This window comes from Prionailurus viverrinus, chromosome A1 (assembly GCF_022837055.1).
Source record: "Prionailurus viverrinus isolate Anna chromosome A1, UM_Priviv_1.0, whole genome shotgun sequence".
In the NCBI taxonomy this organism is placed as follows: Eukaryota; Metazoa; Chordata; class Mammalia; order Carnivora; family Felidae; genus Prionailurus; species Prionailurus viverrinus.
The window spans coordinates 94500084-94572172 of record NC_062561.1 but is presented as its reverse complement, the minus strand read 5'-3'; the positions used below and the strand labels follow the sequence as shown (position 1 = coordinate 94572172).

At 44.6% G+C, this 72089-nt stretch overlaps 1 long non-coding RNA gene across 1 annotated transcript; it reads right to left on the bottom strand.

Moving 5' to 3' along the window:
- Positions 1-44639: 44639 nt before the first annotated feature.
- LOC125176187 (uncharacterized) lies at positions 44640-49391 on the bottom strand. Its single transcript, XR_007156162.1, has 3 exons — positions 49306-49391; positions 46731-46890; positions 44640-45171 (listed from the first exon to the last, which is right to left on the bottom strand). It is a non-coding gene; the product is annotated as an uncharacterized LOC125176187 (long non-coding RNA).
- Positions 49392-72089: the final 22698 nt, after the last annotated feature.

Sequence of the window (72089 nt, the reverse complement as noted above, 5' to 3'; positions counted from 1 at the left end):
TGACCTCCATAAAATAATTTCAGATAGGAATACATGTCCTGAAGGAGAAACATACAAGCAATGTGGAGGGGTGGAGAAGGAGTAGGAATGGGACCGTGGTGGCAGTTTAGGGTGGGCGATCGATCCCTACAGCTGCTCCAAGGATCTGCCATCTGCACTGAGACAGGAGAGGGAGAGAGAGAGGAGAGAGAAGGGGGAGCTGTCCAGTCTTAGGAAGACAGACAGATTGACAAGGCCCTGAGGCAGGGCTCCTGCTTGCTTATTTAAGGAATGGCAAGGACACGTAGCTGAGGAGTGGGACAGGTTGTCAGGTGCATCGCATCAGGCCTTGGTGGCTGTCGGCTGGGGTAAGTTTGGATTTTATTCTGGGTGTGATGGGATGCCATTAGAGGGGGCTGACCTCCAGTTGATATGCAGTATGTTACTGAAAGATAACTCTGGCTGCTGCCTGGAGAAGCGGTGGTTGGTTTTTTATTTTATTTTATTTTTTATTTGAAAGAGAGAGAGAGAGAGAGAGAGAGAGAGAGAGAGAGACAGAGAGAGCAAGCTGGGGAGAGGGGCAGAGGGAGAGAGAGAGAGAATCCCAAGCAGGTGCAGAGCCAATGTGGGGCTCGGTCATGGGATCATGACCTGGGCTGAAATAAAGAGTCCGGTGCTCAACAGACTGAGCCACCCAGGCGCCTGGAGAAGGGGTGGTTGTGAGTGGGGACTGGGAGGTTTTTTTTTTAGGTTTATTTATTTTGAGAGAGAGAGGGGGGCGGGCAGGGGCAGAGAGAGAATCCCAAGCAGGTTCCACACTGTCAGTGCAGAGGCTGATGCAGGGCTCGAACTCACAAAACCATGAGATCATGACCTGAACCGAAACCAAGAGTGGGACCCTCAACTGATTGAGCCACCCAGGCGTCCGGAGAGGAGAAGGGGTGGCTGTGAGTGGGGACTGAAGAACTTGAGGAGGCTCTTACTGTAGTCCAGCTGAGAGACAGTGGTGGCTGCCCCCAGGGCTCGGGTAACAGAGACAGAAGTAGAGGGGTGTAGACTCGGTTCAGAGGCGGTTCCTGAAGGATGGCTGATGGGTCGGATGATGCGTGGGAGGGCGGAACGACTCGGGGACTCTAAACATAGTGCTTGGCAACTTGTCACTTCCTCAGCAGTTACGAAACAAAACCCACCCTGGCTGATGGCCCCTTGTCATTTCTGCCACACAGTGAAACACAGCAGCCTCAGTGACTGACAGTCCTCGGTGCACTTGTGAGGGAACGATGGGATTTGAAAAACTGAAGCTTTACAATGTTTTCTTTTAGATTACCATGGTAATTTTGTCTCACAAAGGGAAGAGCAAATATTCCCTTAGCTGTCAGAATCTTTAAAAGGAAAGAAAGAAAAAAATGCAAAGGCAGAAATAGATGAACTCTGCAAATGGCAGTGGTTCAGACAGAAAATAAAAACCAAACCCACAATGCAAAAGCCAACTTAAAAATGTTAGCCTATTGAGAGACTCAGGGGAGGAAACAGTTAAGACAGTCTATCCATCCGTGTTTGGAGTACCTGTTTCTCCCTAAAATAACGATAGTGCAGCAGGGGGTGGCAAGTAACAATATGCAGCCTATGTGTCCCTAAGGAGTGTGAACGTCCAGTGGCACACAGAATATTCCCTCCTGTGAGAATTCAAGACAACCCCTGTGCAGAGTCAGCGTTCTGATGGCTAAGTCAATGCAGAGTGCAAGAAGCTTTTTTTTTTTTTAATGTTTATTTAATTTTGAGAGACACAGAGAGAGACAGCACGGGCGGGGGGAGGGACAGAGAGAGAGGGAGGCATAGAATCCGAAGCAGCCTCCAGGCTCTGAGCTGTCAGCACAGAGCCCGACGCTGGGCTCGAACTCATGAACTGTGAGATTGTGACCTGAGCTGAAGTCAGACGCTGAACCCACTGAGCCACCCAGGCGCCCCAAGAGGCTTTTCTTAATGTATTAAATTAGTCACTGTCATCAAATTAACACTTCAAAGTAAGTTGAAAACACCTTCCATCAGTATCCACCCGGTGCCACCCCCACCCCCCAACACCATCCGCTCTTGTCTTCTGGTAGCAGCTTCGTGATTCTCTTGGGTAGACTCACCCCTCTTCCACGGGGTTTCGCCCTTAGTGGGACTGCTCTGCGAACATTCAGTAAAGTAGGGCAATCAGATGCTGTCTCTGTGGATTGAGTACAGAGAAAAAAAATGACTGGAACCTGTTAAACTCAGTGGCGTCGTGAAGAGACTCCCTCTTGATTTCAACTACTCAGATCCCCAGAGTAGCCTAATTCCTGTCCCTGGTGAGACCTGGTACTTCAGCTGTTTCTTTGTGAGTATCAGCTACCATATCCTCTCAAGAAATCCCTTTTCTTGCTGAGTTGGCTGGTGTTAGTTTCTATGGCTTATGATGGAGGAATCCTAGCTGAGACACAGTTAAATTGTATCGTTTTAGTAACAAACCCTGGCTTTAGTAAAACTCCCGCTTGCCTATTCAGCAAAAGAAAGCCTGAGAAATGGGGTGCCTGGGTGGCTCAGTCTGTTACGCATCTGACTTCAGCGCAGGTCATGATCTCGCGGTCTGTGGGTTTGAGCCCCGCATCGGGCTCTGTGCTGACAGCTTGGAGACTGGAGACTGCCTTGGATTCTGTGTATTTCTCTCTTAGCCCCTTCCCCACTTGCACTTTGTCTCTCTGTCTCAAAAATAAACATTAAAAATAAAATCAATGTGCCAAGGGACTCTGAAAATTAACCATCCACTTAAAAAAAAAAAAGAGGACATTAGATGGGAAATGGTTCCCATGACTTTCTCAGGCAGATGCTTGATGTGACACAGATACTCATTCAAGGTCACACTGCTCCTTTCCGTACACATTTTACACATGTTCTTTGCATATGCTTTGAAGTAACACCTACACATCTTGTGCACTTTTTTGAAGGCCCATATTCAGTTCATGCTGCTCTTTCTGTCTTCCAAAGTGTTCACGGTTCACTGAAATTGTGCCGCCCTTCGACCTGTGATTTGACGTCAGGAGAAATGATGGAAGTCCAGATCAAACACAAGGCCCATCCAGCCAAGGGGGCCAGGCTGACAGAGTCCCTGAGCAGGGTCTGGCCTCACATTTTACACACGGAGATTGATCGGGGTGCGTTTGGGAGGGTAGGAAAAGAAGGAGAGGGTGTCCTGTTTTCTTCTTTTTCCTATCTTTTTTTTTTTTTTTTTTTAGCACCTCCAACATGGTACTTGCACAGTAAGTCTCTTGCCTCCTTGGTTGAAATCAGAACCTACAATTTAAGCAAGATATTCACAGAGATGCAGAAGGCTAAGAAAGCCATGGAAGAGAGAGGCAAGTGAATTTGTAAGTGACGTGAAAGACAAGACAAGTAGGAAGATCGTCAAGTTGTGTAACCAAATTCACGTAAAAGAAATCTTGGGGGTGAAGGGAGGGCAGTGTGCGCTTCAATCCGTGACGGGTAAGGTCCCAGTGAGTGTGAGCAAGGCTCCCTGTGAAATAATTAAGGTGTGGAACACCAGTGTGGAGTCGTGATCGACATAGGGTCTTCTTTTTTTGCTGGCTTTTTTTTTTTTGAGAGTTTATTTATTTATTTTGAGAGAGAGAGAGATAAGGGGAGGGGCAGAGAGGGGGTGGTAGGGGAATCCCGAGAATCCCAAGCAGGCTCCACAGTGTCAGCACAGAGCCCCACGTGGGGCTCGAACCCACGAACCTCGAGATCGTGACCTGAGCCGAAGTCCGACGCTCAACCCACGGAGCCACCCAGGCGCCTTGAGCCCACTTTTTAGCTAGAAGCATAGAACCCTGGAAGGGAACCTTAGAGGTTGGTCAGACTGCTCTCCATCCAGCATGGATTTTTCAGTCTCTACTTGACTCCTTCCAGTGCTGGGAGGGGGGGGGGGGGGCTTAATGTAAGAAATAAGCCCACTGTCCCCAGTCGAAGGAGGGACACGGACACCCGGAGCACAGTGAAGCGAGGCTTTAATCAACCTTTTTACAAGATCAGGTGTCTGGACAGGCAGACTCAGGGACAGTCACAGCAGACCATGTATTTCCTAGCATGAAGTCCCTCCCCTGCTTCTTCATTGGCTGAATTCTACCACGTTGCAGCCTTACCTGGAGGTCCTATGCCCACGGAAGGCAAAAACTATTCTGGTGGGAACAAACAAACATTCCCAGAGGTGATGCAGAAGCTTTCAGTCCCTCCTCCCTTTATTCTCTGGCGCATGCTCATTGCAAAGCCCGTGAAAATAAGCCCTGGAAACGGAGAGGGGAAAGAAGAAGAACCAGGAAGTGAAGTGTCTAAAGGTTTAGGACTCCACTTGGGGGCGGGGGGGCTGGTTTGTTCACATTTCCAGTAGGTTATAAACCAAAAAGCCATCCTTATATTGAACAGAAGTCTTCCCCAGGATGCTTGACTATCTCTCAGCTCCCACCTTTGTGTAGTAAGAATGCTAACGCGGGCCACACCACCCTCTGCACAGAGGACTGTGTCGGTTCTGGAGCAGGGTTTGCGGGGAGCTCTGTCAGTCCCAGAATACAAGGCTTTTTCTCCCCAGGACACACAAATGCCACCCAAGTAGCTGGATCAGGAGGGATTCTCTGCAACCACTTATCTCTGACCCTACAAGCTGGCTTCCGTCAAAGCCTGAGGGCTATCAGCCTGTCTGTGTATGTCTGAAGCCAACAGTAAACATGCTTCCTCTTTTTTTTTGTTTTGTTTTTGTTTTGTTTTTTTCGGTCAGCTTACATTTAGGTCAGTAGATATAAACTCCACTTAATATTAAGTCAGTAATTTCATACGATTAAGCTGCAACCCAGCCAAGAGATAAACCGAACTATTTCCTTGTAAATGAATCTCCTGAATGTAAACCACATTCCAGAGGCTGCCAACAAGTGTTCCCAGTGTTGGTGGAGAGGCAGGTCTCAGAACCAGTGTAGACGCCACTCTGCTAAGAATCTTTGATTGGAAATTGACCACAAGTCTAGGAGAGAATGTTCCCATTCATCGAAAGAAAGGGGATTTTTGTGTGGCTAGTCCTAACCTCTAAAGGGTGCAATGCTTAATAGAAATAGTTCTTGGGGTGCCTGGGTGGCTCAGTCGGTTAAGCCTCCGACTTTGGCTCAGGTCATGACCTCAAGGTTTGTGGGTTCGAGCCCTGCGTCCATCTCTGTGCTAATAGCTCAGAGCCTCGAGCCTGCTTCGGATTCTGTGTCTCCCTCTCTCTCTGCCCCTACCTGGCTCACGCACTGTCTCTCTCTGTCTCTAAAAAATAGATACAAACATTAAAAAATTAGAAAGAAAAAGCAGGGTTTTTTTTGGGGGGGGGACTGGCTCTGATATTCAGAACATGGCTAGGCACCACCCTAACTTTTTAGCCTGCTGTTTACAAATACTAGAACATAACGCTATAGACTGAATGTTTGTATCCCTCTAAAATTCCCATGTTGAAACCTAATCCCCACTGTGATGATATTGGGAGGTGGGGACTTTGGAAAGTGGATAGGTCTTGAGGGCGGAGCCTCAGGAATGGGATTATTGTCTTTGTAAAGAAACCTCAGAGAGTTTGCTCATCCCTTCTGCCAAGTGAGGACACTGGGAGAAGACGGCCATCAGTTTGTCAACCAGGAAGTGGGCTCTCACCAGATGCTGAATGTGCTGATGCCTTGACCTTGGACTTGCAGCCTCCAGAAATGTGAGGAATGAATTTCTACTGTTTATAAGCCACCCAGCCTGGTGGTGGTTCGTGATCGCAGCCCAAATGGACTGGTAACACATAACGTCGTTCATCCTGATGTGTTTCATTAGAAAATTCAGTGGTTGTGACTTTTTTGATGTGTTTTAATCCTAAGGAGGACTTTGTTACACAAATATGCACAAGTGATATTTTTGGTCCCTGGGTTATATATTAAGAAATTGAGGACACCACTAAACTGAGATTATCAGCAAACTTTAACCACTCAGTGGGTACATCTTTGTTTTTCTTCCCTCTGATGCAATATGCTTCCTTCACCTCTTCCTCAACCGCTCACCCCCTCTCACAATAACAAATTTCATGCATCCAAGAATCACATGTGCTGGGCACTTGGGTGGCTCAGTCAGTTAAGACTTAGCTTCAGCTCAGGTCATTATCTCAGGGTTGTGAGATTGAGCCCCGAGTTGGGCTCCTTGTGGGGTGGAGAGTCTGCTTAAGATTCTCTCTCTCTCCCCCCATCTCTCTCTCTCTGCTCCTCCCCCCCCAACTCTCTCCCTCTCTCTCTCTTAAAAAAAAAATCATGTGTGTACATTAGCATTCACATTTCTTTCCTCACAAAGTGAGTAGTTTCTCTAAACATACATACCTCTAACAACACTTTATGCCTTTTGTAGTATTTGTAATGACATCATTTGTTACTAAATGTTGTTCATTCAGTTGTGCACTTCTTGAGGAAAGGATCATATCTCAGGCATCTTTTTGGACTCCTGTGTCTTAGATATCATCTTGTGCCTAATGAACTGTAAATATTTACTGAAGGGGTGAACATTTTAAATGCATTAAAAAGAAATATCTATATACTGATATATCATTTGAGAGTAAATTGTTGTGTCTTTAAAAAGGGTTAAATACATAGTGTATGCATAATTTTGAAGATTTGGAAAGAATGAGCATCATTACTATTGCACTATCCAGAAGTAACAACTACTGACATTTTGGTGTGTTTACTTGGGTCTCTGATTCCTGGAACTATCCCATCAAACAACTTTTATTTAAATATAACTTTCTTTATGCTGTTTCCAGCTCTTATCTCACACTAATGATCTTTTAATAGACAAAAAGAAGCGAATGCAATTTTTTTTTAGTTTTTTTTTCATGTTTATTTATTTATTTTGAGAGACAGAGCAAGCAAGGGAGGGGCAGAGAAAGAAGGAGACAAAGAATCCCAAGCAGGCTCTGTGCTGTCAACGCAGAGCCTGACATGGGGCTCGATCCCACAAACCATGAGATCATGACCTGAGCCAAAAATCAAGAGTCGGACGCTTAACCAATGGAGCCACCCAGGCACCCCTGATGTGATTCTTTATTTTGTTTAAATAGAATCCTCTCTCTATTCAGGGTCAGTTGCTTCATTGACATTAGTGCTTGGGTCTGATAGCTGCATGCAGTAGCCACTGTGCTTTGCTTAGAAGAAGTAACCCCCAGCCCCATCCTCCTCGACTCCAGGGTTTAAATATGTCTGCACATTCAGGGTACCTGGGTGGCTCAGTTGGTTAAGCAACTGACTTTGGCTCAGGTCATGATCTTATGGTTTGTGGGTTCGAGCCCCATGTTGGGCTCTGTGCTGATGGCTCAGAGCTTGGAGCCTGCTTTGGATTCTGTGCCTCCCTCTCTCTTTGCCCCTCCCCCACTTGTGTTCTGTCTTTCTCTCTCTTTCTCTCTCAAAAATAAATAAACATTAAAAAAAATTTAAATAGGTCTGCACATGCAAAAAATGACTAAAACAATTATTTGAGTTGTGTAAAGGTCTTTGTTTCTTACCTTTTGCCTTAGTGGTCAGGCAAAGTTGTTTTGAGATCTGAGTTATCTGGATAATTACAGCCCAGTCCTTCACTTTTCTATTTTCACCAACAAGCTGAAGATGTTTCAGGGTGGTGTCAGCCCCCTAGGTAACCTTTCGGGATCCTGCTTTTCTTCCAAAAACTGTAGTTATGCCAAGACAGTTACACAGGGTGGGGTAGATTTCTCCTGGTGCTTAGTTCTCTGTCCCTCCCTGGATTCTGTCCACTTCTAAAGTCTCCTGCACACCTGAGATAGAAAGGGCTTTCTTGACTGTAAATGAGGACCAGGCTGTAGAATGAGATGGATGTATGGGACAATGCTGCAGTGGTCCTCAGTGGCTCGAGTTGCTTGGATAGGAAGAATGTCCAAAATATACCTTGGCACTTCATGAATGGTGCTCACTTCTGTTGTTCCAAGGATATTGACAATATTAACAACCCCAAATGAATTTGTTATCACCATAGTTGATCTGAAGAAATATTTTTTTAAGTTTATTTATTTTGAGAGAGAGAGGGCAGGAGGGGCAGAGAGGGAGAGAGAGAATCCCAAGCAGGCTCTGCACTATCAGTACAGGGCCCAATGTGGAGCTCGAACCCAGGAACTGTGAGATCATGACCTGAGCCGGAATCAAGAGTCAGATGCTTAACCGACTGAGCGACCCAGGCACCCCTGATCTGAGGAACTATTTTGATGATCAAAACACTAAGAAGGACAGATACTCAGAAAAAACAAAAAAAAAAAATGTTTTTTAAGTTGAAAACATTAAGCTTGATGAAAAACTTCAGAGTAACATCCTTATATTTTCCTTTAATTGCCCTTGGTAAAATGTGTTCTTAGAAAGCCACTGGCCATTATTTATTTTTTTTCCTGGTTCTCAACTTCCTTTTATTTATTTATTTATTTATTTATATTGTTGAAGTATAGTTGACTAATAGTTATATTAGTTTCAGGTGTACAAGATACGGATTTTACAATTCTATACATTACTCCGTGTTCACCATGATAAGTAGTCACCACGCTACTTATAATATGTTATTACAATATTATTGTCTATATTCCCTATGCTTGTACTCTTCGTCTCTGTGACTTACTTAGTTTATAACTGGAAGTGCGTTCCCCCCACCCTTCATCTATTTCGAGCATCCCCTCACCTGCCTCCCCTCCAGCAACCACCAGTTTGTTCTCAGTATGTATGAGTCTGTTTTTTGGATTCCACTTATAAGTGAGATCACATGACGTTTGTCTTTCTCTGTCTGACTTATTTCACTTAGCCTGATACCCTCTAGATCCAACCATGCTGTCGTAAATGACAGCATCTCATTCTTTTTTATGGCTGAATAATATTCCATTGTGTGTGTGTGTGTGTGTGTGTGTGTGTACATCCATATATATATATATATATTCCACATCTTATATACTATATATTTATTTGTATATATATATATATATATATATATCATATTTTCTTTATCTGTTCATTTATCAGTGGGCACTTAGGCTGCTTCCAAGCTTGCTTACTGTAAATAATGCTACAATAAACATAGGAGCACAGATATCTTTTCAGATTGCTGTGCTGACCATTTTCATTCACAAAGCTTTGTTGGAACAGGGCATGCCTGTTCATGTACATGTCTGTCTCTGGCTGCTTTCATGCTGCAAAAAGGCAAACTTGAGTCACCATGGCAGAGACCACGCGGCCCATGAAACCTAAAGTATTTACTGTCCGGTCCTCTAACATAAATTTGCCAACTCTGAATGACTTATGAGATAGAGTCCTTCTATCCGGAAGATTCTAAAGTCCTTGAGTACTCTTGCTAGGGATTCACTTATAGCTCCATTGCATGTACTTTCCAAAGTCATTAGGGCATTTATTCCTTCAGCAAACATTTACTGAATCTCCGTTATGTGCCAGTGTGTCTGTGTGTCTTCTAGGTGGTTGGGACACAGGAATGAATTAAAAAGACAAGTTTCCTAACATCATAGAAAGCCTGTTGTAGTAAGAAGAGACAGGCAAGAAACAAGGCAGCAAATAAGTGAACGACATCGTTTCCTGTAGTAATGAATGTTTCCATGAAAACAAAACGAAACAAAACAAAACATGATCTGTGATGAAGCCTGACCTAAGCTGGGAGGGTGTCTCTGTACTCATTTAGGATGGGTGCTCGGGTGTAATTATCAGCTCAGCATTTCTCTTTATACTGAATGGCTTTGACCACACAGGGACTAGTTGGAAATCACGCGTAACTACTAACACCTGGGCTACTGTGTCATGGTGAGTTGGGCAGGAAAAGAAGATGCAGAGACACTAACCCCAAGAACGTAGTCACAGGTTGCCAATCTGTCCTCAGTCTGGGAGAAATAGATGATATAACGGAACACCACACAAGTACATCCTAGCTTTCGGTTTTAGACTTTTTTCTACATCAGAACATAAACGCAGGTTAAACACATGGGGCACCTGGGTGGCTCAGTCGGTTAAGCGTCTGACCTGTGATTCCAGCTCAGGTCATGGTCCCAGGGTTGTGGGATTGAGCCCCGAGTCGTGCTCTGCACTGAGTGTGGAGCCTGCTTAAGGTTCTTTCTCTCTCCCCCTGTGCCCCTCCCCTGCTTGCACTCTCTGTCTCTCTTAAAAAAAAAAAAAAAAAAAGTCTTACCCTGCATAGAACATTGTGATACAGTTTTTGAGTTGCAGTTGGAAAGGACTTGTACTGTTGTGTATTTTTATGCTTTATACCTTTTTGTAAAACGGTGCTGGTGAAGGTGACGATGTACTCTAGGTTGGAAGATTCTTAAACAGGGAACTGAAGGCAATACTGAATCGACAGAGAGGAATATTACAGAAACCTTGTTTTCTCAAGAGGACAATGGGAGTGTAGGCTGCTGGAAGCACTTTTATTTCTTTTCCTTTGAGTTCTCATTATTAAATAATAAAGCATGATCTTCTCTGCTTTAGCAAATCAGTGTCATCAAATAAGCCAGCATAATTAGACTCATGGATTCCAGCCTGAATTTCTGGTCAGCAAAAATGTTAAAGCAAATCAAAACCAAAATACTCTCAGTTCGCTTTTCTGAACTGTGACACTAATATAATTTTTTTTTTTCTTTTCAGGAAGGAGAATGTTCTTGTTTATGGTTTCCTTTGATCAATTACCTCAGATCATTCCCAATGCTAAAAAAAAATAGTCTTGACTGGAATCCTGCTTCAGCATTTGGGACTGATGCTGAAAGTAGTCTAGAAACATCGGATCTTTCGCGTGTTTTGCGACGGTAAGCTCCATGTTGTAAAAATGGCAGAGTTCTTACAGTCCCTGGTTGAGCATAGCAAATTCCTGGTCCGTGGGAGCGTGTTTGTATTGCAATGATCCTAATTTACCCATAAATAAATTATTCTCCTCTGAAGCCCATAATAAATACAGTTTTAATTGCATGCCAACTGTCAGACCCTAAAATTAGACAGCTTTAGTCCTACTTTGCCAATGGGAGGGGCTGTTCTGGAATATTTGAGCCGAGATCTGCTGAGGCTCCAGAAGCACTTTGGGAGAGAGAGGAAAGAGGCAGAGATATTTCTGATGAGTGTCTGAACAGATTTCAGTTGTAGAAGCCTTATTTCTGGGTCAGACAGAAGTCATGTTCACATGTCTGCAACCAACTGGAGGCGAGTGCCCGGACCCATGCCTTTTATCATCTCTCTTCTTTGGAATCTCCGGGGTCCATTTTCATAGACGGAGCCAAAGGGGGTGAGTCACAGACTGCCCTCCTGCTTGTTCCAGTCTTCTAGAATTAGCAGAGACAGCACTCACTTAGAAAAGATGTTTGTGCCCTTGTGACGAAGAGCCTTCAAATAGAGTCACTGTCTAAAAAAAAAAAAAAAAAGTAGGGCAATCTTATAAATTAGCTTGAGCACCAGGGAATAGAGGCCAAGTGTGAAATTGGGTCGGCCCCAATAGAAGTGAGGTTAGGAGCCATCAGCACTGCCTGGCACCCCCTCCCTCCGTGCCCAGCTTCCCAAAGGAGCCACTTGCTGGAGCTCAGTGGCGTTGGGCAAGTACCTAACCTCCTGACACCTGTTTCCTCATATGAAAAATAGGAAGAGGAAAGTACCTGTCGGCAATAAGCACTTGTGAGATTAAATCAGATGACGTTTGTGAAGTGCCCACATACAGGAGTGTCGGTAAAGAAAGTTGCTACCTCCCTCCCCTTTTCTTTTGGGAGCTGTACTCTTGAGTGAGTTATTTCCTGGCTGGTTTTACCTTTGTTCCCCCCTTTTCTCTATACTCGCATTTTCCTTCTGTGAAATGAAGAGGGGTAGACGCACCAGGTAAGATGCCTTTGAGACAAGGGGGCTATGTGCTAACACTGGACCTCAGAATCCCACAGTTCTTGTCCACTGTGCCAACGGATAGACATCATGGTTTGCAGGGGCCCCTGGGTGGCTTGTTTGGTTGGGCATCTGACTTCGGCTCACGATCCCGCGGTTCGTGAGTTTGAGTCCTGCATAGGGCTCACTGCTGTCAGCACAGAGCCACTTTAGATCCTCTGTCCTCCTCTCTCTCTCTGCCACTCCCCTGCCTGCTCTCTCTCTCTCTCTCTCTCTCTCTCTCTCTCAAAAATAAATAGACATTAAAAAAAAATCATTGTTTCTGATATGGGATCCTGGGGAAGCTTCAGGACCAAGTTGTGACTAAGAAAATCAGAGTGGTCATGTCTGTGACTGTGGTGGCATTCTAAAAACATTCTTTACCCCCCTTGACTTATGACTTATTCTGGAGCAAAGCACCAAATGCCCTTTTATTCCTCAATTTCCATTTTTAACAGATGAGGGCACATCTTTTAAAACAATGTTTTAAGTGGTGTTAGAGGACCCTTGTCAGATAACTGAGGTCATCTCTCTTGCCTTTCTCCTATTAGAAATATATTTGCTTAAATACATTTGGAATGTCAACCACATGCCTGAACTCTTCATTTTGCAATTATAAGGGAGTATTTAGTTAATAGAAAAATTATTGGAGTTCCTAGTCTCTTTTCCCTTTGGGAGGAACACAGGCTTTGATTTCTCTTTCATGAGGGTCTTTTGTTCACCTCTGAGTTTTTCCCTCATTTCCTTACTCTTTAGCAGATCTGCAATTCCACGCTTCGGGGCATGTTCAAGAAATTTTTAAGAAGTCACCTAAAGCATTTGTGTGATTCTTTCTTCTTATGCTTCTTGGCTTCTTAGAATCTCCTTGGCTGGTGCTTCATTATTTCTCCAAAGGTTAGAAAAGAATGCCAACCCTTGTGTTTGTACTATGAAGGAATACATAGAAAGCAAGAGAAAGAGGGGAAACAAATTCTCGAAGCAAATTCCAGGTCTCAGTCAACCGCATACATCAATCAGGCCATGCAGGATTTCCCAATGATTTCTTTTAAAAATATCCCATTTGGAGGCACCTGGGTGGCTCAGTAAGTTAAGCATCTGACTTCAGCTCAGGTCGTGATCTCACAGTTTCTGGGTCCCGCCCCTCATTGGGCTCCGTGCTGACAGCTCAGAGCCTGGAGCCTGCTTCGGATTCTGTGTCTCCCTCTCTCTCTCTTGCTCATGCTCTGTCTCTCAAAAATAAATCAGTGTTAAAAAATGTTTTTAAAAATATCCCATTTGCACACAGCTTTGCCCCTAAGAGGGTGGAGTGAAAGGCTTGTGTTCTCAAAAAAGGGGTCCAGGCATCTTTGTTTATCTCCCCAACACCGCAAGTTCCTTTCCTTTTGGTTTCACTATGAAATGCATTTCTCCATTTTGCCTTTTACAGTTATCCATAGAACTGTAGGAATATTCACATTCTTTGTATCACTGAATCACTCTTCAATTATTGAATTATTTGAATAATACGTGGACGTGTTTCATTCTTTTGTGGATCCACAAGGTAATATCATAAGCTAAGTACGTCCCCACTTTTGTTTGCTTTCATAACACTTTTCTTTCAGGAAGAAATGCACCAGAGAAATTGTTGGAAAGTGTCCCTCCTTCTCCAGCCCCATTTCCCCCCCTCCACATCCCCCCTCACCGCCCCCCCCACCAGTCCCTGCCACCACTTTTATTAGATTATTTGTACACCCGTCTGAGACACTTTAAGCATAAACAAGTAGGAATGTACAGCTGACCCTTGAACGATATGGGTTTGAAGTTTGTGGGTCCACTTATACCCATTTGTTCCTTATCTTTCTTTTTTTTTTTAATATAATTTATTATCAGGTTGGCTAACCTACAGTGTATACAGTGTGCTCTTGGTTTTGGGGTAGATTCCCATGATTCATTGCTTACATACAGTACCTAGTACTCATCCCAACAAGTGCCCTTCTCCGTGCCCATCACCCATTTACACATATTTGTTTCAATAAATACGGTGGAGTACAGTACTGTAAATACATCTTCTCTGACTTATGGTTTTCTTTTTTTTTCTTTTTCTTTTAAGTTTATTTATTTTGAGAGAGAGAGGGAAGGGCAAAGAGAGGAGAGGCAGAGAGATAGAGGGAGGGAGAGAGAGAGAATCCCAAGCAGGCTTCACGCTGTCAAGTGCAGAGCCTGACACAGGGCTCAAAGTCACGAACAGTGAGATCATGACCTGAACCGAAGTCAAGAGTCGGATGGGTAACCGAAAGGGCCAATCTGCCTAATCACCTTTGCCCGAGGCACCCTGAGTGTCTTTTGTAGATTCCCTTTCTGCTTCTGTCTGGGGCCTTGGGAGGAAGCCCAGGGGCCCAGGTGGGGCCTCTTCTTGCCTGAAATAGGCTTGGGGCAGACAGGTGACTTGGGCGTGGCCTCTGGATGGTGTCACTTGGGCCTGGCCTTTCGAGAGAGGTGTGGCTGGGTTGGCAGTGGAAGTGCATGCCTGCAGTGTGGTGCCGGGCAGCCCTGATGAGTCTTGCTGAGTGGCAGACCTTTGCTGTAAGTGCAGTGTCCCCTAGACTTGGGCACAAAGGCCCCCTAGGTTTTGGAAGGCCCTATTTTGGGTCCTCTGGCTTCACCTCTGCCCACCCAGAGCCCATATCCTCCTTTCTAGACATACCCTGGGTCCCCTGCTCAAAGGGTCCCAAAGTGGTCAAGCCGCTGGTGTGTGCACCCCCAGGCCCTAGGGGTGGCTGAGAGTATCTCTTGTGGAGGGAGAGTGGTGCATAGTAGGAACTTGGACTGGAGGGCTGGGCCTTCTCACCAGTGTGTATGAGGCCCCTTGTGGTGTGAACTGAGGCAGTATCACCCATCTGTTCTGGAAAAATGATAGAATCTCGGACATTTAAACTATTGAGGCTGATGGGGCACGTGGGTGACTCAGTCAGTTAGCATCTGACTTTGGCTCAGGTCATGATCTTTCACTTCATGAGTTCGAGTCTCATGTCAGGCTCGGGGCTGACAGCGTGGAGCCTGCTTGGGATTCTCTCTCTCCCTCTCTCTCTCTCTCTACCCCTCCCCCGTTCCCCCTTTGTCTCTTTCTCTCTCTCTCTCAAAATAAATAAATAAAACTTCAAAAAAATAGGGGTGCCTGGGTGGCTCAGTCAATTAAGTGTCTGACTCTTCATCTCAGCTCAGGTCATGATCTCACGGTTTGTGAGTTTGAGTCCTGCACTGGGCTCTTGTGCTGATGGCATGGAGCCTGCTTGGTATTCTGTCTCTCCTCTCTGCTTCTCCCCCTCTTGTGCTCTCCCTCTCTCTCTCTCAAAGTAAATAAATAAACATTAAAAAAATACTAAGTAGTTTGCAGCTTCGTATTAAAAAAACTTAAAAAAAATTTTTTTTACATTTATTTACTTTTGAGACACAGAGAGAGACAGAACACAAGTAGGGGAGGGACAGGGAGAAAGGGAGACACAAAATCTGAAGCAGGTTCCAGGCTCTGAGCTGTCAGCACAGAGCCCGACATGGGGCTCGAACTCATGAACCGTGAGATCATAACTGAGCCGATGTCGGATGCTTGACCGACTGAGCCACCCAGGCTCCCCATTAAAAAAAAAACTTTAGGGGCACCTGGGTGGCGCAGTCGGTTAAGCGTCCGACTTCAGCCAGGTCACGATCTCACGGTCCGTGAGTTCGAGCCCCGCGTCAGGCTCTGGCCTGATGGCTCAGAGCCGGGAGCCTGTTTCCGATTCTGTGTCTCCCTCTCTCACTGCCCCTCCCCCGTTCATGCTCTGTCTCTCTCTGTCCCAAAAATAAATAAACGTTGAAAAAAAATAAAAAAAAAAAAAAAAAAAAAAAACTTTAAAAGAATAATAATAAAATATTAGAAGTTGTTAAAGAAAATTCACCTTTTGATGGTTTTTTTTTTTTTCAGTGGCATCTACTTCAAAGCTTTCGAAATCCACCATTCTTTCTAGGACTTCATTACTTGAATATTTATTTCCAAAGTGTTTATGTGTATAATGTTTTCTTAGCAGCAAGTCCTTACTCCCAAATTGGAGTCAGCTCTCTGAGGGCAGGAACTGGGTCTGAGGCATCTCTGTGGCCTCACATTGTGCACATGGTGGGACCGCAGCAAAGACAGACACCCTTCATTTTATTGTGCTTTACTTTATCGAACTTCACAGACAGTGCGTTTTTTACAAATTAAAAATCTGTGGCAACCCTCCGTCGAGCAAGCCTGTCGGCGTCATTTTCCCAACATTTGCTCGTTGCATGTCTGTGTCACATTTTGGTAATTCTTGCAATATTCCAAACGTTTTCATTATGATTGTACTTGTTACAGTGATCTGTGATGAGTGATTACGACTCCCCGAAAGTTCAGATGATGTTTAGCATTTTTTCGCAGTGAAGTATTTTTTAATTAAGGCATGTACACTGTTTTGTTTTGTTTTTTTTTTAGACACGATGCTAGTACACGCTTAATAGACCACAGAACAGTGCAAACATAACTTTAATATACACGGGTTTCCGACTTCAGCTCAGGTCATGATCTCGCGGTCCGTCAGTTCGAGCCCCGTATCCGGCTCTGTGCTGACATCTCAGAGCTTGGAGCCTGCTTCGGATTCTATGTCTCCTTCTCTCTGTGCATCTCCCCCCACTCACACTCTGTTTCTCTCTCTCTCAAATATAAAGATTAAAAAAAAATTTTTTTTTCAACTTTTTTTATTTATTTTTGGGACAGAGAGAGACAGAGCATGAACGGGGGAGGGGCAGAGAGAGAGGGAGACACAGAATCGGAAACAGGCTCCAGGCTCCGAGCCATCAGCCCAGAGCCTGACGCGGGGCTCGAACTCCCGGACCGCGAGATGGTGACCTGGCTGAAGTCGGACGCTTAACCGACTGCGCCACCCAGGCGCCCCTAAAAAATTTTTTTAATATGCACGGGGAAACCAAAAATTTGTTTGACTCACTTTATTGTAATGTTGGCTTTATTGTCTGGTCTGGAACTGAACCTGAAATATCTCTGATGTGTACCTGTATTTACTGAAATCACACGTTCCATTTAGCATTTAGAATAAGCACTACTGTGTGCTTAGTGAGCATTTTCAGATGCTAATTCAGTGCCGGTACCTGAGGGCTGTGGAAAATAGATTGAATACAAAATAACTAAAAATAATACATCTGTATTTATCACTGCCCTATAATGAGAAGTTTGAGGCACATTTAAAAGGTTATTAGTAAGGGTGCATAAAGGTTTGGGTAGAAGGGAAAATAGAGAGATTTTGGGGATGCTAAGTAGTGACCATCGTCTAGGAAAACGTCCCAGGCAGGAAGCCAAAGAAAGCCATGGGTGATCAGAAAAAAGACAAAAATTGCAGTGGGGCGCCTGGGTGGCTCAGTCACTTGAGCGTCCAACTTTGGCTCAGGTCCTGGTCTTGTGGTTCGTGGGATCCGGCCCCATGTCAGGCCCGTGCTGAGCACGGGGACTGCTTAAGAGTCTCTTTCTCCCTCTATCCCTCTCCCCTGCTCATGCTCTCTCTCTCTAAAAATGAAAATAAATAAATAAATAAAAAGGACAGAAGCTCTCTTTCTTTGGTGTACTTGGGTGAAAGCCAGGATTCTTTGCGAGTTCAACATGGGAGCGCACTGAAAAGTGAAGCCAACCCAGAGGAAATTAGATGAACGCTTAGCAAGAGAGAGAGTGGCCAATCCCTGGCATCGTTTGATCTGAATTCCGTATCCAGGCAGACCCAGCCTTGACGTTTGAGATAACAAATTCCCCTTGGCTCAAGCCTGCGGGTCTTGGGCTTTTTCTCATTTGGAACTCAAAGAGCGCCAACAGACATCCACCCAACAAGTGGACTTTCCTAATACTGTGTTTGTTAAACCTGTGCTTTAAGACCACACCTTCTAGAACAAAGTACTTTTCATCCCCAAACGCCAACAACAAATGCGATCTTGTTCTTCCTTATCTTCTTCCCTTTCCCCTGTAGAGTGTAGAAAAGTAATCAAGGGCCCAACATATGGTCTCCAAAGTCTTGCCTTTGGGCTTGTCCTCTGAACAGCATTTTCGTGCTCAGAAGGAACTGAGCCTGGTTCTCCAGAGCTTTGTAAAAACAGAACTCTAGAGAACAAACCAAGGGTTACCAGAGGGCAGGTGACTAAGGGACGGGTTAAATAATAGGTGATGGGGATTAAGATGCACAGTTTGTCATGATGAGCACTGGGTGATGGATGGAAGTGTTGAGTCACTGCATTGTACACCTGAAACTAATATTACACTGCATGTTAACTATACCGGCATTTAAATAGACACTTTAAAAAATACACGTCTAATAATAATAATAACCACAGACTTTGGGTCCAGTGTGATGTTCGTGTTGAAGGGCCTTTATTCTCGGGGAAACTCGGTCTAGGTCTTCCTTGGGATTGCTAGAGTCCCAGATCCCCCCTGAACAGACCAAAATTTGGGCACATGATGAGCTTGGAGGTTGTTGGAGGCACAGCGAGAAAGCATTTTCAGAGAAAGGACAAGCTATGGAGGGTTTCAATACTACAGCTGTGGCATGGATTTTTGAACAGGCTTCTATACTCTGGAAGCATGGGGGGATTTAGCACTGTCAGTAAAGCAGGAAAGCTGGAGAGGCAGAGAGGTGAGGCAGGCAGGATATTGTAGATAATGAAGCAATTTTCAACCGGAAAGTGTAGCAACTTTGAAAAACCAGAACTGATACTTCCTTGTCTGCTCTTACTGTGTGAGCACTTTGTGTGTGTGTGTGTAACACAGTTTAAAAATCCAGCCCTCAGATTGTTCTGGGGGGTGGGGGGGGGAGTGGTTACTAAACCGGAGGAAATTACTGTGCACTGATATCCAGCAGTCCCTCTGTGTTGGACCCTAGAGCATACTCGTGGCTGGGGGGGCACTGGCTGTGGGTGGTCTCCTCTGGGAGGAGGGAAGGAGGTGCGATGGTCTCCTGCTGGGAACGTGGCAGAGTGACTCAGAGTGTGGACGTTTCCTCCCTTTGCTTCGTGCAGATGCCCAGACCTCAAAAGGAGAAGAAAAGGGGCCGACACTGGTAGCTGGGTTTCTAAGTGAGGCAGCCTGAGGTCAGTGTGGCATTGGCTGGGGATGCAGGAGGCAGAGAGCAGCGGTATTTTCCTTAACCAAATGCCTTAGTGGACAAAAACCAGCCAGCTGATCAGTTGTTTTGACATCTTTTAAGCTCCCCCTCAGCTTTCAATTTGCCTAGCTGGTGTATAAATATAGGGCTTTGTTCTCTGGAACTTCTCATGTGTTTTCCAAGCATCCCAAAATTCCTCAAAGCATATCTGAGACTATGTTTCCTTTCCTTTTCTGTTGTCAACTTTTCTTAAAACCACACAAAGAATTCATGCCTTTTATAGAATCAGGAGAAAATTCAGGAACAGCAAAATGAGAAGCAGGAATAATGCCCGGGGTCATCTTTGTTGGCATTTTGTTACATGTATTTCCTTCATTGTGTGTTTATTGCTGGGCAATCCTTTTTTTTTTTTTTTTTTTTCTTTAATTGAGTATGTCCAGACATCTTTCCATGTTAACAAATACACTTCTATACAATAATTTTATTATTATTATTTTAAGGTTTTAAAATGTCTATTTATTTTTGAGAGAGAGAGAGAGAGAGAGAGAGAGAGAGAGTATGAGTGGGATAGGGGCAGAGAGAGAGAGAGACAGACAGACAGACAGACAGAAGCAGGCTCCAGGCTCAGAGCCTGACGCGGGGCTCGAACTCACAAACCGCGAGATCATGACCTGAGCCAAAGTCGGACGCTTAACAGACTGAGCCACGCAGGCGCCCCTCTATACAGTCATTTTAAAGGTTGGCCGCATTGTGTCCTGTTGTCTAGATATAGATGATTTATTTTGCCAGTCTCTGTTGTTGAGTCAGAAAGTAGTATCTGGTTTTCCTGTTGGGTAACATCCTTATGGTTATATGTTTGCCCACATCTTTGGATGTCTCTCATAACTTCCTTGACGTGGAGTTTTGGGTCAAGGTGTGATTGTTTTTGAGGATTTTATGCCCTTTGCCAAATTGCCCTACAGGAAGTTGGTGATGGGTCACTAGTGCCCATGTCTTAAGCACCAGCTTTACACACTATAATGATAATTCCATCCAGGTTGGACCCAGGTGCAACGAAACACACAGACTCGTTTTCTTATTGAGTCTACTTACTTCTTCTTTAAGGTTTTACTCCTCATTATCCCGGATACATTAGGAACTTGCAGGAAAATGGAAATATCTTGTCCCTCCATACATTTAACCAATATTTGCTCAACACCAACCACGTGCTTAGTCTGGAGTCTCAGCAGAGCAATGAACAGGACCCAGACCCTGTCCTCAAGGAAATTGCAACATAATGGAATTAATTAGGACCGGAATTTCACATACATAATAGCCAACTTGTGCAGAATAATTTTAAGATCCCTCCTGATGTGTATTACCTCATTTAAAACCACAACGACATTGATATCAGTATTACTACCCCATTTTATAGATGAATAATACATCAAGGCAGAAAGATACCAGCTGCAAACTTATGGAACTAACATGTGGCAGAGTAGCACCTCTAAATCACTCCCAGGGGAGCAGAAGGGAAAGAAAGCACTATATTAAGGACATTAGAAAGTCACACAAAGTTTTATTCCTCACCTGTTTCTATATACGCGAAGTTCTTTGTCTCATTGTCTCTCCTCTTTGAAAATCCTTCCTGCATGGCCTCGAACCCACAGTCCGTAAGATCATGACCTGAGAGGAAGTCGTATGCTTAACTGACTGAGCCACTCAGGCTCCCCTCCACTAATTCATTTTTATCCCAGAAATAAACTTGTCAATTTCACTGTCATCACGCATTCCCTGCATAGAGGTATATGTAAAGTCCAGGAGCAGGACAGTGGCTTTCTGACCCTCCGGTGCTGCTGGTGTGAATTTCCAAGAGCAGGTGCACATCTCTGACTCTGATTTCATCACATTGGGAAAACCCAAGATGTGGAAGGGTCATTTTAGAAGTAAGGGGACATTTTTGTTTCTGTTCATGGACAAATGTGTCTCCTTTTGTTAGATAGCAGTTTTAAAATTGATAGTATCCGGGGCACCTGGGTGGCTCAGTGGTTAAGCGTCTGACTCGGGCTCAGGTCATGATCTCACAGTTCATGGGTTCAAGCCCTGCGTTGGGCTCTGTGCTGACAGCTCAGCCTGGAGCCTGCTTCGGATTCTATGTCTCCCTCTCTCTCTGCTCCTCCCCTACTCCTGCCCTGTCTCTCTGTCTCTCTCAAAAATGAATAAACGTTAAAAAAAATTAAAAATTAAACTAAATTAATAGTATCCTCTTTTTTTTGTTTTGGCTACCGGGAGCAAAGAGCTAATCTGGGAACTGATTGCAATGGCTTTCTGTAGCTTAGATTTTATAATTCAGTATTTTCCAACCCAGACCCCTCATTCATTCATTTTTATTTTGATGAGTAAATTGGATTTGGGACTTTTATCATAAACTTCCTCATTTTTTTTAATAGGTGAGGAATAAAAGATCAATAAATGGAAGGAGATCTGAAAAACAACCACTTAACAGGCAGGCTGAAGGAGAAGGTGATAAAAATTCCTTTCTCAGTCACCTATCCCAGTGTAGATACCTGCCTGGCTACATTTTACCCGAGTCAGCTGCTTTTCTGCTCTCCACACACAAGGCGTGTGTTTATTTATCTAGCACTCGCTTGGTCCTGGGCAGCCAAAAGAAGCCAGTTGGACATCACTTTGGCTTCTGCAGTTAATATTCTTTTTTGTTTTAATTGTTAATTTTTTTTTAAGTTCATTCATTTATTTTGAGACAGACAGAGAGCACGCTTGCAGGGGAGTGGTAGAGAGAATCCCAAGCAGGCTCCGCACTGTCAGCACAGAGCCCAACATGGGGCTCGAACTCACAAACTGTGAGATCATGACCTGAGCAGAAATCAAGAGTCAGGCGCTTAACCAACTGAGCCACCCAGGTGCCCCAGTTGTTCACTTAGTTTTGAGAGACAGAGAGAGAGAGAGAGAGTGAGCAGGGGAGGTAGAGACAGAGAGGGAGACAGAGGATCCGAAGCAGGCTCCAAGCTGACAGCAAAGAACCTGATGTGGGGTTCGAACCCACAAACCGTGAGATCATGACCTGAACCGATGTCGGACACTTCACCGATTGAGCCACCCCAGCGCCCCATCCGCAGTTAACGTTCTTATGCAGGGCTTGAGAGCCTCTGTTGGGAGCGAGTGCTGTGTGAACACACCTGCTCTTCATGTAGTGTGGAAAGGAACCTACTGGAGCCTGAGTGGGCAGGGTTCCTAAACTACTCCTCTTGGAGAGCTGAAGCCCCAGCACTTGAAGACTGTAGCAGGGACAAGAGCAGGGGTACCCACAGAGCTTGCCCTGCAGCATGAGCCGGAGTCAGTGCGGTGTTCCTCTGAGATGCCACCTTCCAGTGGTGATCGTATGTCTGTGCATCCCTCTGCCCTTGAGTGTCATGTGAAATTTCTTCTGGTGTCCTGGTCCCTGACTGTCTGCCTAGTGTTTTAGGGTTGGTTGTTGGGAAGGCTTTTCTGTGCAAGATTTTGAAGTGTGATGCTTGAGGAAAATGGAGGAGACTCTGACAATGTTTAAATTTCTTTTTTAATGTTTATTTATTCTTGAGACAGAGACAGAGCGTGAACAGGGGAGGGGCAGAGAGAGAGGGAGACACTCAGCCCCATCAGGGTGAGCTCACTCCCTTTCTCTCTAACCCCTTACCTACCCCTGTAGCTTCTGCACCCACCCAGGTCCACAGTGATCTCAATGATCACAAGATCTAGAAGCTCACCTGGGAGTCGCTGTGAGCACACGCTTTGATTGCATGGGGTTAAAGTCTCTACAGAACCCTAGACAGTTTGTTTTTGGGATTACAGGAGCGGAGAAATCATATTAAAATGACTTCCTGGCATTTTCTCCCTCCGCTCATTTACCAGTCATTGTGGAATATCAAATATCAGATCAAACATAATGAAAATTCCAAGTCTGCTTCTCTGATTAATTTTAATATATCCTTAAGAAAAGCGGATTCTTCTCCTTCCGCAAAGTAGACAGATTTGCTTGCCAGCCGTTTCCTTTGCAAATGGCTGTTCTCTCTTTATTTTCAGGGACCACACAAACACGGCAAAAATATTGGGGGCAGAGATTCATTTTTAACAAGTAGGAGGAAGTCTCAGAGAATTTAGAAAGATGGGGAGTCAGCAAGAAACAGAGACACCAAACGTTATAGTCCAAGTTCAGGGCACTTTTTCACTCGATACTATTTTTTTTTTTTTTAGAGGATCTACAGCCTCATCATTCTAATTCCTTGTTACCCAAAGGGTAGTATGCAGACCAGAAGATTTGGCATCACGTGGGAATTGTTCAGGAAAGTCCTGCTTGACATTAACAAAAAAGAGATTGCGTTCACTGTTAAGCTTGTAGGAAGAGAACACAAATTTCCTTTGCTTCCCTGACTTGATGGTCCCAGTAAGCTCTCGGTATCTGTAAGAATTCAACCTCACTAGCTCGGATTTCCCTGGCAGCGTCTAAGACAGGATCTCAGTTCATTTTCTAAGTACCTTTAAGCTTTCCTTGGAATCCTCAGAAGGTCACCCACATGCCACTTGGAGGGACAGATTTTCCTCCCCGACTGTTGCCTGTCACTTACTGCCCGCTGGGGTGTTTCATGGCAGCCCCAAATCCCCTCCAATGGGCAGACGTATTCAAGGGCCATGTTTCCTTCAATATTCACCACATCAAGATTCCATTAGGGGGGTGGAGGGTGGACAAATGGTGGAGGGGAGTGTGAGATACAGGCTTCCAGTTATGGAATGAATGAGTCATGGGAATAAAAGGCACAGCACAGGGAATATGGTCAGTGGTATTGTAATAACGCTGTATGGTGACAAGTGGTAGTTATACTCGTGAGCACAGCGCAACATATAAACTTGTTGAATCAGTATGTTGTACACCTGAAACTCATGTAACATCGTATGTCAACTATACTCAAATAAACAAAATTTAAGCCCATTTTATTTAAAAAAAAAGGGGGGGGCACCTAGGTGGCTCAGTTGGTTAAGTGTCCAACTTCAGCTCAGGTCATGATCTCATGGTTCATGGGTTCGAGCCCTGCGTCGGGCTCTGTGTTGACAGCTCAGAGCCTGGCGCCTGCTTCAGATTCTGTGTCTCCCTCTGTCTCAATAATAAATAAACATTAAAACAAACAAACAAAAACCCCCCTCAAATATCTTCAAAAAAAAAAAAAGAGTCCGCTAGGCCATGAGCAGAGATGGGGAGGTACCACCTCCTGCATTTGCTGACATAGCCTTGTGTGTACCCTAATATAACTCCCAGCCCTACTCTCCCCAGATCTAAGACATCTCCAAGGCCACAGTTTTTATAGGCACCTGTCTCCGCTTCCCATCTCCATTCCCAGGCACTCTGGCACCAAGCCCTCACTGCAAATTCCTTCCTCTGTGAAAGCCACCTCACGAAGAATGACCAATGCCCTGGGTCATCATTAGTACCAATGCATCATATCCTCACAGAGTCTGAATCCCCGCGTAGGCTCAGCTGGAACCACACCCATGAGAAGCAACAGTGTGATGTAGATGGTTACACAACAACAAAAACCAACCACCATATCCACAGCCAGTGCTTGCTTTGAGTTCATTACCCATCAAACCAAAATACTTGGAGACGTATTTTTGCTAGATCACTGGAGACACTCATTGAGCTTGGCTGAGATCACAGGAAAACTACATCTTAAGATAGATGTTGATAATATGGAGAGGGGCCAGATCTCAGCAAAGAGGATGTTGACGTGTCTGGAAAGCACTTATATAGGAGTGAAAGGAAGCAGAGAGGTTTCTCCTGGAAAATGGAGGCCAGGATAAGGTCTACAAAAAAATTTTTTTAATGTTTATTTGTGAGAGAGAGAGAAAGAGACAAAGTGTGAGCTGGGGAGGGACAGAGAGAAGAGGGAGACACAGAATCCAAAGCAGGCTCCAGGCTCTGAGCTATCAGCACAGAGCCAGATGCAGGGCTTGAACCCAAGAACTGTGAGATCATGACCTGAGCCTAAGTCAGACGCTTAACTGACTGAGCCATCCAGGCACCCCTAAGGTCTGTAAATTTTAAACAGCAGTCATGTGGCCAGATAAGGTCTGTTGTTCTGGCTTTTCCTGATGCACAAAGATCAATGAGAGGAAATTACAGAGAGGCAGGTTCTAAGACCACAAACCAACTAATGAGGAGTGAATGCCTTGGGAAGTTGACTTCCCTGTCACTCATGCATCTCAGCTAAGAAGAGTATACTTCCATTAGAGCACTTTAGGAGAAATTATTGAATTAAATGGGGGAGAGAATTAACCCTGACAGCCTAGTATCTTGAAAAAAAATGCTAGAAGGAATCTTTAATGTTTAAAGAAAATTTATGTATTTATTTTAAGATAGAGATAGAAAGAGAGAGCATGTGAGTGAGTGGGTGAGGGGAAGAGAGAGAGGAAGAGAGAGAAAGTAGGCTCTATGCTCAGTGAAGAGCTCAACATGGGGCTGGATCCCAACTGTGGGATCATGACATGAGCCAGAATCAAGAGTCAGACACTTAACCAACTGAACCACCCAGGTGCCCCTAATCTTAGAGATTATTACCCAAGTTTAGGAGACTGACACCCAGAGTGGAGATTTGACTTACCCAAGTTCAGATGTCTAAATTATTATTATTGTTTTGTTTTAGAGAAAGAGAGAGAGTGCGAGCAGGGGAAATGTCCGGAGAGAGAGAGAGAGAGAGAGAGAGAGAGAGAATCTCAAGCAGTCTCCAGGCTTGATGTGGGGCTCGATTCCATGACCCTGGAATCATGACCTGAGCTGACCCTGGGATGGTGACCTGAGCTGAAATCAAGAGTTGGACACTTAACTGAGCTACCCAGGCACCACTGGAGTCCAGATTTCTAATCCCTATCTGAGTATATTTCTGGCTACGTGCCATTCTTCCCTCTAAGATTCCATACCTATCTCAACTTCTTTGATGCTATATCTACCCCAAGGGGATCAGGTGAATTAATGGGAAAATTGAAGAAATCAGGTAGGACTTGAATGATTTACTCTCTGGAAACTACCATGAAGTAAATTAATTCTGTTAAGAGTAAACTGTCTACTTATCCTTAGACTTAACCAATTGAATCTCTTCATTCACAAATAGGTATATCTCTTTCAGAATATATTAGTAGAGTTCCAATCTATTCTCCACTTAAACTTTGACTTTATCTGAGAACCATTTCAACTGAATATTCTCTAGGACATAGGTTAGAAATTCATTTATTCTTTGGGTCAAATGGAATGAAACAATGATTGACCATTGAGATGTCATATTTAATTGTTAGAAAGAGCAGAGCCATTTGTAAACAAACAAACAAGCACAAACCTCTTTCAGACATATCCTAAAGGACACCATTGACCCCGGGATTGTGCGGAGATAGTTCTTGTGGGAGATAGTTCTATTCATGGTTCAAGTTGAGCTTGCTGACACTTCACTCTCTGGTGCCACCTGGCCAACCCTTGCATAGGAAGCTTCTGCATCTGTGAAATAGGGATGTTTTCATCACTGTCACCCTCCAATTCCTCCAGGTCTATTAGGAGGATCATCAGCAAGGGCTACAAGACTTAACATACAAAATCCTGGGGCACCTGGGTGGCTCAGTCGATTAAGCATCCAACTCTTGGTTTTGGCTCAGTTCATGATCTCATGGTTCATGAGTTTGAACCATGAGTCAGGCTCTGCATTCACAGCAGGGAGCCTGCTTGGGACTCTCTGTCTCCTTTTCTCTCTACTCCTCCTCCTCTTGCACACACTCTCTCTCTCTCTCTCTCTCTCTCTCTCTGTCTCTCTCAAAATAAAGAAATAAATATTAAATAAAAAAGAAAGAAAATAGGGGAACTCTATAGCATTTTCTTAGTGCCAGGAGCTTCAGCTGGACCTTCTATTAGGAGTGTCTTTTGTTTTCATAGTGAGATCCTTTCAACCTTACCTGAGTGTGTGCCAATGAGTGACTCTTGAGGAGTGAGGGGGACCTGGGTAGCTTCAGCTTGAGGAGTGAGGGGAGCTAGTGCCAGGAAAACCAAACAGGTGATTAGAGTTTTGGACCTTCAGCTCCCCACCCCCGCCCCACCTACACTCTCCAGGGGTGGAGACAGAATTCAGTCACCAACAATTCAGTCATTTGTGTAATGAAACCACCATGAAAATCTCTGAAAAGGCTGGGTTTAGAAAGCTCCAAGGGGTACCAGTCAACACACTTTCAGCAATTTAAGTTCTTAAGTTTTGTTAAACTTATTTTTGTTAACTAAAATTTGCTGCCCAGCATCCATCATTCCATTTTCCCTTTCTTCTGATAACAGCATGTTGATTTTTCCAGAGAGCATCATCCCTTCCTCCCTTTCAGACCATGGGGGGAGCTGACCCATCCCCTGCTTACATGGTGGCAAGTCAACAGAGTTCATCCTTTAAAAAAAATTGTTTCAAGAGTGGGCACATGAAATAAGTTAGTTTAATAAACCTAGTCTTTGGATGTTTGCCTGACATTGCCAAAGAAAGTTCTCTCTGTCCTTTGAGATTGCTCACCTGAATGGATGTAAACCAAGACCTTGTGGAGGCCATCTTGTGTCCATGGGGGTGATGTTGCCTGAGAGTGGAGCCAGGACAAGAGGAAATTGGAGGGAGTGTAGGGGAGAGAGGGAGAGAGAGAGAGGGGCGTCGGGAGGAGACTTTCTATTATAGGAGCCAATAGATTTCCTTTTCTTCTTTAGCCAATTCAAGTTGGGTGTCTGTCATTGAGCCAAATATATCCTTCTTAGCATTTCCAAAGTGCCCTTCTACTCTGGTCCCAGATGGCCTGGGAGGAACACGGACAAAGCTCCTAAAGCTCTCTGCTGAAATTACTTGGGCTCCGGAGACTGAATTTAAGTCCTGGTGCCCCCATCATTTACTAATAATGATCAGGGACATGCTGTATAATTGCCTGTAAAGCACAGATAAAAATACCTCCCCTACCTACCTCACAGGTTATTGGGATAACAGAATGAAATGAAGCGTGTATACTTGCTATCTTAGCGACATGAACACGTTAAAATGTTAGCGAGGAACGGAGGAGAGAATCACTGGTGACTTCTGGTGTCCTCTCTGTGCTAGGGACAATGCCAGGCACTCCACATACACGATTGTCCTTTATCTTTATGACAGCCCTGTGAGGCAGGCTGTGGTAAGCGTTCCCATATACAGCATCTAGTACATTTCCTGGTTGGGAGCGGTTGCTCAATACATATCAATTTCCTGTTGTAACTGTGCCACCGGCTTAGGGACCTAGGATAAATCACATCTACAGTTCTCAAGTTTCTTTAGCTGTAATATAGTGGCTTGAACTAAATAATATTCAGTATTCCAGGCAGCCTTAATTGTATAAGGTAGAATTTTTGAACTTGGCACTTGGAAAAAAGGCTTTATGATCAGACAAGTTGGGGACATGCTGGAATCAAAGTTACATAAGACTCCTGTGCAAGGTCATGTAACAAATCTGTAGCTGACCTAGGAAACTGGGTATATTCTATGTCCTGATAGGGGTTTGGGCTACACAGGTGCATGCATTCGTCAAAACACAGCATCCATAGACATAGTATTTGTGCATTTCATAGAACATAAGTTTTACGTGGGAAGGAAAGATCTGTAAAAAAAAAAATATTGAGCGCTAGGTAACCCTATGCATGTTGAAGTATTTGGGGAAGAAGTGTACTGAGGCCTGTAAGTTCCTTGGAAATGTACCAGAATTAACATGGACTAATGGGTGAAGACAGGGTTAGACAGATGGGTAGATGGGATACAGAAAGGATAGTCAAATGATCATGAAGTCATCCAGGTGGGGTGGTGTCCAGGGTTCACAGCAAAGTGCTTTTTACTGTGCTGCCTTTTTGAGGTTTTTCATATTAAAATGTTAGTTTCATAACAAAATGTTAGAGAAAACAACCATCGCCATGCCCAGTTTTCTGTCCAGGGCCTTATCTCTCTGACCAGCCCACGGTTCCAGCTTTGCTTTGGGCTCCCAGGTGAAGATCTACTGCCTGAGGGTCTTAGCTCTCTGCCTAGAAGGAAACAGGCACACAATTTATTGTGATGATTCCCTTCCCGGGCAAAAATCTCACCCTTTTTCTTAACAGGGAAAGCAAACTCCCTCCAGCTCAATCTCTTTGCCCTAGCAAGAGCGAGCGTGAGTTCTGAAAGATCCCCTCTGCCTCAGCTGTCACTGCCTCTGTTCCCCGCTGCTGCCTTGGCTTTGGTGGCTCCCCAGTCCCCCAACAGCCACTCTGTCACCATTGCCTCCACTCTGTCACTTTCCCCCGTGGCCTGGCTTTGGGGGCTCCACAAGCCCTGGAAATACCAGAGAGTCCCCCTCTGCCTTCCCTCTCACAGTGTGATCTGGGGTCAAGTCCAGGGGTTTAAGCTGACGACTCTATTTATGGTTTTAGTTCATTTAATTAATCAGGCACATCAAATCTGCTACCCGCTATGTCTTAAACTCTGACCCACATCCAATTTTGAATGATAATTATGCCTGCTGTTTGCCTATGCTTTTCTTAATTCTAAGCGCTTTGTCTCTCTTTCCATAGCTCATTGCAACTTTCACGAGATAGACAAGCATGTAGGTGTCACTCAGCTTTCACAGATGGAGAACCTGGGAAGCCGTGCAAACACATTTATTGAGTTCCTACTGCATGCACTCATTTGCTGCCTGTTTCCACGTCCCCGTCCCACTTTTAAAGCCCACAGCCTCCTTGCAAGGCCTTTAGTACACGGATACCATGGTACCACTTTTGCAAATAGGGAAACTGAGGCCCAGAGAATACTTGTTGAGGTCCAACAACCAGACAGCAACAGAAGCACAGTCCCACAGAATATCAGAACAGGAGGGGTGTCAGTGGCTTCCTAGCCACCCACTCTACTTTCCAGTTGAAGGCACCAAGTCCCGGAGAGCAGACGTGAGCTCCTTCGAAGAAGAGCTTAGAATTTGAACTCAGGTCTACATTTTCTGACTCCATTTAGAAGCTGCAGAACTCCATATAAGACATAGACATATGGGGAAGCTGGAGCGTTTCACACCCGCAGGGTAGCTGTATGCCACTCTAGGCTGGCCTTGCAGTTTTTAAATCTGGCAGGAGCTGAATGCCGGGTTGCCTTCAAAGCTTAGCCACTCGCAGGCTGTGAGGCACTTGGGCAGCCCAGACGGAATCTATGTTCCTGGTGCAACAATCGCCTCACGTGCCAGGAGGCTTTGAAAGCCAAGGGCAGAATCAATTCCTGCAATATAAACATCGAAATGAGTAGCGAATGGAAAAAAACACATCAGACCCCAGAGCAGCTAGGCACCTGGACCTGCTTTTACAGCACCCCCCGCCACATCCTGATTCAGTTTGATTGGGTTTGAGGGTGAAAGGGTTGGGGGGGGTGCAAAGGCCCAATTTTCTTACCAATGTGACATGCATCACCTCCCTGCAGACAGCATAAGCTTGCTTATCAGATAGCCTCTGGATATGGCTGTTCACACCCAAGTGTTGCAGACAGAAGGATGCTTACTTCTGAGCTGGCATTTCGGTCCCTCTCCCAATAAAGTTGGCAGCTAGGTCTGAGGTTTGTTTGCATATTTAGTTGCTTGTATATCTGCAAAAATCTCTTAGTCCTCTAACACATGGGCTCCCATCACTGAAGGTGAACCGTACTGGTTGAACTGTCCTGTGTACAGGTGGCTTGTATGTGTGAATGGCATGTGGCAAGCCCAGACAGACGTGAACTTCATTTGGACTCCTGAATCAGTAGAGCTCTCACCTGTTGCTTAAAAGGGACGTGTTTTTTTTTTTTTTTTAGGTTTATTTATTTATTTATTTAGAGAAAGAGAGAGAGAGAGAGAGTGGGGAAGGGGCAGAGAGAGGAGGGAGAGAGAGAATCCCAAGCTCGATCCCACAAACTGAGAGATCATGACCTGAGCCTAAACCAAGAGTTGGATGCATAACCAACTGAGCCACCCAGGCACCCCGGGACAGTATTGATTTAGCCACAGTGGGCCCTGGATGGGACCGCTGATGTCCCACATGTGACATTATAGACGACAAAATGAGCCAGACTTTGGTAGAAGTTCTGCTTTCTGACAACCAGAGGCTAAGTATTATTGGGTCTCCTGGGGCCCACTCATTCCCCTGGTGCTGGGGGTGGGATGTGAACCAGATGTGCACCAAAGGGATGGGTATTCTCACGGCTTCTCCTAGAGCAGATTATTCCCAGGCAAGGCAATCCGGTAGCTTAACATCCAGACTAGGTCTGTCTGGGGAGGGAAAAGGGGGCCTATTAATAAAATTACACAGGCATATCAGGTGTGAACCAGGATTGACCATGTGTCTCTTAGGACACTTGAGCGGAATAAGAAAAAATACTGCCTCCCTGGGCTCTGAGGCAGGAGAGACCTGGGGCAGGTCCCTGCCACAATGGCAGCAGGCTGGGCACCGAGAGGGAGAGGGACGGGAGGGATGCTGTAGGCTGGTCTGGGTCTTGGCATTTACTGGAAGCTACTCCCTGAACCATATTGCCAATCCATCACCTCTGACAGTTCGGTGCAGATTCCTTAAATGTTGCTGCCTGGGCATTTGTGTGTGCAGAATGAAGGGAAGGGAGGGGTGAGTGAGAACAGAAAACACAGTGGGAAGGAAGCGTCCCCTCCCTTGAGGGCTGAGGGGTAGGAGCAGTCGGGGGTGGCATGAGGGGGTGTCTCCAGCAGAGCTCAGCTTTGCACAGTGCTACAGCAGCCTCCTGGAGGCGGCAGGACACGGGACAGCAGGGTGACAGCACCAGGCGCGGACAGAGAGCAGGGGCCACGTGGGGGTGAGGGGTGGGGGGAGGATCCCAGCCGGTCTGCTAAGGACTCTGTACCCTCTGTGCATTTGGGTGCTTGATTCACCTCCCCAAGCCCACCTCCACACTTCCCCGTCTGAGTTATCTTAACAGGGTATGCGCTTTGCAATCACAGAGACGCTTTCAGATTCTGTTGCTGTTCTGTTCCTTGTGTGGCTTCTCACGCCTGGGGAGATAACGGATGTCTTCGGGAGACAGTCTGAGCTCCCGGCTCCCCGGCTCTCTGCACGCACCTCCAGGCTGGCGTTTGAGTTCTGAATTGTACTTGCTTGTCACTTATCCGTCTTGCCCACTCCCTCTGCTAACAGCAACTTGAGATTGCCGCATCCTCAGGGCCCAGCACTGTGCCTGGCAAAAAGCGGGCCTCCCGGGTGTCTTTGAGCAAATGACGGCAAGAGATGGCAGTCACCTGGGGGGTGAAACAGAGGTCAGGATAGAGCCCCCATCCTCTTCAAGGTCTCAGACACCCATGCAGGTTCTCCAAGACAGTATAAAACCTCCAGTCTTGCTTTTTTCCCCCCTATTGCTTTCAATTTGATCTTGTTGGTCTGCTTTCTATGTTACACAGAGAGAAAAAAAAATGACCTTACTCTTGTGGCTTGAAAATGACACGGGCAGGGGCTCCTGGTTGGCTCAGTTGGTTAAGTGTCTGACTTTGGCTCAAGTCAGGATCTCCAGCTCCTGGGTTCAGCCCATGTGGGGCTCTGTGCTGACAGCTCGGAGCCTGGAGCCTGCTTTGGATTCTGTGTCTCCCCTCTCTCTCTGCCCCTCTCCTGCTCACGCTCTTCTGTCTGTCTCTCTCTCTCTCAGAAATAAATAAACATTAAAAAAATTTTTTTTAAATTGACTGGGGCAAACAGGATTTTTTTTTCTCAATTTTTTAAAACGTTTATTTATTTATTTTGAGAGAACGAGCGAGTGAGCGAGCGAGAGCACAAGCAGCAGAGGGGCAGAGAGAGAATCCCAAGCAAGCTCCACAGTGTCAGCGCAGAGCCTGGTGCAGGTCTTGAACTCACTAACCGTGAGATCACAACCTGAGCTGAAACCAAGAGTCCAATGCTCAACCAACTGAGCCACCCAGGCACCCTAAACAGGATTTATTTCTAATTAAGTGCTTCCAGAAAAATTTCTGCCATCGCATCTTTTCCTTTGCAGTTCTTACAACTCATAATATATAGGGGTGCTAGTTGTATCATTTTTTTGGTTTTTCCACAATACAGGAGTCCATTTGAAAAATTGCCATTATTGAGGGGCACCTGGGTGGCTCAGTCGGTCAAGTGTCTGACTTCAGCTTGGATCATGATCTCACAGTCCATGAGTTCGAGCCCCACATAGGCTCTGTACTGACAGCTCAGAGCTAGAGCTTGCTTCAGATTCTGTGTCTCTCTCTCTCTGCTCCTCCCCTGCTCTCACTCTCTCTCTCTCAAAAATAAAATAAAAACATTAAAAAAAAATTGCCATTATTGCTTGGGAGTTCTGAAGTTATTTCCTATCATAATCTGGAAGAGTGTTTCCCTCTTGTAATTTGGCTTGCAATTTTACTTAGGAATTTTTCCCTGAGTTAGGAGAAATTACATGATATACCTAGTCATATGTTCAGCATATTATAATCATTCAATACATGTTGCTTAAAGAGAACATTTCCTACTTACAAAGGCTGAACAAAGACTTTTTAAAAAATAAAGATCAGAGAAGTTGTAGCAGATATAAATATATGCATTTATTCTTCCAGGCTTTACATCTGAACACAGGTTTTTTAAAAAATTATTTTTTCTTTCTATAATTTATTTATTTTTTATAATTTATATCCAAGTTAGTTAGCACATGGTGCAACAATGATTTCAGGAGTAATTACCCATTTAGCCTATCCCCCTCCCACACCCCTTCCAGTAACCCTCTGTTTGTTCTCTATATTTAAGAGTCTCTTATGTTTTTGTCCCCCTCCCTGTTTTTATATTGTTTTTGCTTCCCTTCCCTTATGTTCATGTATTTTGTCTCTTAAAGTCCTCATATGAGTGAAGTCATATGATTTTTGTCTTTCTCTGACTAATTTCACTTAGCATAATACCCTCCAGTTCCATCGCATAGTTGCAAATGGCAAGTTTCATTCTTTTTGATTGCCGAGTAATACTCCATTGTATATATATACCACATCTTCTTTATCCATTCATCCATTGATGGACATTTGAGCTCTTTCCATACTTTGGCTATTGTTGATAGTGCTGCTCTAAACATGGGGGTGCATGCATCCCTTCGGAACAGCATACCTGTATTCCGTGGATAAATGCCTAGTAGTGCAATTGCTGGGTGGTAGGGTAGTTCTATTTTTAGTTTTTTGAGGAACCTCCTTCCTGTTTTCCAGAGTGGCTGCACCAGCTTTCATTCCCACCAACAATGCAAAAGAGTTCCTCTTTCTCTGCATCCTCGCCAACATCTGTTGTTGCCTGAGTTGTTAATGTTAGTCATTCTGACAGGTGAGGTGGTATCTCATTGTGATTTTGATTTGTATTTCCCTGATGATGAGTGATGTTGAGCATTTTTTCATGTGTTGGTTGGCCATCTGGATGTCTTCTTTGGAGAAGTGTCTCTTCATGTCTTTTGCCCATTTCTTCACTGGATTATTTGTTTTTTGGGTGTTGAGTTTGATAAATTCTTTATAGATTTTGGATACTGACCCTTTATCTGATATGTCATTTGCAAATATCTTCTCCCATTCTGTCAGTTGCCTTTTCATTTTGCTGATTGTTTCCTTCTCTGTGCAGAAGCTTTTTATTTTGATGAGGTCCCAATAGTTCATTTTTGCTTTGGTTTCCCTTGCCTCTGGAGATGTGTTGAGTAAGCAGTTGCTGTGGCCGAGTGAACACAGTTTTTTACAAATTGCCTGGTAAGTAACAGGTGGATAAATTTGAAGGTTAAGATGAAAACTTTACTTTTAAATATTTAAAAAATTTTTCTTTTAACATTTTTTATTTTAAAAATGGTAAGAGGAGAAAATGAAAGTAATAGTCATCCCATCTTTGCCACATTTTTGAGAATTATAACCTCCCCCATTATCACCACCACCAAAATCTAGTCACTGTTATTAACACACACACACGCACACACTTATACATGCTCACTCACATACTCATACAAACTCATACATACACACTCACTCATATTCTCACTCACCCACATACACACTCCCACAACCACACACATGCACATTCACACCCACCACATACACACACTGACTCATTCGTATACTCATACAAACACTCATATACTCTCACCCACATATACACACTCACATAAACACACACACTTACTCACATACACACTCACACAAGTGTGCACACACACACACACACACACACACACAGAAACTCACTCACATATATTTCTAAAAAAATGGAATCATCCTTATTATACTGTACTGCCATTTTCCTTTTTCATATTTTCAAATTTTTTATAGACCTATTGCAAACTCAGAATGAGATAGTATCTCATTCTTTTTTTATAATTTTGTTTTTTGCATTTAGCCTTTTAATCTGTGTGAGATTTCGTTCTGTGTATGGTGTGAGACAGGGCTCCAACGTTGATCTTCTAAATGAATTGACAGTTGTCTCACCCAGTCATCAAAAACTATCCTTCCCTACTGATTTAAAATGCTGCTTTTTGGGGGTGCCTGGGTGGCTCAGTCAGTTAAGCATCCGACTCTTGATTTCAGCCCAGGTCATGATCTTGCAGTTCATGGGATCTATCCCCATGTCAGGCTTGGGGCTGATAGCGCAGACCCTGCTTGGGATTCTCTCTCTCTCCCTATCTCTCTGATCCTCCCCTGCTCATGTTCTCTCTCTCTCTCTCTCTCTCTCTCTCTCAAAATAAAAAAATAAACTTAAAAAAAATGCTGCTTTTATCATGAACTGAATTCCTGTATGAATGTGAATCTGTCTGGACTTTTGTTCTGTTTCAATGATCTATTTGTTTATATCTGTGCCACTTAATCATTGTTTAACTTATATAATTTATGAGGTAGTCAGATAGCTATTTGTCTATTCCTGCATAAAGTGATTTACAATTTTAATTTCCATTTTAATTTTTTATATCCGGTAGAAAAAGTTTCCCTGCATTGCCTACTCTCTTTTTGGTTTTATTTTTAACTTTTGAAAATTTTAACAAAATAAGATGTGTACATAATTTAAAAACTAAATAAATGAGAAGGCTTATAATTACAAACAACAGTTGTCCTACTACTCTTCATTTCCTCATTTCCTCTCCTCAGAGGTAATCACTTTTACCTCTTTTAGCTGCTATTTCTGGCATTAACCTTTAAATTTCTAAATAATGTTATTATACCACTAATTGCTTGATTGATCACTTTTTCACATCATTTATTGACTTCCATTCATAAATATTCCTCTGTTTTACATCGTACCCCACTCCCTCTTCAACAGAGTTTATCACAATTTTGGCTAAATACATAATTCATGTTTACATTAAGATTGGACAAATACTTGGAGTATTTGATTAGTATATTAGTATTGATTAGTATATTATGTATATTAGTATGAGAGTTGATTAGTATATTATGACTACATTTCCTTTCCAGTATAAATAAAATCCTTTCTTGTTTTTTTTTTTTTTGGAGTTATTAATTGCTCCTGTTTTTACTTGTGTGATTTTTTTTTTTTATAAACATATCTCAGTTTTTTCCAAATATTCCATTGAAGGACCACATACCTATCAGCAGATTTTCTCCCATGCTCAGAAGCATTAGATAGTTTTTTTACTTCTTCCTTTACCTGGAAGCTTTCTTCCCAGAAACTTTTGTCTTCCTCCTCCAATTCCTTATTTTCTTCATCTCAAGTCTTTCTCTTTTTAAATTTGTTTCCTTGTTTTGTTGGAGCATGTTTTCCAGTTGCTGTCAACATTTCTGTATTCTTATGTTTTAGATATGTTATTTTAATTTAATTTTATTTTGAGGGGTAGGGGCAGAGGGAGAGAGAGAAAGAATCTCAAGCAGGCTCCTCACTGACAGTGAGGGGCTTGATCCCATGACTCTGGGTTCATGACCTGAGCCGAAATCAAGAGTCGGATGCTCAACTCACTGAGCCACCCAGGCACCCCTAGATAGGTAACTTTTAAATAGTACATATTCGGGGTTGATTTTTTGATCTAGATGGGCAATCTTAGTGTTTTAACCGGCCAGTTAGTCCATCTACATTTAATCTAATTCTCTACATTTTGTTTAATGTAGAGAATTTAATGTTTAATGTTTTTATTTACCATCTATTCTATGTTTTTTTTTCTTCTCTTTCTTTTTGTTTTCATTGATTTTACTAGCTTGAAAATTTTCTTTCCTATCTGCTTGGAAGTTGCACACTTCATCTCCTTTTTCTTGGTGGTTATTCTAGAAGTTACAGTATGCATCCTTGACTTATCAAATGTTACTTAATTCCTTTACCTTCCTCCCAGACAGCACAAAAACTTCAGTATTTATTATCATATTCCCAAATTTCATGCTTTTATTGCTATGTATTTCAATTCTCTTTATATTTAGACACCTTAAGGCATAAAAGTTATTATTCTACATGGTCAATATTCATTTAGATTTACTCATGTATTTACTATTTTCTTTGCTCTCCTTTTTCCCCCCTCAACTATACCTTCTGCCCGTGATCATTTTTCTTGTGTCTGAAGTGCATTCTCTATCATATACTTTAGTGGAGATCTACAGAAGGCAAAATTTCTGTGCTTTTACTTATCCAGTAATGTCTTTATGTTGCCTTCATTTTTGAAGCATATAATTTTGCTGAGTTTAGAATTCTAGATGGGTGGTTATTTTCTTTCAATACATTGAAGATAACATTCCCTTGTGTTCTGGCTTTTTATTTTATTTTGTAATATTGAGATGTCAGCTGTCACTCCATCACTCCTTTGAAAGCAACTTTTTCTCTAGCTTCTTTTAAGATTTTCTCTTTCTTGGGGCACCTGGGTGGCTCAGTGGGTTAAGTGTCTACCTTTGGCTTGGGTCATGATCTCATGGTTCGTGAGTTCAAGCCCTGCCTGGGGCTCTGCACCAGCAGTGCAGAGCCTGCTTTCAATTCTCTGTCTCTGTCTCTCTTGGCTCCTCCCCTGCTCTCTCCCTCACTCTCTCTCTCAAAAATAAACATTTTAAAAATTAAAAAGAAAATGGCTTTTCTCTTTCTTTTTGCTTTTCTTCCAAACCAAAGTGTGGATTTCTTTATATTTGTCCTGAGGATTTATTGGGTTCCCAAATTTGTGAGTTGTTGTCTTTCATCAATTCTTAAAAGATTATTAGTAACGTTTTTCTTAGATTATTGTTTTTACTCTATTCCTCTCTACTGTCCTCTGTGGTCTGATTGGAGAATATATGTCTCCAAGATCTAACATATATATATTAGATCTTTTTCTATGACAAACCATGGCCTGTGAGTCAGCCGTCTATTTTTGTAAACAAAGTTTTGAATATAGTCATGCTTATTTATTCACCTCTTGTCTATGGCTTTTTTTTTTTTTTTTTTTTTTTTTTAAGCTACAGTGGCAACCGACACACTATAGCCTGCCTGCCTGGACTAAAATATTTACTACCTGACCTTTCAAGCAAAAGTTTGCCAAAGCTTACCTGATATTTTTTATCCTCTCTTCTGTTTTCTTTCTCATCCTTTTGGCCTTTCTGTAACACATTCTGGATCTCTTCTTCTGATTTATATTCCAGTTTCCTAGTCTAATATTTGGCTGTATCTGCTGGACTGTTAGACTCTGCATTAAATTCTTAATTATGGGTCTTATATTTTTCAGTTGTAGAACTTCTACTTGCTTCTTTTTCAAATCAAAGTCACTTTTTTGGTTTCCACATCCCAGCTGAAAGTTTCAAGCTTTTCCTTTTCTCTTTTAAGACAAGAAACATGGTTTTGGAGTCTGTGCCCAGTACTTTCACTCTCTGAAGTTAGGGTGTCTTTCTGGGTTTGTTTGAATGGTAATATTCCCAGCTGCTGGTTTTCACTCATAGAGAACTTGCACTTAACATTGCATTTAAGCATATTTCTTTTTTTGGAGAAATAATCTGAGGCCTAAGATGAAAATATATACCACCACAGAGAACGTTCATTTGCTTCTGACCCTTTGGGACCACATGAACTGAGATCCCAGACTTGAGATTCTCAGAGTCACCCACATGAGAACAGTGTTACTTCCACACACTGGAAGGTTCCCAAAGTCATCAGCACACTGGAATCACCGGGGGAGCTTCCAAATTTACTGGTGCCTGTGTCCCACCCCCAGAGACTGTGACTTCATTGGTCTCTGGTGCAGCCTGCACTTTGGAATTTTTCAAAGCTCCCCTGACGGGATTCCTGGGTGGCTCAGTCGGTTAAGCATCCGACTTGGTCTCAGGTTATGATCTCCCGGTTCATGGGTTTGAGCCCCACGTTGGGCTCTGTGCTGATGGTGCACAGAGATTGCTCGGGATTCTCCTCTCCCAATCTCTCTCTGCCCCTTCCCTGCTTGTGCTCTCTCTTGAAAATAAACAAACATTAAAAAAAAAATAATAAAATAAAAGCCCTCCTGAGATCCTACTATGCAGGCACATTTGGGAAGTCCTGCTCCAAGAGTAAAGCCCTTCAGGACCTCAACTTAATGTGTGTGTCTATCAGACTCTCCACTTGGCTGTTCCTTTTATCTCTTTTGTCCAGTGAGGTTGCCAGATACCGCAGCTCCCTATTGCAGCCTTTTCTTCCTAAGCAGAGCAAAAACAGAGGTGAGAACTTGCTTCTCAGATTCTCCAAAATTTGGCCATAGTAATCCATCACTATCTTACCAGCTTTTTGATGCTTTGAAGAAGAATTGAAATATAAATATGTTATTCATATTTGTAAAATATAGTTTAATTATATATTTCAGTCTAGTATCTTAAAAATAATATATTTAATATTTATAAATGAAAATATGCTAATTATAAGATAATTATAAAGATATATACATATATAATATATTTAAATAATTAAAATTGTATCTGGATATATTGTTTCCCTACAACTGTTTTTTTTGTTTTGTTTTGTTTTTTGATTTTGTGTGTGTGTGTGTGTGTGCATGCACGCGGAAGTATCCATGCTGCTTCCACTCCCAGGAATGTTTTATTTTGTTACTTCCTTTTTAAAAAAAATCATTTATTTATTATTTTTGAGACACAGAAAGGAATAGAGCACGAGCAGGGGAAGAGCAGAGAGAGAGGGAGACCCAGAATCAGAAGCAGGCTCCAGGCTCCGAGCTGTCAGTACAGAGCCTGACACGAGACTTGAACTCGTGAACTGCGAGATCATGACCTGAGCCGAAGTCAGATGCTTAGCCAACTGAGCCACTCAGACTCCCATCCCTACAACTGTTTTAGTTGACCTCAGCGGGAAGGTTGTTATAGCCTACAATCCAGAGAGCGGAAAGTTCTCTACTTGCTTTTTATAAGGAACAAGGGGAGTATTTTACAGTTCTTATCCTCCTGAAAATGTCCATTTTATCCACTCCCTGAAATTACAATTTGGCCAGGACTTGAAATCTAGGCTAAAACTTAATTTTCCTTTAAATACTTGAAGGCACCGCCTTTTTGGTCTCTAACATTCATCGTAGCTGTGAATAATCCTATTTTTACCTCCTGTCTGTTTTCCTTGTAAATAGCTTTTTTTTTTTTTTTTTCTCCTCGGGGGAACCATTAGGATCTTCTCTTTTCCCCCAGAACTCAGACATCTCACAACTTACGTACTTTGGTATGGGTTATTTCATCCATTTTCTTGGGCATAGAAGAGGTACTTGCAACCTGGAGATTTATTGTTTTCAGTGCTAGAAATTTTATTGCTGTGTTACTTCTGTATTTCCCACCTCTCTGTTTTCTCCCTTCTCTTTCTTAAGAAATCATTTTGCTTGGCTAGTGCCTCCTCTTATATTCATCCTCTACATTACTTTTCTTTCCTTTCCTAATTTTTAGCGCTATGTCTTTTTGTGCTAGTTCTTGGGAGATTTCCTCAGCTTCCTCCTCCAACCTTCCTATTGAATATTGGATTTTGATTAAGTTTTTATTTCCAGCAGAAAATTTGACTTCTTGTTCTTTGATTTTATCCTTTTATATCACCTCTATTTCTGGGTATAAGGATACAGTTTCTTCACTTATTTCCCTAGTGTTGTAAGGAAATCTTATATCCCCTTCCGTTTGTTTTCTCGAGATTTCTTCTTTTTTTTTCTTTATTCTTGCATTGGTCTTTCTCTTTCGTGCTGGAGGTTCTCATCAATAGTTTGGGAGGGTTGGCACTCTGATTCTATCTAAGAGTGAGCCTCTAAAATATTGTTTGGAGGGCCTGAGTGTATGGACAGGATTTGTTGACCTCTGGGCTACATTTAGGGGTGATTGAACAGAGAGTTCATAAGAAACAAGAAAGCAAGAAAAGAAAGGAAAGAGAAAGAAAAAGGAAGGAGGGAAGGAAGGAAGGAAGGAAGGAAGGAAGGAAGGAAGAGGGAGGGAGGGAGGAAGAAAAGAGAAAAATGGAAGCTTCATCCTTAGGGCCATTTAGTTTGTACAAAGAGAGAGAGAGAGAGAGAGAGAATCTTCTGATCTTCTTTATGCACCTGTCAGCATATGGAGCGCAATTTGGGGAAAGGGAACCATGCAGTTCAACCATTTCTTTTGCAGAATTCCGCGTGCCTCCCCTCTGCTGTCTCCATTTGTGTAAGCCTGAGTCTCAGCCTTGCCCATTAAATTAAACAGAAAAGAACTCTTCAATCCATGGTCTGGGAGATTAGTAGCTTGACTGCCTGAGGTGGAAGAAGGATATGGCTACCCCATTGACAAGCTTCGAGCAACGCCGATTTTTAGCTCCGCACTTCAACCCAGCCTTTCACTGAACCTGCCGTCTCCAAAGCTGAGCATCTCAGGTTTTCCTTTGCGGTGATTTGGCTCACTTATTAGCGGTCATTCCCCTCCAGGTGACTTGGCTCATTACTTCCTTCGCATGCTACAATTAGTCACCTGTCCCCCATCCAGTTCCGTCTTCCAAAATTGCGTCTCTTTACAGGTTTCTACCTTCTTTTGTCATCCTAGTTGCCTTACTCTCAACGTAGTGGAGTCTCCAGCAGGAGAGGAGACAGTCTTCCTACTTCACACATATCCCAATCAACTCTAGATGGCCTATCAAAAACAATGTTCTTAAGGTTTTACCAGGATTACTTTTGAATGTCTAGGTTAAGAAGGGACAATTCTATGTTACTGTGTCTTCCTATTTGAGAACATGGTAAATCTCTCCATTTATTTTTATTTTGTTTATTTATTTTAATGTTTATTTATTTTTGAGAGAGTGCAAAGAGTGGAGGCGCAGAGAGACAGAGGGAGACAGACTACCCAAAGCAGGCTCTGTGCTGACAGCAGAGAGCTCGATGCGGGGCTCGCACTCACCAACTGTGAGATCATGACCTGAGCTAAAGTCGGATGCTTAACTGACTGAGCCACCCAGGCGCCCCCTCTCCATTTTATTTTGTTCATTATGACGTTCCGCAAGGTTGTACATTTTTCATGTTAGGTCTGTCACTACTAGTATTCCTCAGACGAAGGGCACAAGAGACACACATGAAAAGCAGATTCGTGAGCTTGCCGATTGACCTGAAAAATCAACCCCATTACATAACGCAAAAGGACAAAGAGAAAAAATAGGAGGGAACAGCAAAGAGATGTCGAAGCAGATCCAGCAGTCCCAACAGCTTCTAGTACGAGTTTCACAAAAAAGAGAACAGAGAGAGTAAAGGGGAGAGGTCAAAAGGAACGAAAGAATATGAGTTCCTACAGTTGCAGAATGAGAAGAACACACTAACACACATACCCTCTTTCACAACGTGGGCAACATTTCAGAAAGATAAAGAGGAAATTCTAAAGGATTCAAGAGAGCAACAATGAGCTACATCAATTTATACCCCGAGGGCTTTCTCCGTTGTGGTAGACAGATTAGAATCACTGACTAGCCAGCGAATGAAATCTGCAAATGTTTGTCTCTTGGGAGCAAGCATCGTCTGTCACCAGGACTCACAGGCTCTTGGAAGTTTTGCCAGCATTGCATTCCTGCGTCTGTCACTGTATGTGCCACCATTGAGGGACCACTAGTTAACAGCAGATAGCACAGGGGCCATCTATCTTGCAGGCAATGGCGATGCCTCCAGACTCCCTGGTGCTTCATCAAACATACTCCATTTGGAGAAACGCCTCCTCCTCTCATCCTTCCAATGGCTCAGAATCCCCCCAAACTCTTTGGAACAGAAGAGGGGCTTGGACACTTAGCAGTGAAATCTCCACTGCTTTGGAATGGAGAAAGAATATCCTTTTTAAAAAAAAAATTTTTTTTAATGTTTATTTATTTTTGAGAGAGAGAGAGACAGAGTGTGAGTGGGAGAGGGGCAGAGAGAGAGGGAGACAAAGAATCTGAAGCAGTCTCCAGGCTCCGAGTTGTCAGCACAGAGCCCACACGGGGCTCGAACTCATGGACCGCGAGATCATGACCTGAGCTGAAGTCGGACGTTCAACTGACTGAGCCACCCAGGTGCCCTGAGATTTTTTTTTTTTAAGTTTATTTATTTATTTTTTTGAGAGAGAATGAGAGAGAGAGGGAGAGAGAGAGAGTCCCAGGCAGGCTCCGCACTATCAGCACAGGGTGTGATGCAGAGCTTGAACTCACCAGCCATGAGATCATGACTGGAGCTGAAGTCAGACACTTCAACAACCAGGCCACCCAGGTGCCCCTTTCTCTTGAGATCTTTAAGTACTCTGTCAGATCTGTCTCTAATAAGATGTGGGGCAAATCGATGGTGTACCTGATAAGTAAATGTATATACCTGTATGTATCTACAGACACACACACACACACACACACACACACACACACACGAAGAGGAAGGACCTCAAAACCACCTTATAAGGCAGGCTTTATCCCTCATGAGCAAATGGGTTATAAATGGCAGCCTGAGAGCTGTGGCTGGATAGTCTCGCTTGTCATTAGGGCTATGGAAAAGGGACATATGCATGCTGATTATGTGTATGAGATACCTAATCTGTTCTGGCACAAACTGTTGAAACCCTGTCCCTTTACCCACCCCCCACCCCTTCACTGCCTCTGAGTGACTGTCCAGCTGTGGGTTTGGGAATCTGCAAAGCATGAGCATCTGAGTCATTGCCTGAGATCCAGGACTAGCCTGAGAACGTGAGTCTGTGTTCCAGCCCATTTGAGCCCATTCACTCAGTGAACTTGACCTTAGTGGCTGGCGCTAGGGAGACAAAGATAAACGTGGCTCTGACTTTAAGGGGCTCAAATCCCAGCTCCATCACCTACTGGGCAAGTAGGCTTGGGTAAGTCATTGAAGCTCCCGGATCCTTCCGTTGCTCATCTTTAAATTTTTTTTTTAATGGTCATTTATTTTGAGAGAGAGAGAGAGAGAAAGCATCAGCAGGGAAAGGCAGAGAGAGAGAGAGAGAGAGAGAGAGAGAGAGAGAGAAAGAATCCCAAGCAGGCTGTGTGCTGTCAGTGCAGAGCCCCATGTGGGGCTCGAACTCCCAAACTGTGAAATCACAACCTGAGCTGAAACCAAAAGTTGGATGCCGAACAACAGACTGAGCCACTCAGCGCCCCTAATTGCTCATCTTCAAATACAATGCTAGCTTTGCCTACCTGCCTCATAGGGTTTTACTTGTTTGTTTTTTTATTTTTGTTTTTGTTTTTGTTTTGGATGGATGTCATCAGGTAATACACATGAAAGTAGTTATGGGAAAACCTGTAGGACATCGTTATCATTTTCCTTATGATGTCTTTGTCCGAATCTGACTTTCTAAGTAAACCGTGAATTCAACTAATGCTTTCATTCCCCTCTAGCATGAGCTGTGTCTGCTTCTTCGTGGTATGTGGCTGTTCTATATCCCTTCTTCTTCATCCCTCGTCACTTCTCCTCCATTGGATTCTGCAGGTGCGCCTGAGTCACTTCTGCTCTGGGTGACTAAAGTTCTCGGCCCTTCTCTCGAAGCACCTGGAAGGACTGGATGCAATGCCGCTGGCTGGGAGGACCCTCCCTGAGCTCTCCTGGGTGGTGACATCCACCATCTTTGAACTTCCCAAGGGGTGTCTCAGCTGCTGTCCTGGAACGGCGCTAGAAGAGGAAGGAGGCTGGTGTCCCATTGCTGGAATTCGAATTTCCAATCTTGGGTCTCCGGTCAGTACATACCACCTAATTAAAAAAAATTTTTTTAATGTTTATTTTTTAGAGAGAGAGGGAGAGAAACAGAGCACGAGCAGAGTAGGGACAGAGAGAGAGACAGGGTCACAGAATTCGAAGCAGGCTCCAGGCTCTGAGCCATCAGCACAGAGCCCGATGTGGGGCTCAAACTCATGAGCTGTGAGATCATGACCTGAGCTGAAGTCAGATGCTTAAGAGATGGAGCCACCCAGGCACCCCTACATACCACCTAAATCAAGTTAATGACAGTTAACACTTCAGTGTTCTAAGAACTTCGCATATATTAACTTACTTAGTCTCCATAGCAACCCAGTACAATCCTGAGTCCTGGAGGAAAACATTGAGACTCCAATTAGCCAACAAACTTGCTCCAGGTCAAAAAGCTGATGAGTAGCAGAGCTGGGATTTGAGCTCAGGAAATCTGTCCCCAGAATCTAGGCTCCTAACCACATTGTTATCCTAGCTCTTTAAATGAGTTTTGCTTAAGTAGCTCAGAGTCCAGAAAATCTCCCAGCATTTTAAAGCCTCTTGCTGGATTCTGGCATTCCTTGATTCTTTGAGGATTTAAATAAATCATTGATGATTTAAATGAATCTTTGAAAGTCATCTCTGAGGTTCCATCCCTAAAATCCCACCTCCTCTGGTCCCAACACTCCAGCCAGTTGAATACTAATGTCCTCAGTGCTTGACTAGAAGGCTCGTGGCAGGTTGAGTCATATGAAATTGTCAATATTTGCCCAGTTTTGGGTCCTATACAAATGGCAGATTCAACTTCATGTTTGCTGAGCCCCTACTTTGATGCCAGGTTTGATTCCAGACCCTTCCCTCATGTTATCTCATGTAATCATCATGACAATACTTCAAAGTGTTCTTAAGCCTAATTTTTCAAGTAAGAAAGTAGGCTCCGTCTAACTAGCAGATCATGCAGCAATTTTTTTTTCATTTTTAAACTTTTTTTTTTTTAAATTTTATTTTATTTTTTGAGAGACAGAGACAGAGCATGAGCAGGGGAGGGGCAGAGAGAGAGAGGGAGACACAGAATCAGAAGCAGGCTCCAGGCTCTGAGCTGTCAGCATGGAGCCTGATACAGGGGCTCAAACCTGCGAACGCAAGACCCAGGCGCCCCCCATGACCTGAGTCAAAGTCGGACACTCACCCAGGTGCCCCATTAATTTTTTAAAGTTTATATTTGAGAGAGAGAACGAGAGAGGCAAAGACAGAGGGATTGAGGATCTGAAGCAGGCTCTGTGCTGTCAGCACAGAGCCCCACATGGGGCTTGAACTCAAGAGCCTCGAGATCACGGCCTGAGCTGAAGTTAAATGCTTAACCAACTGAGCCACCCAGGTGCCCCATGCAGCAGTATTTAAATGGTAGGTCCAGGGATTCTGTTCTCAGATGGATTCACTGCATGGTGTCTATAGGTTGAGCCCTGGGAGCCAGCTGCTGCTGGAAGACCCAGAGGCAAAAAATGAAGGGTCATGTTCACCTGGCAGATTCAAGTTCTACAAGTTTTGGAGTGACATGAGTCAGAAGGGGAACGTAATACAACCTCCGGAAGACAGGCAGATATGACTCAACCAGCAGCAGGTCAACTTTGGAAACCAGCATCACACCTGCTCGGTTTCTCTTCAATATTGTCACAGCCATTGGAGTTCACAGACCCGAGGGTGTTCTTGGGGTTGGAGGGTGCTTTGCCTCATTGGAGAACCCTGTTGTGGGCAGAAGAGTAAGGAGAGGACAGATGGAGGGCATCAGGAAGAGCCGGAGACCGTTGGGACTCAGGTTAAGTCAAGCACACGTGGAAAACTGAGGGGTCGTTTGGGGAGGAGGCTGGATGGGAAGGTCTTTTGTGGTGCAACCAGAAAAGCACGAGAATGCGGGGCTCTCCAGATTCTCCAGTGCTGACTGAGCCATCTGGAGCTTGGGAATCCAGTCCAACCACCTGCAAACATTTTGGGATGACGCTAAGCTGGGAGTTGTGGAACCCAGGCTGGGAAAGGAGGAGGGAGTGTTAAACGGGTGCAAACACACTGAGATGTGTTCCACTTGGGTGGAATATTATTCGGGGATAGATGCAGAAATAGTTGAAGTGGTTCATAGGCTTTCATTTTAATTCTTTGGTTTTCCTCTGTGGGGAACTACTTTCATCTGGTTCTTTTCAATATGGATTGAGTCATATTCCCTTTATTTGCCACAAGTATTTTAAAGCAGTGAACAATTGCTGCCTCCCTCGTTCTCAGGGGGTTGATTGGGACACCCTTGCTGAGCCCCTGTCTCACCACGCGTAGGAGTTTGACATGAATTCCCAGCCACTGGAACAAAAACACCAAAAGAAAGTATGAGCGGATGTTGGCATCGATCGACAGATCTTTGTTTTAACTCTTTTTTGGGGCAACTTGCCCTGTGTTGGGAGTCCAAAGGCTTGAAGGCTGCCTTCTAAGGGCTTATCATCTCTTTAGGGGAAATGTAATATACACACAGAACATAAGACAATGTTTTGTAAATGCCAAATGTATGGTAAACAGATAATGAAAATCATAGGATGCAAGGGGCTGGCATTTGCAATGGAGCTAATAAGGCAAGTGTTCCTGGGGAGGTGATGTTGAAGCTGATTTTTAAAGAATGAGTCTTCAGGGGTGAGCAGAAGCATTGCAGATAGAAGGAATGGTGCACACACGTGCATGCGCACACACACGGGCACACACACGCACACACATATCCAGGGGTGGAAGAGCCTATATTTGCCTAGAACCCAAGTAAACCAGTTTGAACAGAGTGGCAGTTTTGTTGGGAAATTAGTATGAAAGCCTCCTCCTTTTCTCTGTCTACACCTGGACCTTGAACAATGTAGGGATTAAGGGCACCAAGTCCCCCACCCCCCCGAGCATGCAGTTAAAAATTCATGGATAACTTTTGACTCCCCACTACTTAACTACAAATAGCCTACTGTTGCCCGGAAGCCTTACCAATAATGCAGTCAGTCAATTAACACATTTTGTATGTCCTATGTATTCTATACTATATTCCCACAATAAAGTAAGCTAGAGAAAAGAAAATGTTATTAAGAAAATCATAATGGCGGGGGTGCCTGGAGGTTCAGTCGGTTAAGTGTCTGACTTTGGCTCAGGTCATGATCTCACAGTTTGTGAGTTCAAACCCAGCATTGGGCTCTGTGCTGACAGCTCAGAGCCTGGAACCTGATTCCAGCAGGCTCTTCCCCTACCCTACTCATGCTCTGTATCTCTCTCAAAAATAAATAAAACATTAAAAAAAAATTTAATGAAAATCATAAGGAAGAGAAAATGCATTCACAGTACTGTGCTGCATTTACCTCCCCACCCCCCAGCATCCAACAATAAGCGACTTAGCAGTTCGAACCCATGTTGTTCAAGGTCAACTGTATGTGCTCCCAAGTGATCTCATTTAGTCCTGCACATTTAAATACTATCTGTGTGCTGATGGTTCCTGGATTTATATAACTCAAGCACAGACCTTTCTCCTATATTCCAGACCCACTCATCCAATGACCTTGTCAATGTCTCCCCTTGATAATCCCACCAGAATTTCACACGGAACACACCCACAATGGACCTCCTGGTTTTCACTTTCCTAACTTGTCCCTGCCCTCCCACATCCCATGTCTTTCCCCTCTTGGCAAATGGCCTCATGATTCACCCAGGTGACAAAGCCAGAACCCTGGGATTCACGCTTGACTTCTTTCACTTACTCCGCTGACTCTCCTCCATCGATTATAGACATCAGCTTTCCCCACAAGAGTGTCTCAGCTCTGTTCACGTTTCTCTGACTCTGTGCTGTCACCCATATACCCACGTTCAAGGCACCTACCTCTTCAGCCTGTCATTCTGTAATAGTCCCCTGATCTCAATGCTTCCAAGCTTAGATTCTTGTAACCCTGTCTCTACCTAGTGGCCAAAATAATCTTTTTGAAATGTTATCAAATGCCAGCAGATTGCCTCCCACTCCTTTGCTTAAAACCCTCTCATGGCTTCCTAGTGTACTTTAGCTCCTTACCCAGCTCCTTGCCATGGTCTACATGGTCCTGCTTTGTGGAAACTTCCCCCTCCCCTCCACCACTACCCTATGCCTGTTCACTATCCTTGCACCTTCTTCTGAGAGCTGCTTCTCCATTTTCCTTTGGGGAGTTCTTCTCTCCCTGATTCTTACCACAGGTGCTCTGGGCAGGCTGACTCCCCTCCACCCGCTGTGTCCGGGGGTCGGCATACAACCCCAGCATGGACAGTCAGCGTATTCTTTCCCTATGTCACAATGACTGGCTCAGAGATGAGTCCGTCTCCTGAGTTGATCCAGGGATACTGAAGCCCAGGTCTTTTGCAGGAACGGTGGGGAATGCTGGCTGCAAAGATGGTGAACACTTGGACTTCTAGGAACCCATCTAACTTATCATGTCAAGTGGGCAAGTCCCATTGACTCTGTTGAGCCAAGTCAGTCCCATGCCATGCCTCAACTTCTCAGCTGAGCCAACACATTCCCTGTTTAAGTTGGGTTTGTGGGCTAGCTTGTCCCGCAGGACCTACTCCTATCTACACTTGAGCCTTCTCCCAAACCATTTTCCTTTCTACCCTCAGCCCTGGACCTGAGACGTATTAAACCCTTTCTCACCTCAGTATCTTCGCCTTTGGTGTCCATGTTGCTTAGAATTCTCCTCCCAAAGTTTCAAAAAAATATATTTTTTTAATGTTTATTTATTTTTGAGAGAGAGAGAAGGTGACCAGGGAGGGGCAGAGAGAGAGGGAGACAGAGGATCTGAAGCAGGCTCTGTGCTGTGAGTGCAGAGCCCAACGTGGGGCTTGAACTCATGACCATGATATCATGACCTGAGCCGAAATCAGGAGTCACCCTCTTAACCAACTGAACCACCCAGGTGCCCCTTCCCGAGGTTTTCAAGAGGCTAGCACATTCTCATTTCTTAGATCCAAACTCCAGTAACCTTAAAGAACCCTTCCAAAACTACCGGAGTGAAAGAGGCTTCTGCAGTTAGTTCCCTTTATCAGGTGACCTGCTTTCACTTAGAGCAGTGATCACATATTTCACATGTTTACCTCCTTACATACTTGTTTATTATCTGGCTCCCTCCATTAAAATATTAGCTTTATATCGGAAAGATTTGTGTGTCTTGTTCAGCTCTGTATACACTGTAGGTGCTTAGTAAGTGTTTGTTCAATGTGTGAGTGGGTAAATGCAAGCGTACGTGACTCTGCATACATTCATCTTGATGGGAGGGAAGGAAGGGATAGGAAATATTTACCAGAAAGGACAAGAGGCACAGCTGGAAAGTACAATCTTCCTTCTTTTATTTTAACCCTTTATTTTTATTTATTTAAAAAAATTTTTTTAATATTCATTCGTTTTTGAGACAGAGAGAGAGAGAGAGAGAGAGAACAGGGGAGGAGCAGAGAGAGAGGGAGACACAGATTCTGAAGCAGGCTCCAGCCTCTGAGCTGTCAGCACAGAGTCTAACGCGGGGCTCAAACTCACGAATTGTGAGATCATGACCTGAGCCGAAGTTGGAGGCTGAACCGACTGAACCACCCAGGCACCCCAACTGTTTGTTTATTTTTGAGACAGAGAGAGAGAGAGAGAGAGGAAGGGGCAGAGAGAGAGAGAGGAAAGGAGAAACTGAAGCGGTTTCTGTGCTGACAGCACAGAGCCCGATGCGCGTCTTGAACTCATGAACTGTGAGATCATGACCTGAGCCGAAGCTAGACACTCAACCGACTGAGCCACCAGGCTCCCCAACCTTTCTTTTCCTTATAGGCTTTATTTACCTGGAAACCGTGGAGCAGAGTGTTCTACAAAGGAGGCCATCACAGCTGGATGTGTTCCACACAAGCCTCTGTCCTGTGAGTCAGGGCTGCAGACGGGTGAACCAGGTGGTGTTGGATGCAGGTGCCAGACAAGGGCACAGCCTTTCCCTTACCTGCACATCTCCTTCAGGAGCCCCATCAGGCTGCGGGCTGGTCTTGGCCAGAGTTGTTGTGCCAGGTTGAGGTAGCAGGTGAGTGTTACATCTTCCTCTTTGTAATGGGGACCACCCCTTTATCTGGAAAGGTCGTGGAGGGAGGTGGGCAGTCAAGGGTGAAAGGTCCTGCTTCCCTGACCTTATGGATCTTGAATGCACCACTGGTGATAACGTGATGGCAACAACAACAACAGACGTGGGTCTAGTGCTTGCTTCGTGCTGGCAGTGCTCTGTTTCATGTGTATTAGCATGTTTAGTTCCTGCAGCCGCTGAGGTCAATTACAGCTGGCCACAATTTCTTTGATACTTTTTCCATTGAGACGTGGGGGTATGGCCCCTCCTGTTGAATCTGGACAGGCTCTGTGACTGCTTTACCCAAGAGAATATGGCAAACGTAATGACGTGTCTGTTTGAAACTGTCTTTGAAGACCCTTGCCTGGAGGCACTTGCTCTAGGGAGAGCCAGACCCCACGTAAGAAGTCTGAGTACTGTCCTGGAGAAATCACAGGAAGGGGACCTGAGACCTCATGGAGAGAGAGAGGGACCAGCAGAGCCTTTGCTGTTCTGTCCCCTCTGCAACGTGTCTCCCCCCACAGCCCCTTAGCTACTCTCAACTATTGTTTAAAACTGAGATCTCCATCCATGTTGTCGCAAATGGCAAGATTTCATTCTTTTTGATCGCCGGGTAGTATTCCATTGTGTATATATACCACATCTTCTTTATCCGTCCATCAGTCAATGGACATTTGGGCTCTTTCCATAGTTCCGCGATTATCGATAGTGCTGCTATAAACATTGGGTGCATGTGCCCCTTCGCATCAGCATGTTTGTATCCTTTGGATAGATTCCTAGTAGTGCAATTGCTGGGTCGTACGGTAGTTCTATTTTTAGTTTTTTGAGGAACCTCCATCCTGTTTTCCAGAGCGGCTGCACCAGCTTGCATTCCCGCCGGCCGTGCAAAAGGGTTCCTCTTTCTCTGCATCCTCGCCAACACCTGTTGTTGTTAATGTGAGCCATTCTGACAGGTGTGAGGTGGCATCTCATTGTGGTCTTGATTTGTATTTTGAGAATGTATAACATTGTCAACACTGTGAGAATGTTGAATGATTCTAAAAAGAAACCAAAAAACTAAGAAGATCTCCTGTCGTCCAGGACTCCTTCTATGGCGTCTCTGCCCCTTTTGTGCTCCATGATGCCTGGGGGTCTTTCTGTGGTACAAATGGAGATGTTGGCCCAGCCATGTCACTGCTGGCCCGTTAGCTCCATAAGGACAGAGACTCTGTCTTACTTGTCTTTTATATCTTCACTGTCAAACACAAGTCCTGGCTGGCTCAGTGTTGGTGCTCGGTAAATTCTTATTGAAACAGTAAATGAAGGGGCGCCTGGGTGGCTCAGTCAGTTGAGCTTCCAACTCTTGGCTTCAACTCAGGTCATGATCTCAGGGCCACGGGTTCAAGCCCCGCATTGGGCTCTGTGCTGACAGTGCAGAGCCTGCTTGGGATTCTCTCTCTCCCTCTGTCTCTCTCTCTGCTTCTCTCCTCTGCTTGCTCATTCACTCTCTCTCTCCCTAAAATTAAAAAAAAAAAAAAACCCAAACTAGTAAATGAACAAAGGAATGAATGAAGCTATCCGTTGCGGTAGTTTGTGGTGCATGGGCTCTTGAGTCAGCTGAAGTTGGATTGAATCCTGGCTCTGCCACTAACCAGCAGCACAGAGCTGGGAGACTTAGATAATCTTGATTTTCCTCTCTGAAGTAGACACACTGAAATATCTACATCACAGGATGTCGTAAGGAGCAAAGGAGACGTCATCTCCAAATCACGTAGCGCTCTGCCCCTTGTGCGGTAAGCGCTCAGGAAATAATATCTTCTACAAAACAAATGAATTTTATGATTGTGTGTGTCCTGCCTCTTCACATTCCTTACGCTGCTGTCCTGCATCTCAAGCAGGGTTTGTTGGCACAGACACTGATAGCCTCTGATTTCTTTTTCCTCGAGAATTCCTCACCATTGAGCTTTTCCCTACTCAGCGCTGGGTTCAAATTCGTACAGTTTTTTCAGCACGGCCACCAGTGCCACCCCACCTCTGTGTCCACTGACTGACCCAGAGAGCGAGGGACAGGTCATCTGAAGCTCTGAGGAAACCCACAACTTGACATTGGAGAGGAGTCAGGCTCAGGTGATCAGATGTCTGCGCTTTGTCAGGTGATCAGATGTCTGCGCTTTGTGCTCGGGGTCTGAGGGCTGGACCGGGAACCAGAGAAAGGGAGTCAGCAGGGAGAGCCAGGGGAAAGGGGAGACCATGGGTGGACTATGGACAGTGGCATGGTAGCAAAATGTACTCATCACCCTTCCCTCCATATCTGGAGAACATTGCCAGCAACGAGCACAGTGGCATTTCATGTACAAATACTCATGGCAGAATGCATCAAAGCTTGAACAATAAAGGAACTCAGGATCTCATCTGTTATGAAATCCGGCAGAAAGACATCTGCAGGATCGGTTAATTGAGCTACTCAACAGTATCAGCAAAGACTCAGATTCTTTCCATCTACAGCATGCCGGTTTGTCTGGTTCCCGTGGTGCCAATATGGCTGCCACAGCTCCAGCCTTCACATATAGTCAACAATGTGCAGAGACAGGAACAAAAGTACTCTTGCTCTCTCACGCATCATTTTAAGAGCTGAAGAAAACATTTCCAGAAGTCTTCTGAAAGCCTTCCTCTGTGTCTCATTGGCCAGCATTGGTTCATTTGTCCATCCTAAACCAATCCCCGGAGGCTTTAACTGATCCCTGAAGTGCATGGAATCCTTTGAGGAGAGTGAACAAAACTTGGGGTCTGTTCCTGTTAAAAAGGGGCAGCCAGGTAAATGATTGTCAGTGAGGTTTTAACAGTGTCAGCTACGTAAGTTTATCCCACCCCCCTTTTTCTTGAGGGGTTTGCCATGTGGTATAAACATGAAAGTGTTCTGAAACCATGAATAAGGGCAACAGGTAATGATGTATCTGGGTAGCAGGTTGTCAGGGTTTGTGGCCTCGTGTTGGACCTCTGACAGTCTGTATGAGTTGGGTGGGACACCCCCTGTCACGTTTTCTGGTTTTAGTTTGCATCTCTTCCACAGGAATTCAGAGGTTCCTCAGACAACCCATGTGGAGTTCTAGCTAAACACAGTTTGTGTGCATGGCATAGGACGTCTCAGAAAAACAGATTTTTTTTTTTTTTTTTTTTTTTTTTTTTTTTTTTTAGTGTCTCATGTGTCTCTTTATTTATTTTTTTTTTTTTATGAAATTTATTGACAAATTGGTTTCCATACAACACCCAGTGCTCATCCCAAAAGGTGCCCTCCTCAATACCCATCACCCACCCTCTCCTCCCTCCCACCCCCCATCAACCCTCAGTTTGTTCTCAGTTTTTAAGTCTCTTATGCTTTGGCTCTCTCCCATTCTAACCTCTTTTTTTTTTTTTTCCTTCCCCTCCCCCATGGGTTCCTGTTCAGTTTCTCAGGATCCACATAAGAGTGAAACCATATGGTATCTGTCTTTCTCTGTATGGCTTATTTCACTTAGCATCACACTCTCCAGTTCCATCCACGTTGCTACGAAAGGCCATATTTCATTTTTTCTCATTGCCACGTAATATTCCATTGTGTATATAAACCACAATTTCTTTATCCATTCATCAGTTGATGGACATTTAGGCTCTTTCCATAATTTGGCTATTGTTGAGAGTGCTGCTATGAACATTGGGGTACACGTGGCCCTATGCATCAGCGCTCCTGTATCCCTTGGATAAATTCCTAGCAGTGCTATTGCTGGGTCATAGGGTAGGTCTATTTTTAATTTTCTGAGGAACCTCCACACTGCTTTCCAGAGCGGCTGCACCAATTTGCATTCCCACCAACAGTGCAAGAGGGTTCCCGTTTCTCCACATCCTCTCCAGCATCTATAGTCTCCGGATTTGTTCATTTTGGCCACTCTGACTGGCGTGAGGTGATACCTGAGTGTGGTTTTGATTTGTATTTCCCTGATAAGGAGCGACGCTGAACATCTTTTCATGTGCCTGTTGGCCATCCGGATGTCTTCTTTAGAGAAGTGTCTATTCATCAGAAAAACAGATTTTTAAAGAATGTTTATTTATTTATTTTGAGAGACAGAAAAAGGGGGAGGGGCAGAGAGAGAAGGAGAGAGAGAATCCCAAGCAAGCTCTGCAGTGTCAGTGCAGAGCCTGACGCAGGGTTCGAACCTTGCGATCCACGAGATCATGACCTGAGCCAAAGTCAAGAGTCTGTTGTTTAACTGACCGAGTGCCTGACCCAGGCGCTTCAGAAAAATAGATTTTTAAAAGGGGTTTCTCTCTTCACAAAGCCAGGAACTTTTTGAAGATTTACTGATCACTTCATCATACACTAGCTGTGCAGCCGCAGGCAAATTAATTAGCCTCTCTGAGCCTCATCACTAAATTGGCGATAAAAATTATACCTTCCTTCCAAGGGTTGTTGGGGTAGTTAAATGACTGAGGAAAACACAGAAGCTGAAGTATAGTACTCAGTCAACGCTGTTATCATTTTTAGTAGTATTGTTACTACACCATTGGCATCATTATAGGCGTGCCTCAGGGACGCTGTGGGTTGGGTTCCAGACCGCCTCAGTAAAGCAAACATCTCAATAAAGAGAGTCAAAATGAATTTTTTGGTTTCCCAGTGCATATAAAAGTTATGTTTATACTATCCTGTAGTCTATTGAGTGATAGCATTATGTCTAAAAAACCTGGACGTACATGCCTTCATTAAAGAAAAAAAATGTATTGCTAAAAACTGCTGACTGTCATGTGAGCTTTCAGCGAACCATACTCACTGATCACAGATGAGCATAACAAATATAATAATAATGAAAAAGTTCGGGGCGCCTGGGTGGCTCAGTCAGTTAAGTGTTCGACTTTGGCTCAGGCCATGATCTCATGTCTGTGCCTTCAAGCCCCGTGTTGGGCTCTGTGCTGACAGGGCAGAACCTGCTTGGGGTTCTTTCTCTCTCCCTCTCTCTGCCCCTCTGCTGCTCACTCTCTCTCAAATAAATAAGCTTTATAAAAAATAAAATAGTCGAGTCTTTAAGAAAATAGAAATGCATTTTTTTAAAATGTTTATTTACTTGAAGGTGGGGGAGAGAACCAGCAGGGGAGGGGCAGAGAGAGAGAGAGAGAGAGGGACAGAGGATCCAAAGCAGGCTCTATCTACACTGTCAGCACCGAGCCCGGCACGGGGCTCGAACCCACGAACGGTGAGATCATGACCTGAGCCGAAGTCGGACGCTCAACCGACTGAGCCACCCAGGTGCCCCAAGAAACTCCTTTCTAAAAGCAGGCCACCACGGCAGGGAGACATGGCTGGGTGGCAAGCTGTGTAATGAATTCCCTCCTGGGAGGTGCCTACCAGCACTTCCTTGATGCTGTCGGGGACAGCACCGCCGATGAAGCGGAGAGGAGAGAGCCTCCCTGCTCAGACGTGACATCTCAGAGGAGAGAGCCTCCCTGCTCAGACGTGACATCTCGGACGCAAGCCTGCAGGATGTTCCCGGAGGGAGCTGAAGTTGCATTTGGTGTTTGGTTCTGTGCCTTCGTTCTCGAGGGCCCAGCCCAGCCCCAGAGTCTGTTTTATTCTTGCTGGAGAGTGGGCAGCTGTAGCGTTGCAAAGCCCACACATCTGCAGAGACTTTTTTCTTTAGTAAACCAGCTCTCGATGACAACCATTGCGTGTGTTCTGGGGTAGGCGCCAGCTGACTCAGGAATTAATCAAACCCTTTTATGCCAATTCCCAGCAGCTTTCAAAGGGTCTTCACACAGAACGCTCCTAAATGAGTAGCAAATGAATATTCATGGGTAGATTTTCCCCACTGCCTCTCCGATCCGGAAGGACTCTGCGCTCAGAGCTGTTGGCTGTTCCTTCGGTGGAGGGGGCTGGGTTTGGCTTCTGCGCTTACTGTAGCGGAGAGGGAAACCTCTGACACCGAAGAGATAGAACGTCCTTCTCTTGACGGTGATAAACTTGTCAAGAGCCACGAGTTGGCGAGTTGCAACGTGTGCAACAGGCTGGCACGTGTATTCTCCAGACGACCCAGGTTGCCCCCCAAGGGACCCATGTGACTGGGTTTCTCATTCCTTTTTCTGGCCCGATGCAAAGTTCTCAGCATTCTGATTGGACATTGCCCTTCAGTAGCACTAACTCCAATATTTGAAGAGCGCTTTCCAGTTTTCTGGGAGACGTGGATCCACATTATCTGATTCCCTAGATGCAGAGCATGGAATCCATTGCTCAGGTGAGGGACCCGAAGCTCGGAGAGCTACTTAAGTCACAGAAAGGCAGGGGACACTGAAGGGCAGAGGTGGGATTAGAACACACGAATCCTGGTCCCCAGGTGTGCACTGTGCACACTGTGGCTCCACTGCCCTCCAGCTGTTCACCAGGGTTTCAGCCCCAGACACGGAAAATCCCATAAGCTCAAAAACCGGTCTTGTCTGGGTGGAGGGGGGTGGGGCATCAAATCATTTTTTTAGTTCTTTTATCCAAGGGTTTGTGGTCTTTGTTGGATTTCTGTTCTGCAAGAGGTCTCCCAGAGGGCGATCATGCTCTAGAGCACTTTCTAAAACCCAGAGTAACTCAAGTGGATTTGGCATCTCTCAGATTCGTTCCGGGGTTCTTCTGGATACTGCTCCGGACAGCATGAAACCATCCGCTGCCTTCTGCCTCTCTCTCACGTGGTGTCTGCAGGGCTACCCCTGACCCACGCAACCATCCATCTTCAAACGTTTCCCCTGACAAGCAGGCACTCTGCTCCAACGCTCGCGAGGAGCAAACTGGCCACCTGTGTGGAAGACGGTGGGGTCGCGTCCCTCAAAAATTATGAATGCACTGATTCTTGGATCCCGCTCTCTCGCTTCTGGGATTGCCTTCTTACATATTACCAGGCGTGTGTACAGGATTTTCCATTGCTGCCCAATTCGTAGTAGCGAGGATTGAACCCGATCTGAGGGACCATTCACAGAGGACCGGTAAATGAGCTGGGATGAAAGCAGGTGGACACTTCATAGTTGCAGAAATGAGTGAGGAAGTTCTCAGTCAACTGGTGGAGAGTGATTGCCAGCAACATGCAGAGCAGTATGTATAATTTGCTACCGTACTTGAGGAACTAATAAAACAGTTACTTGTGGGTGATGGTGGGGAAGAGGGGGTCAGACTTTTTGATGGGCACTTTTTAGATCGTCCTGAGTTTTGAGGCATGTTAATGGAGTCTTTATTCAGATAATTAAATTCAACGAACTTGCCCCCTGCCAGCCAGCCGCCATGGAGGCTCCTGGAGATCCACGCATTTCAACAGAATCCAAATCCTTGACCCTTGGGCCATCACTGGGAATTCATCAAGTTGCTGGGGGCATTCTGTTACCTCCGGGGGGCCAGTAAGAGAGAACGTGTCACCCCAAGTGTAGATACGGTGAAGAGTATGGAACGTCGTGAGCTGGGTAGGAGTAGAGTGATTGCTTAGGGGATTGAGAAGCTGTCCGAGGTTCTTTCAACGACTGGGATTTTGTGGAACCCAGGGCCATACCCTTTGGAGTTCAGGTGATTCCCCAGGTCATCGTCCCGCCATGCCCTGGCTTGACTGGGTCCTGTGGCACCAAGGTATGCCGCTCGAAGAATGAGTAGATATTCTGATGCCAGCTCTCTGCGAGCATGGCCTCGCCTGGAATGAGGCCTGGCTTCTAGGAGTGAGGTCTTGGCACCGACTGCTCCATTCCACTATCAGGGTGATGCTGGAGACCTTAAACTATCCCAGGGGCATTGAGTTTTCCCAACCGAGCGTGTTCTGCTCTGGCCCTGCCTGGGGGAGGCTAAACAATCCCACTGTGGCTTACCTCCCCCGACTCCTGATGCAGAGCCTGTGCTCCCCGCGTATCCCCCTCTCCCCCTGCTATTGGTATGGACTCAGTTCAGGAAACTCCATATGCCTTCATTTTACTAGACAGCATTTCAACGAGCCCAGCCAACGAGCCCAGCAGGGCTGTCTGGAAGCTCTGGTGGTCATCATTTGTTGTCCTGAACCACCTCCACTCACTAGGGGGCCGGGCCATGTGAGGGAGTAACTCTGTCAGTCTTACAGTTTTCCTAGAACGGTGAAAACAACGTAGAAAACAGCAGATTTCCTCTGCCGAGCGGCAGGCTCGCATCCCACAGCTGAGACCGTCTCCAGGTCGGCTTTGTTTGTGAGGAATTTTGAACTGCAAGCTTAGCACACTCGAAGTACCCCGGGGGCACTGGGTAAGTGCCTGGGGACTGAATGAGGCACACGGGAACCTCTGGACCGTTCCTTCTGGTGGGCAATGGAAGCACACAAAGAAAGCGGGGGTCTGCTGAGCAAAGTGGCTTCATTTGGCCAATGCTGGCCACTCATTTGCTTCCACCACAAGTGACGGAAAAAAGTTGTTTGTTAATTGAAGTATAGTCGACACATGAGGTTCTATTCGCTTCCAGGGTACGACATAGTGATCGGACACTGTGTGTGATGCTATGTTCACTCCAAGTGTAGCCACCATCTGTCCCCGTACAATGTTATTACAATACCACTGACTCCATTCCCTGGGCTGTGCCTTTAATTCCTGCGACTTATCCCTTCCATAACCGGAAGCCCATAACTTCCACTCCCCTTCACCCATTTTGCCCGTCTCCCTACCGACCATTCCTCTGGCAGCCATCACTTTGTCCTCTGTATTTATGGGTCTGTTTCTGCTTTCGTTTGCTGTTCATTTGTTTCAATTTTTAGGTTCCACATGTAAAGTGAAATCATATGGTATCCGTCTTTCTCTGAGTTCTTTCACTTAGCGTGATAGCTTCTAGCTCCATCCATGTTGTTGCACATGGCAAGATTTCATCCTTTCTTATGGCTGACTGATATTCCATTGTGTGTGTATACACCACATCTCCTTTATCCATTCATCTCTTATGGACACTTGGGCTGCTTCCGTGCCTTGGCTTTTGTAAATAATACTGCAATAAACCTAGGGGTTTGTGTATCTTTTCGAATTAGTGTTGTTTGTTTTCTTTGGGTAAGTTCCCACTAATGGAATTACTGGATTGTATGGCATTTCTATTTTTAATTTTTTGAGAAACCTCCATGCTGGTTTCCACGGTGGCTGCACCAATTTGCATTCTCACCAACAGGGCACGAGGGTTCCCCTTTCTCTGCATCCTCCCCAACACCTGTAGTTTCTCATCTTTTTGATACTAGCCGTTCTGACAGGGTAATGTAATGGATATTACATTGTGGGTGATGATGAGTGATGTTGAGCATTTTTTCATGTGTCTGTTGGCCACCTGTATGTCTTCTTTGGGAAAATATCTGTTCAGGTCCTCTGCCCATCTTCCCATTTTTAAATCAGATTGTTTGTTTTGGTGTGTGTTGATTTGTATAAGTTCTCTGCATATTTTGGGCAATAATCTCTTATCAGATATAACATCTGCAAATGCCTTCTTCCACTCAGTAGGCTGCCTTTTTGTTTTGTTGATGATTTCCTTCAGTTTGCAAAAGCTTTTTATTTTGGTGTAGTCCCAATAGCTTGTTTTTGCTTTGGTTTCCCTTGGTGACAGGAGACATGTCTAGAAAAGTGTTGCTAAGGCCAATGTCCCAGAGACTGCTGCCATGGATAGACTAGAGGGTATTATGCTAAGTCAGTCAGAGAAAGACAAATACTGTATGATTCCACTCATAAATGGAATCTTGAAGAAGTGAACGAACAAACAAAAAGCAGAAGCAGACCTATAAATGCAGAGAACACACTGATGGTTCCCAGAGGGGAGTGGAGGGTGGAGGGGAGACTGGGCAAAATAAGTGAAGGGGAGCGGGAGATACAGGCTTCCAGTTGTAAGATGATGTAAGATGATGTAAGATGTAAGATGTAAGATGATGTAAGATGTAATTCATGGGTATAAGAAGCAGAGCATTAGGAATACAGCCCATGGTATTGTAATGGCGATGTAACGGGACAGATGGCAGCTACACTGGTGATGGACATAGCATAATACATAAACTTGTCTGGTCACTAAATTGTACACATGACTAATGTAACATCGTGTGCCAACTGTACTCAAAAAAAGAGAGAGGAACGCCCAGGGGCTCAGTCAGTTGAGCATCTGACTTCAGCTCAGGTCATGATCTCACGGTTCATGAGTTCGAGCCCTGCGTTGGTCTCCATGCGGGCAGTGCGGAGCCTGCTTCAGATCCTCCGTCCGCCCCCTTTCTGCCTCTCTGGGGCTTGTACACACTCTCTCTCAAAAATAAATAAAGAGAGAGAGAGAGAGAGAGAGAGAGAGAGATTACTGCCTATGATTTCTTTTAGTAGTTTTATGGTTTCAGGTTTCACACTTAGGTCTTAACCCATTTTGAGTTTATTTTTGTGTGTGGTGTAAGAAAGTGGTCCAGGTTCATTCCTGTGAATGTTGCCATCCAGTTTTCCCAAGACTGTTTATTTGTTTTTATTTATTTATTTTTAACTTTTAAAAAAATATGTATTTATTTTTGAGAGAGAGAGAATGAGCGGGGGAGGAGCAGAGAGGGGGACAGAGGATCTGAAGCAGACTCTGTGCGGACAACAGAGAGCCCGATGTGGGGCTTGAACTCATGAACCGTGAGATCACGACCTGAGCCGAAGTCGAAAGCCTGACTGACTGAGACACCCAGGTACCCCTTCCCAATACTGTCTATTGAAGAGACTATCCTTTCCCCATTGTATATTCTCACTTCCTTTGTTGTAGATTAATTGAACATATAAGCATAGGTTTATTTCTGGGCTCCCTACAGAAAGAGGAGTGTTTGTTTGTTTATTATTTATTTATTTTTTATTTTATTATTTTTTAAAAATATAATTTATTGTCAAGTTAGCTAACATACAGTGTATGCCATGTGCTCTGGGCTGTGGGAGTAGATTCCTATGACTCATCACTTACATACAACACCCAGTGTCCATCCCAACAAGTGCCCTCCTCAATGCCCATTACCCATTTTCCTCACCCCTCTGCCACCTTCCCTGCCATCAACCCTCAGTTTCTTCTCTATATTTAAGAGTCTCTTACAGTTTGTCTCCCTCTCTGTTTGTAACTGTTTTTTCCTTTCCCTTCTCCCATGGTCTTCTGTTAAGTTTTGTCACATTCCACATATGAGTGAAAACGTATGATATCCATCTAACTTATTTCACTTAGCATAATACCCTCCAGTTCCATCCACGTTGCTGCAAATGGCAAGATTTCATTCTTTTTCATTGCCAAGTAGTATTCCATTGTGTGTATATGCATATATATACACCAAATCTTCTTTAACCATTCATCAGCTGATGGACATTTGGGCTCTTTCCAGAATTTGCTATTGTTGATAGTGCTGCTATAAACATTGGGATACATATGCCTCTTGGACTCAGCACTCCTGTATCCTTTGGATAGATTCCTAGTAGTGCTATTGCTGGGTCATAGGGTAGGTTAATTTTTTGAGGAAACTCCATCGTGTTTTCCAGAGTGGCTGCACCAGTTTGCATTCCCACCAACAGTGCAAGAGGGTTCCCAGAAAGGGGAGTTTTAATTGTCTTTGTTTTCTCCTTTTATCCAGATAGAAGAAATATATATATTTCTGAGTTGGGCATCTAGGCTCTGATCCAGGCTCTACTATAAATAATCTGTGGTTGATTTCATCACAGTCTGTGGTCCTCAGGATCCTACCTGTGGACTGGGTGATGGGAATCTCTTTTGCATGTCTTGGAGGACGTTAGGGAAATGAATTAACTGGTCCTTCACCACTGTTTTCCTCTCTTCCCACCCACCCCATCTTCTCCATGGTCCTGTTAGAATTCCCCTTGAGAACACCCTGTGTGAAAATCCCCAAAGCCTATGTTTTTAAGGACCTCACGTTTCCAGCAGGCAAGAAACAAAGTACACACTGTTGGGAAAGACTGAGAAGAGCCAGATGCTATGCCATCAACAAGAGTAAAGTCATTTGGTAGGATGGTGAGCCCACAGCCAACAAGCCCATGAGGGAGAGGCGGGAGGGGGGCCCAGGAGGTGTAGAGTCAGGTGCTCAGAGCCAGCAAAATACGTTGCTGGGTGAACAGGGCCATCCTGCAGGCAGGATCCAGCTCCTTGGCTGCCAGTTTGGGACCTCTGGGCTGTCAGAGGGTCAGGGAGGGAGTAATGGCTGGAGCTATGGCTTCCCAGCCAGGAAGAACAGAAAGCACATAGTGAATGCATGGGGAGTGGTCGCCTTGGGAGACGTGGGTCCAAGTGCTGAGCAACCCCCCTAAGGTTAGCACTTAGCTCATTTGTCTCTGACGCTAGGAGCCCCAGCTGAGAAGTACTCTCAGCACCTCAGAGGCCCAGAACTGTGCATGCTCGTGTTAGTTTTTAACGGTCATTACAGTCACCTGGTAACCACACGTAGGAGCAGGAACTTTGCGAGGCCTACTGGAGCCCGCCCACACCCCATGCCCAGGACCCTGACTCCCAGCCACGGGAAAGGTCTCGGGGTGTGGGCTGCCTTCTGCACTCAGGAGCTGGGGACACTGATGAGTTGAATCATCGGCCCTTAGGTCCTCCAACACCTGCTCAGCTGCACGGCTCGATGTTGCTCATCTTAACACACTCATCCAAGAGCTGCATTAGGTCCATTTCTAGTCACAAAGAAGGCTTAGGAGATAGTGTTCACCAGAAAAGCCTCAGCTTCTTCTTCTTCTTTTTTAAAGGGGGCTTTATGCCCAGTGCAGAGCCCAATGCAGGACTTGAACCCATGACCCTGAGATCAAGACCTGAGGTGAGACCAAGAGTCGGATGCTTAACTCACTGAGCCACCCAGGTACTCTTGCCCCTGCTTCTTTAGAGTTGAGGCACCTGGAAAGCTAACAGGATCTTGCCCCTTATTTGCATTAAAAACAACCTAGGGGGAGCCTGAGTGGCTCAGTCAGTTCAGGGGGTTAAGTGTCGGACTCTTGATTTTAGCTCAGGTTCTAGCCCTGCTTGGGATTCTCTCTCTCTCCCTCTCTCTCTGCCCGCCCCCCCCCCAATAAATATATAAACTCAAAAAACAAGCAAACAAAAACAACCTAGGAACCATGCTCCTGATGCATCTGTATTGTGTTTCTCAAAAGTTCTGGAAGAAGAAAAGCATACTCAAATCTTAGCCAATGTACAAGCAATTGTAATATAGATCTCAATTAATTTTTATAAAATTATTTATAAATTGTAATCATATACATTAAATATTAATTTTCTTAAATTAATATTAATTCTATCAACCAAATATATATAGAATTATCAATACACACACACACATATTAATTTTCTCTCAGAAGAGACTGGCTGTGGGGAATGACTCCGATTTACAGTAAAACCTAAGGAATTTGATGACACATGAACTGAACACAAACTTCCACTTGAAGAAACGCCCTGTTGCACTTCTCATCTGAGCTGGGGTCCCACCCAGCAATTTCCTTTTCGAATCCATCATTAGTATTTCTGCTAAGCCTAAGGGCCAAGGGAGTTCAGTCTATATACAGACCACACTGTCTTGCTCAGCTGTAAGAAGCTAAGTCTATAGGATATTAGGTAACTGGATGGAAAGGGGTAGATTAAATTAATCATCTGGAAGATTCGTGGGGTCCCCAAATATCTGTTTTATAAACCAGATACCCCAAAGGCTTCTGGAATGTTCATGTTTTATCTAAAAGCTCTCTTGGGACAGTGGTGCTGAATCCTTTCTTAACTTGGGCATTTCTCTTCATTTCTCCGTGTGATCCCAGAGGACGCCAGGCCACATAAAAGTGTCTCTAAGCGTTTGTTCTGGGAAGATACTCACACTAGAGATGGGTTGGCAATCATCGGTCTCATTTGTTCTCTAAGGAGAACGAGGTTGAAAGCTAGGTTTTGTGTAGGGTCTTGGCTTGCTTCCGCTTGAAGCAAAGAAGAAAGGCAGAAGGAAACGGAATGAGGTCACAGACAGTACTTGGCACAGGGAATGGCCCCACAGATCCCCTGGGAAGAGGGTCTGCATTTGTCAGCAGGGATGTCAGTGTGAAGTCTGGAATACTGTTTCACATGTTGTCATAGGAAGAGTCTGATGAGTGGGTGGGCTACACAAGGAAATTATGGTCCCAAATGGCTTAGATGAGGGGTTGCTGAGTCTATGGGGACCAAGCTCTTACTTTAAAGAGGGTCAGAGGGAATTGTGGCAAAGTGGAGTCTGAGCCCATGGTAAGGAGGCACCGAATCATCTCCAGCCGATGGGTGTCCAGTGGGAACATGGTTCCAGTCTTGCTAAATGTCATTGTTTTTCAAGAGAGGGTAGATATCCAGGTGTCCGTATGCAATCTTTTGATTTCTTAAAGGTTTTATTATGTATTTATTAAAACAATTTAACTGAAATAATTTAAAAATATGTAAAACCTTGGGGTGTGTGGGTGGCTTAGTTGGTTAAGTGTCCAACTTTGGCTCAGCTTATGATCTCACGGGTTGTGAGTTCGAGACCCCACTGGGCTCTGTGCTGACAGCTCAGAGCCTGGAGCCTGCTGTGGATTCCGTGTCTCCCTCTCTCTCTGCTCCTCCCCTGCTCGTGCCCTGTCTCTCTCTGTCTCTCAAAAATAAATAAACGTTAAAAAATATTTTTAATATTTAAAACCATAGGAGGATTATCAAAATATATTTGCAATCAGTATATTGCAATCTGGCCTGTAGTCAGCCTGTGGCCCATCAGTTTGCTATCACTAGTTAAGGTATTCTTTTGGTCTTAAGGCAGGGATGTATTTCCAGGTCTTTTTAAGTCCATGAGATCCTCCAGTGACTGAGGTTTACTGAGATTTCTGTGTCCCACACCACTCTGAGCTCAGAGCAGTAGAGGGAATAGAGGAGGAGAAGGCAAAGTCCTCACCTTTACTTTAAATTCCAGAGGAGGTACAACGTGAACACGTATTCCTTCCTTCCACAAATATCAATGAAGCACCTTCTATGAGCAACACTTTATACTGATGGATGTAGCTTATTTTCCCTTCCAGATTGTAAACTCTTTACCTCTACAGGGGTAGAGCCATAATACAGATTAAGCCATAATAGAAAACGAGAGGTACACAAGATACTTCAAGGCAATATGGTAAAATGCCAAGATGGCGAACAAAATCTCTGGATTCCAGGGTAACTTTTGGAAAGAGGGCTGCAAAGGAGAGAGCCCAAGCGAAAGCATGGAGAACGAGAAACCGAAGTGTGCTTAGGGACATGGAGAGGCTCAGTTGCTGGTGGAGGGATGGCAGGGAGGTGGCTCTTGCAAGGGAGGGGGTGAGTGACAAGGAGGCCTTCACCAAGATGGCGGCCGTGAGAACATAAAGGGAGGACACAGTTTCAGAGACTGTGAGACATGTTTTGTTGGTATAAATAGTGTTTGGAAATGAAGTGGCTGTGGGGGGCAGGGCATAACAATGGTCAGAAAATACCACTCAACTTCAAGTTGAAACCCAAGTACTTGGAAATTAATGGCACATTTGTAGAGAGATCAGTACCAGGAACACACACATACACACTGTTTTGTTTTGTTTTGTCTTGTTTGTTTGGCAAGGAGATAGACAATGACTTCTGGATATAATAAAATTTAGGTGCCGGAGGGACAGCTAGGTCGAGAGGTCCTGAATATGGGGAAAAGTTATGAGTCTAGAGTTTGCAAGAGACTCTGGAGCTACAGATACACATGTTGGAATCTTCTTTATCAAGGCCATGAATTTTGAAGGTAGAGAAGATTGTTAAGGAGTTGGTGGCAGAGAAGAGAACACGGCTAAAGGAAATTTTTGGAGAATACTGTTCTTAGGATGTCAGATAAAGATGATTCCCCTACAAATAGAGGATCGCACAAAGAACCCAAGAGGAACATGCAGGAAGAGCCCCACAGGCAGCTACAGGCCAATGACAGGGCGGACCCAGCAGAATCTGACAAATAATGTGCCGTCTAGAAATCTCCAAGGACCAACTTCACTGAGGTGCGGGTGGAGAGCAGAACTCAGGGTGCACAAATGTTTAAGGGTAAGTGGGTGGTGAAGAATTCACAACAAGAGTAAAGGGAACTTTCCTTTCTTTTGAGTTTATTTATTTTTTTAAAGAGGAACAGATGATACGAATGGGGGAGGGGCAGAGAGTGAGGGAGACAGAGAATCCCAAGCAGGCTCCACACTGTCAAGTGTAGAGCTCACACCCGTGGAATCATGAGATCATGACTGGAGCAAAAACCAAGAGTTAGACGCTTAACTGACTGAGCCCCCCAGGTGCCCCAAGGGAACTTTCTATCACTGGGGAGGAAAAGAGCCGGTTCAGCTCAAACAGTACTGATGAACACAAAATGTAATGGTGGCAGATGATCTCTGAAATACTACTTGAGGGTGCGGTTTCCTATATGTCCTTGTACCCCAGACCTTTCCCCCACTCAGGCAGCTCAGCCTTGCTGTACGTACAGTTTCAGTGATGGGGTGCTGCCATGGGATATCATCAATAATTTTGGAGGAATATGAGGCTGCTTGGTCATGTGACTACATAAAGATCCCCTGGTTGAGGAAGGAAGAGAGTGGAAGGGGAAGCAAAGGAGATGCTAACATTGTATTTCCTGAGAACTACCACCTGTAGTTCTATGATGGTTAATTTCATATGTCAACTTGGCTAGGCAATGGTGCCCAATTATTTGGTCCAACGATGGTCTAGGTGTGGCTTTGGAGGCATTTTTAAAAGATGTGGGGCACCTGGGTGACTCAGTCAGTTAAGCTTCCGACTTCGGCCCAGGTCAAGATCTCATGATCTTTCAAGATCGAGCCCCACATCAGGCTTGCTGCTGTCAGCTCAGAGCCCGCTTCAGATCCTCTGTACCCCTCGCCTCTGCTCCTCCCTTTGCTCATTCTCTCCCTCTCTCAAAAATAAACATTTAAAAAAATGCAATTAAACTGTACCATCAATAGACTTTAAATAAAGCAATTGCATGCCATAATGTAGCTGGGCCTTGTTCAGTCAGTTGAAGGCCTTTAGATTAAAGACTGAGATTTTCCTCAAAACGAAGGAATTCTGCCTCCAGACTGAAATATAGAAAGCCTACCTGAGTTTCCATACTTTGGGCTCAAGACTGCAAGTTCAACTCACTGAATTCCAGCCTGTTGGTCTGCCCTACAAATTTTGGACTTGACGGTACTTATAATTACATGAGCCAGTTCTTTAAAGTCTCTCTCTGTGTATGTATATGTGTATATATCAGATATCCACCTATATATATCTGTCCTATAAAATCCTGACAAGTACAGGCTCCTTAAAACTCCCAGATGGGTTCAGGGAACCTGAAAGCAATGGTTGTAAAACCTCAGAGAAATAATGATCACTGGGTTGCCACAGGGAATGGAATCTGGTGTTATCAGACAGTGTGATTAATTAAGAGAAGGCAAAATCCAACTTAATATGGGAAATCACTATAGGAAAGGTTTTATAGAAGAGATCGGTTTTGAGCCTTCCCACAGAAGCACATCCTACCCTGAAGTGAGGAAACGCTGGGTTTGAAGCCGTATAAAATAGGCCTAAGCCCCCCTTTCACAGCCAGGGACCTCTCTCCACACCCTGGGAAATATATTGCCTGGGTCTGAGCCTCTCTGAAGAAAATTAATGATGCTCTCTTTGGTTAATGGACATGTTTGCTTTTCTTTGACCACTACAATATTTGATTGTTTTAAGCCTCAAAGGAAAAGAGAGGAATGAAGAGCGCTCCTCTTTTCGTGGGCTTCCTTTATGTCATGTGTTTTAATCCTGTCAGATACATTTTTCAAAGGCTTTAAATGAATGGAGCTTCAGGGGGACAAGTTAACTTCCTGAAACTTCAAGCCAAGTTATTTCTGTCTTGTTACTTTGAAAGGGCATCAGAGCTCACAAAGCAGAGACAAGAAGGAACAAACAACTAAAGGTGAAGGGCGAGCCCTTGCACGTAGGAGGCAGGCTCGCGTGGAACATGAGGTTATGTGGCAGGAGGTATGGAGGTGAATCACGAAATTATATAGCCGTTTCATTCCCCGGGAAAAAAAAGGTTCGGTGAAACAGACCAACCTATCATTGAAAGTGACATAAATGCTGGTTAGTGCTATTGAACCATAGAAAGCTCAACTGATTATGATTTCTTTTTTCTTTTAAAAAGCAGCTAATTGCCACAGATATATTTCCTCCTGCTTTTCAATGCATTCTGATCTTAGGACGAATCCGATGATTCACGTAATTGAACAAAAATATGCATTATTACATAAGAGAAGGGAAACGATTAAATTATCCCTTGCGTGCCACTCGTTTCTAGTTCATTCTGCAGTGCGTGGAGTAACTTGAAGTTTTCTCTTCTCTCAATAGGGAAAAATGTCCTTTGGCTGAAATGGTTGCATCTAAACCATTTGCAGCAAGAATTCAGCACCCACAGCAGTAACCCCCTAATTCTGGAAGTTTGCCCTAGAATATGCGGACTGCCAGATAGCACTGGGAGCATCCATAGAAGACAATGATTTCTAATGCAGTGAGTGAACTGTGCATGGCAGATGCCGTTGGCTGCGGGGCCACACTGGCTACTGATGGGGTCCCTGGGAGGTATGCTTTTCCAGGGCTCATTGTTCACCCTGTTCAGCTTGCCCTTCTAGAAGACTGAAAAATGAAATAGGATAATGGTTCTCACCCTCGGCTGAAAATCAGAATCACAGGGACAGAGTTAAATATATTGATGCCTGAGCCTTATCACAGAAATTCTTATTTCATTAATCTGGGTTGCAGCCCATGTGTCAAGGTCATTTTTCAAGCTCTCAAAACTGGGCCCTGGGTGGCTCAGACATTAAGCATCTGACTTCGGCTCTGGTCATGATCTCCTGGTTCATGAGTTTGAGTCCCACATTGGGTGAGCTCAAGTCCCACTTCGGGTGAGCCCCGCTTCTCTCTCTCTCTCTCCCTCTCTTTCTCTGTCTCTGCTCTCTCTCCCTCTCTCCCTTGTAGGATTCTCTTTCTCTCTCTCTGCCCCTTGGTCACTTGCGCCCCCCTTCTCTCTATCTCTCTCTCTCAAAAATAAAAAATAAAATTCTCAAAACTATTTGTAACGTGCAAGCCAAGGTTGGGAGCCGCTGCTCTGTTACAGAGCTCAGTAAGTTACGGATTGTAGAATGCCAGAACTGGATGAGAACTAATTCCTAGCTTTACAGACAAAGCAGCTGATACTCATTGACACCAACGGATTTTCTAGAAATCACATATCTTAATAGCGTGGTGACTAGAACCCATTGCAGTGTTTTTTTCTGTAACACTTGACGACACAGGGTTTGGTTGATTGGCTGGGGAGGAATGAGGGACTTACAAGTGCTTAAGAAACTGTCAACATATTGTGTAAGTAGCTAGCCATGCCCCCCTATATACAGGACCAGCCACAAGTTCGCCATTCAAAACTATGGTGCTGGACTGCTGGGTATCTAGATCTAATTAGAGCCACATTTTCCAGCCTATCCCTCTTTGGGCTTCCTGTTTGAAGTTAAAAAGCTTTCTAAGAGGGGCACCTTGGTGGCTCAGTCGGTTAAGCGTCTGACTCTGGCTAAGGTCATGATCTCACAGTTTATGAGTTCAAGCCCCACGTCGGGCTCTGTGCTGACAGCTCAGAGCCGGGAGCCTGCTTCAGATTCTGTGTCTTCCTCTTTCTCTGCCCCTCCCCTGCTTATTGTCTCTCTATCTCTCTCAAAAATAAAAAAGTTTTTAAAAAATGCTTCCTAAGATAGGCAAGGTTCTACAAAGACTCATTAATAACTGGAGTAAGTTCTGCACTTCGGTGAGGTCCTCTGTCTTTGCAGACTGCCATGCGTGGCCGTTGCACAAAGGAAGCCCCCTGTTTTTTCTTTTACTGATCTGTGCTAGTCAATCAATGGATCAGCTAGCAGAGATGAGCACCCAACTAGTGAGGACAACCTACAGTAGCTGCTTTGAGCCTGAAAGATGCGTGACACGGTTGCTGTTTCTAATCAACATATGACACAAAGGAAGGATGATGGGACATTATCATGGACATATTTTCTTCCTTGCCCAGAATCTGTTGGGGAACCACCCCTTTTCATTCCCGGTTCATATGTCTGTGGGAAACCCCATCTCCAGGTTTATGGCTGGGCATAAACCCCAGCTGTGGCCAAAATAGCCTGAGACTAAGGAATGGCTAGTGCTCCAAGTTGAGCCAAACAGGGACAGACCTAAGACTTACTGGGGCTGTTGAAAGGGGCTCTGGTCTGTGGAATGACTCCAATTTTGCAGGCAACCAGACCTGGGGGAGGAGAGAAAGGAGCATTGCCCTGATGGCACTGCTTCAGCCCCTGGATTCAGCCTTACCTGAAGTCCCCTGGACTTTCTTGAAAACCTAGGACTTTCCAGGTACACAAATCACAACCTCCTCACCTCCCTTTCTTTTCTTGAGCTAGCTGGAGTTGGGTTTTTCTCCTTGTCAACTAAAAGAGCGTGAAGTCATGGAGCTTTATCTCAGACCACTTGAATTGTTTGGATAGTCTGTTCCCATTCATCTTCTGAACGTCAAACTCAGCAGAGGTTTTTGGCCAGCATGAGTGGTGATAAATTAGTTGTGCTGCCAGACCTGTCTCCTGGCTACTTTAAGGTCAATTCATTTTCAGGAGCCCGTGGAGAAACTGCTGGGGACATTTGTTTGGTGATATGTGGATAAATTCAATTTTCACTGGTAACACCCTCTTTGGATGGGGCTCTGGCATCACAACAGCCATTAAAATTTTTTTAATGTTTATTTATTTTTTGAGAAAGAGAGAGAGAGAGAGAGAGAGCAAGCTGGGGAGGGGCAGAGAGAGAGGGAGAGAGAAATCCCA